This window comes from Aplidium turbinatum, chromosome 4, assembly GCF_918807975.1.
Source record: "Aplidium turbinatum chromosome 4, kaAplTurb1.1, whole genome shotgun sequence".
Classification (NCBI taxonomy): Eukaryota; Metazoa; Chordata; class Ascidiacea; order Aplousobranchia; family Polyclinidae; genus Aplidium; species Aplidium turbinatum.
This window is the reverse complement of record NC_137475.1, coordinates 43,932,528-43,998,884: the sequence shown is the minus strand read 5'-3', so window position 1 is coordinate 43,998,884 and position 66,357 is coordinate 43,932,528. Positions and strand designations below refer to the sequence as shown.

The window sequence follows — 66,357 nt, the reverse complement described above, 5'->3', positions numbered from 1 at the left end:
TGTTAACTTGTTTATATGCATCCAGTTTTGAATCATTAGGAGGTTAGAATTCACTTTTCCTTGCAATCTAGTAGGGCTTTTATCCTTCGTACATAGTAGTGTATTATCAGCAAACAAACGAGTCTCAAATTCAGAAGCGTGATTAAGGTCATTAATGTAGATAATGAACAACAGTGGACCAAGAACTGAGCCTTGGGGTACACCACATTTAATTTCTTCATATTTAGGATTTGTAGTACCAATCTACACAAACTGGTAACGGTGATTTAAGTAAGACTTTAATAAATTATAAGCACTTCCTCTGATGCCATAATCATCTAGTTTCTTTAAAAGGATTTCATAGCCAACAGTGCTCGAAGGCCCTCAGTGCTCAAAAGGCTCGGAAATTTGAAATTTTTGAATTTTGAACAGACCTAATGGATGGTTCAAGCACAGATGGTTTAAGCTAAATGCAGGTTTATTTCGACCTGGTTGCAGTAACTTGAGTAAGCCTACCCTGAGTCAATGTAAAAAACGATTGATTGAACGAATGTAAAAGTCTTGACTTTTGTATTAATGCATCGATGCGTTCGTATTTGCTTTGTTGCTTATGTATTTTTCATAAAATAAAGGCAAGCAAAAGATTTGGTAATCTGTTATCTATTACACACTCAGTCACATGTCTTGGATGATATTCAATAAGTTGATGTGTTTCGAAGACTTATGGCGCAAACAAGATTTATTGGCAAGATGAATGCTTAGGAGTCTCACTCTTGAAAGATTCCTATCTAACCATACTGTTCTGCTTTGTGAGTACACAGAAGGAAGTCTAGTTTCATCAGTTGTTTTAAACACCACTTGCCGAATGACACCGTAAAGCTTTAAATCTTTTTTTGTATGTATATCGCATGAATTTGCAAATACTGTAATTAAAAGAGTAAATACAATTTTGAATTTTATAAACTAAAAATAGACATGGCTAGTAACAGATACGGCCCGACTTGTCACATTCTATAAAATGCATTACATTGATTCAACGTCCGCAGACGTTCAATCAATGTAAAAATGACCGATTTTGATGTTTGGGTCTGCCACAAAATATTAGTTGTCTGGCATGTTGAAGTAATGTAAAAGTAGTTTACCATGTGAAAGTTCGTTCGTCAGTTCTAGGAGCTGCTTTTTTATCCCACTTGAGTTGGTGGCAATGTTAGAGCGTACAAATTATATTGAGCACGTACAGAGCAAAGAATATCATTAGTCCAAATTTTCGGCAGTCTGCTTCTAACTTCGTTTTCCATTCATTTTTCCTTCTAATAGTTGTCTTTGAATTGTTTAGTTTGAATTGAGATAATTTGGAGACGGTACCAATGCGATCCTCGGGCCTTAAATTATGACTCGTCTAAAAAAAAACCACTATATAAGGCCTATCCAAACAATACAAGATGTTTTCTTCAAACTCTCGGCTTCATTGAAAAACTACAAGCCCCAAAAGTCATGATGGGCTCGAATTCAAACGTACTCCTGGAACCCCTATCAACTCTACTGGGTGTTGCAGAGTGACGAGCTGCCCTTGGAGTACGTTCCTCAACTGCGCACACCATTAAAAGATCTTTTGATACTTCTTCGTTTGCAAAAACGAATGGTTTATATCCGAACAGAAAATGAATTTTCAATTTAATTGTTTAATTCACCAGTTATAACCAAATACGCAAGACAAGCCGTTTACTCAGGACCGTTGAGAGGGTAATTTGGGTTTGGTATCGATAAGATTGTTGGGCCCAAGATCGCAACACCTCGAAAAAACTCACTATATCCAAAGAATACCCGATATTTTCCACAAGTTTCCAGGCTTTTTGAAAAGGTTAAGTGCCCTTAACATCATCTCGGGCCCGGGTCTAAAAGTACCTTCTGAACCGCTCTGTCTACACCACTGTGTGTAAGTTATTTAAAGCATCATTTTGAAGTCATGCTTTAACTTTTAAATAATGGTACGGTAGATTATATTAAAGCAACTACGACAACAATATACTGTAGATAACTTAATCCATAAACAGACATAACTCAGCAACAACACTACATTTAACATTATAAAAACAAAAAACAAAAAGCGAACGTTTTCGGCTAGTCATATAGCCCTTTTCAAGCCTATAAGAAATACATTATTAAAAGAAATGCTAAAGAATCATATAGTATCACAGCAAAAATATGGTCAAAGCTAAACATTTGAGAAACTGCCTCGCTCACACAAAATGATAACTGAAAATTACACAGCACAACGGGTCAAGTATTTCAGAGGTAAAATTAATTGATTGTTCAGACAAGGACTCAGGCAGATTACGCAAGAAAGACAGAAGCACAAGAGATAGTGGCACAAAACAAAGTGAATGCGAGAAACACAAGACGTGATAATTCAATCAAAAAACTGCTAAAAGGTAAGAAACTCCGCAAGCAAATAATTGCCTGTTGAGCCCTGGGTTTAAAGATTTGATGATCAATGCCTCGTGAATCTTGGTGTCGAATTCGGACAAACACTTACGAACAATTTTGAAAGACTGCAAAGACGGTTTATTGTTAGAGCACGATTGGCAGTTTCTAATATGGTCTTTAATTGCACTGTTTTTATTAAAATTAGCTAAATTCAAATGCTCTCCCACTCTCGTCACCAAATGTCGTGTGGTCATACCAACGTATGACGATCTCGCATCATGCGAGCAAGTGAACTTATACACGACGTTAGAACATAAGCGGAAAGGAGTTTTAGACTTCAACTGAAAATAATAACCAGCTTTAAATGTTTTATAAACGGGAAAAATCTTAACGTTAAACTTCAAGGCAATAAATCTGGACAAACTTGTGGCAAAACGTTTGTAACAAGGTTCTTAGAGGATTTTTGAATTCGGTTTCCACTACGTCTCCAGTTGAGGAACCTGATTTCAAAAACTTTCTAACAATCCCGTTTGTTGGCAAGGAATCCAAACGTTTTGCCACAAGTTTGTCCAGATTTATTGCCTTGAAGTTTAACGTTAAGATTTTTCCCGTTTATAAAACATTTAAAGCTGGTTATTATTTTCAGTTGAAGTCTAAAACTCCTTTCCGCTTATGTTCTAACGTCGTGTATAAGTTCACTTGCTCGCATGATGCGAGATCGTCATACGTTGGTATGACCACACGACATTTGGTGACGAGAGTGGGAGAGCATTTGAATTTAGCTAATTTTAATAAAAACAGTGCAATTAAAGACCATATTAGAAACTGCCAATCGTGCTCTAACAATAAACCGTCTTTGCAGTCTTTCAAAATTGTTCGTAAGTGTTTGTCCGAATTCGACACCAAGATTCACGAGGCATTGATCATCAAATCTTTAAACCCAGGGCTCAACAGGCAATTATTTGCTTGCGGAGTTTCTTACCTTTTAGCAGTTTTTTGATTGAATTATCACGTCTTGTGTTTCTCGCATTCACTTTGTTTTGTGCCACTATCTCTTGTGCTTCTGTCTTTCTTGCGTAATCTGCCTGAGTCCTTGTCTGAACAATCAATTAATTTTACCTCTGAAATACTTGACCCGTTGTGCTGTGTAATTTTCAGTTATCATTTTGTGTGAGCGAGGCAGTTTCTCAAATGTTTAGCTTTGACCATATTTTTGCTGTGATACTATATGATTCTTTAGCATTTCTTTTAATAATGTATTTCTTATAGGCTTGAAAAGGGCTATATGACTAGCCGAAAACGTTCGCTTTTTGTTTTTTGTTTTTATAATGTTAAATGTAGTGTTGTTGCTGAGTTATGTCTGTTTATGGTTTAAAAGAGTTACCTCTCTACCCAAATTGTAAGATAACTTAATGTCAAGTAAAAGGTAAAGGTGAGTCCCATACTTGATCCAAGCATCGGGGGATGAGAAGATAAGGTTTTCATTATAGTAAGCCATCGGCGCTAACGAGAGTAGGGTGGCCAGTTGCATTCTCTCGGCCGCCTTTACTTAAGCAATTACGTCCACCCAATTTATTACACCCTGGGTAGAGGCGTTTGTCAACAACCAACATAAGCCGGGAGTCGAACCAGGACTGCGTGATTGGAAAGCGAGCGCCTTACCAGCTGCACCATCCCACCGCAATACTAAGTACCGAATTGAATTTAGCAACATTAGACAACCAATTTCAAAACCACACTTCATGGAAACAAATAACCCTGTTGACAGGCGCGGATCTAGGAGTTTTTTTCGGGGGGGGGGCCAGAAAATTTGAAAATCAATTAAACAGAAAGAAAGAGATAAAACAGATATGAACAATGATACTACGACAGTAGCGTTGGTCACAGCGGTAAACCATAATCTCTTCGTGGGAAAATTGTAACATAAGATTCCCGAATCCGTTCGTCTGTATGTAATGACCGAATAAGAAACACTCTTCAGGAAACGTTTATTCGAGAATTGTATTTCTGTAAAAAATAGCCTCAAAGCTGTCGAAAATGGGGTGCAACGCGATACACCACTAAAAACTGTCACTACAGAACAGATTACTTGGATAAAAGACGGAACTTTTGTCCAGCTAGCAAGCACTAAGCCAACAGTTAAATGTGCGGCCAACTTTCAAACAATCATTTTACGAATGACCAGAATAGATAGCAATTTCTCAAACTCACATATGCAGTACTGTGACGCAATAATGAAAGACAATTATGAAGTCATTCAAACAGGTGTTTAAAGCTGATGTAATATTTCCTGTTTAAACAGGTTTCAAACTGAAACAGGCCCAAACAGGTTTGACACAAGTCTTATGAACGATGGTGCAATTTTGGCACATTTTCTAGCAACTTGCATGACGTAATATTCAGTAGACTTGAACGGTTTTTATATGACGTTTGATTAGGTGAACAATTGTCTGGAACAAGCGTAGCCAAGAATTTTGAAAGGGGGAGTTTTGACGGCCGGCGGGCGAAGCTCGTCTGCGTCCTCGCCAAAGACGACACCCAGCGGCGGGGGTCTGTAGGGCAGCCCCCAGAAAATTTTGAAAAATTACTTTGAATTTGGTGCATTCTGAGAGCATTTTCAACAAAAATGTGGGTATAAGTATTCCTGTAAAATGGTGCTGTCTGGTGGCATAGCAAAAGGATAAGATCATGCTTTCTTCGGATTTTTCGGTAATAAACCTAAGTCTCTATGTTTTCTTGTTGCTAATTCCTGGCTGAGATATTTGAATGTTTAGTATTGGCAAAACTCGCTCTTTTAATGCAGTTTCGTTTAAAATTAGGAAAACTTTGTTTTAGAGACATAGAGACTGAAAGCATCATTCTCAATATCGTGATGTCACACGCGTGCCAAAGGGGGGTTGTAACCCCCACCCCCCTCCCCTTGGCTACGCCACTATACTACGACATATACGATATGCCATAAAATAAAATAGACATTAAAAGAAACAGCCATTTCATAAATTGTGAATATTTGAAAAATACATTTTGCTGGAATAAAAATTGCTAAGCATGCAAAGTAAACTTGAAATCTGGTTTAAAACCCTGTATACAATGTCCATGACCAATTGGATGTTTGTATGTTTGCAAGCATAGACGGCAATTGATTGAAATTATAATGAAGGCTAAAAACTATAAAACAGCCATTCAAGGTTTCAGATTGTTTCAACTGACGTCATTTGGTTCAGCGTTGGTTTCAGCTGAGTCAGCTCCAACAAATGTTGCTATTAAAATGTATTTACAGTTGTATAACGGAATAAAAGAGTCTGATCGATGGATGATTTTAACCATAATAATAATAAAAAATTACCCCCCCCCCCCCCCCCCAGATAAGTTAAGTCCGCCGTGGGACTAATATCAGCTGTTTAGACGTACATCAAACGATTTGATGCGGATACATAGAATTTCAACAATAATTCCTCACAACATTTCGGGGGGGGCCCGGGCCCCCTGGCCCCCCCCCCCATAAATCCGCGCCTGCCTGTTGATGCGCTATCTGCTTCAAGATGGGTGGCTGAATATATACAGCATATGCTTAGTAGCAAAACCAGATTTAAGGTAACAGTATTTAGATACACACAAAATGTTTATGTAAATTTTTTTCGATCTAGCCTTGTGATCTAGTCTGGAAAGAAAAAACATAATTCAGCAACAACAGAAAAAATCAGGTTAGAAATTAAATTTAATAATTTTTACAATACAAAAAATGATGGACCATGCTGTTGTGACAATTTCATTGTCATGTAGCGAAATAATCGCGATACATGGGTGCATTGAAGTGGACTATAGCTTGTACTTATGTACTTTTGGCTATGCTTGGTATAACTATGTTTCGCTTTTCGCTATCAAAGGAGATCTTTCAAACGGGCCCTAGCAGATCATATTTCTTTTATTGCTCTACAAATCCATTCATTGTTTTCAGGGTCTTCTCCTGAACAAACGTTTTTCGATGTTCACTGAAACTTTACACTGAACACTTACCACAAAGCTTGAACGAATATTAAACTTTGTCCAGTTTAAACTGAGCCTGTAACGGTTAGGCTAAATAGATCCAATTTACTGCCTACTAGTTAGTTAGTGCCTTTCAGTAATGCTGTAAGCATCAGTTTAACCGTTTAAAACAGAAAGGTATAGCCCACTAAGATCATAAAATGTGGGGAGATTGTAAAGAACAAATTAATCGAGAGCGTTTGCTGGGAATCTAATTTAAAAACATGATAGACTATACTCTTCTGGTGTAAAATAAAATAAACTATGACAAAGTGTTGAAAGTGACTATGCGGACTCTTCAGAACTCTAAATCAGGTAATAACTAATAAAAAAATATATTTTCACCATTTTCGATTTTCAAAAACCCTTAGGTCTAATGTGGTGGGATTTTAGATAAAAATTCGACACTCAAAATTTTAGCGCATTATGACGTCATAAAGATATGGAGTACGGAGGCCTTTGAAGTTTCAAATAACCCATTTTCACGTAGTTTAAATACTACTTATCGTAGATTTGACAAGTTGGTGTCATAATGCGCAGAAGATACGGTTTCCTATGACCACTTCAAAGAGTTAGAAAACGTATCCGCAAGAGAAAAAACGTTATTCAAGAAAAACCAATTTTGAAAATTAAATTCACAATTTTTGAATGATAATTTTTAGCGTATTTTCAAAAGTTTGTATTTTTCCATTGCGAAGTCGTATTATTGTAGAACGTGATGACGTTATAATGAAACAGTAAAAAGAGAATTCATTGCCGCAAAAATTGCCATCCTGTCTCATAATGAAGAACCATTGCTCTTTTGGCCTGAAATCATGCTTGTCGAAAGATGCAGATTCATCTCTGATGGCTGGTCTAGACTCTAGAGCAGGGGTCACCAAACTTTTCTCTCTGAGGGCCGGATTGCTGCGAGATTAACAGCTGCGGGCCAGATGCAAATTGCGAAAAGATATACAACTATTTAGAATCTCCATTGACTTGAATTGAGAGCAATAAATAACAAAGTCAGAGGTGTTTGTTTGTTTGTTTGTTTGTTTATCTTTATCCTGCATTGCGGGAAAGCGGACTTGAGCGCTATGCATCGGTGTACGCCTTCCGACGTACACCTGACCCACGCTGCAGCCGACTGCAATGTCTGTTTCCGGTTGTCTAATCTATTTATGACTGAAATTTGGTACTACCCATTACTCGAAATCGACCACTGGGTAGAGGCAATTATCGTAAAGTTTCTTGCCCAGAGAAACAACAGCAAGTGCGGGTGGCTGGAGTCGAACATACAGGCTCTCGACTGCGAGCCCAACGCGCTAACCACTCGGCCACTGCTGCCGACTTTGGAATAGCAAAGTTGTGATGAAAATCGAAAGGTTGCTAGAAAATTTATCCCCTGCTGTGATACACTACAGGGCATCGTGATCTAGAAAAAACATTACATCTTTCAAAATTTGGCCTAAGCTGTCCCCATTTTTGGTGGCCTAATAATAAAAATAGAACACCAACATGTAGGCTGCCTGGTGGAAAAATGTACAAATTCAACATACAACAACGAACTATAAGAACGAACAATTATAACAAAGAAGTCTCTATTAAGCAAAAACGCAAAACCAAAGACGGTTGCTAATGCCAAGGGAAGCACATGCAGTGCCGGATTAAGGGTCTGCTGGCCTGTAGGCACATTTTATAAGTGGCCCGAAAATCACGGTTGCCAACTAAAAATTATAATTATCAGTGATGCCAAATCATTGTCACAAAGATCGTTGTTGCAACTATAACACAGGGTATGGGATGGTATGGAATGGAAGACGTTTTTTCCATCTTCCATTCTGATATTTTCTTCCATTCCATCTTCTATTCCATCTCAGAAATCTCTTCCATCTTCACATTTTGTGATCTCGCGTTGAATATGCCACAAATAAACCTAAAAACAATAGGCTAAATTTAAGCTAAAAATTAGCAGCAGTATTTTCCTAAGGATTACGTACCGTTTTGTGTTAGAACTAGAAGCGTAGATTAATTCTATAAATACAGAAAGAAACAACACGTAGCAAAGTTAAAGAAACTGTAGTAATAGTCTACGTTGGAGAAGATAAAAAAGTAACGAAAATACTTGAGAAGCAACATTACTTTTGTTCAGGTTGTAAATACTTTCCAACGTTTACTTTTGAGACATTTTTGTTTTATTTCCTTCTGTTTTTTATCAATTTTGCCATTGTAGTTTTTCGTACAAAAATCTATTGCGTTTAACTGCCTTCTTGAAACAAAACCCATGAGAATCTCCAAACATAGAACACAAGTGTCGTATGATGAAATTGGGATGGAATGATGGAAGATTGTCTTCCATCCCATCATCAAGATCTTCCATTCCTTTCCATCCTTGACATTTTCCATCTTCCATCCCAAAATCTGTCTTCCATTCCATTCCCTGCACAGAGTACCGTGCAAAACCTTGGTCATATGCCTAACTAAATAACAACTTTGCGCGTTTTTGCGATTGAAAACGCAAATTAGTGGTGCGGTACTGATGAGCCCAGCCTCATGGGCGAAACACGTGTCTTTCGTTGAGTTCTTGCTACACTCGACTGCCGAGAAACAACATGTTTCCTTTCGTCTTTTTTTAACGGTTTTTGCAACCTTTAATTCATCTAGAAAAACAGAGCTATTAAGATAAATACTTATTAGTTTAGAAAATAATTATTTTGAAAACTTGACTAAATTTCTACTGATTTTAAAGTGGCCTGGATTTTTGACTGGCCTGTAGGCACGTGCCTACTTTGCCTAATGGTTAATCCGGCACTGAGCACATGCACAGAATTTATAACAGTGTCTGGCAGTTTTTCTATTACCGGTATTATAGAAAAAGCATTAATTATAAAAACATATTTTAGTTTTAGAATCTACAATAATTTGCAGAACTTCAAATAATTTGTGATAGGCATAGACAACTAATATTGCTATTTGCCAGAATTGTTTCATAAGAAGAAACAATATGGAAAAATCATTAGCAGGTTGCGTGTAGCTCAACAGCAACGTCAGTCCTTTACAAAAAGTTTGGTAACTTTTTTCCTTAACAGTTGTAGTGCAGCTGTTATTTCCGCAGCACGTGGCGGGCCGGATGATATCAGTTCGCTGGCCGGTTCCGGCCCGTGGGCCGTAGTTGGGTGACCCCTGCTCTAGAGTCCAGATAAAGGTAGAAGCGACTAAACGCAAAGGCAAGACGTGCTTTTGATCAAAAGTTGTTGATAATATAATGGTTGGTGAGATCACGACACTTTCACAACATTTAAGAATAGAAATAAAACGAAAGGAATATCGAAAAGCATTATCGAAAATAAAATGATGTTTTCAAGTTTTAAAGAATAGACTTGAAGTGGACATAAACAGACTTGTGGCATGCATTAGTAGTGCGACACTGACGAGCCCAGCCTCATGGGGGAAACATGGTGTCTATCTCTCGGCTGCCTAGAAACATATCGTTGATTGGATGGTCTGAATGGCGAGCGTAAAAGGTACGCCGCTATGGTTAGCGAATCGCAATTGCTCCTAGCATTAGAAAAAAGCTTCATGCATGCTAATAGCCAGGACGAACACTCCCTTCTTCACAATGAACAGATGCGCTGTCAAAAATGTTAATGGCGTGAGGGGAACACATCTTAACGCGTTTAGGTCAGTACAATGTAAAGTAAAGGAGGCAAAGAAAAGTCTACATAAAGATATTCCATTACTGGCTAAGAAATTTTAAAACGACCAGGTCTTGCATGACTAACAAAGTTGTTACCGTTTGATGAAATAAAACAAAGCAATATTTAACAGAACAATATGACCTTACCGAAATTCAATTTTACTCAAGTATTGAAGTTGTTAAATTGTGCACATAGTAAGCATGTTATTTTGTAAAATTACGTAGTTAGGGCGTTTATGCCTATTCTTTCGAGAAAAGTCAGCGATATAATAATGGCAAAGGGAATTGTTTGAAGGGGATTATTCTGGAACTAAAAACAAACAAAAAACAGAAATCCAGTAGGAGTGCTATTTTAGACCGAGTTGAATTAACGGAAGGATTGAGCGTGGAAGTAAGTCACTAGATGTAGTTCTTAAATGTAATTTAAACAAACGTTGGATTCATAGCCGAGTGGTGAAAGCCTTGGTAAAACAATCGAAAGGGCGCGACTTCGACACTGCTCGAGATGATGTAGTTGTGCCTGATAGGACACGTAAAGGTATGCTTGATGGTGGACTTGGCTACCTTGCCTTCCCGTCCACTTCATCTAAATGTTCAGCCACCGCGTAAGCCTGGATATGACAATTGAGCAAAAGACAAAAAAGTTTGTAAAGAAAAAGAAAGAAAATTGTTTATGTTATTTGCTCTGAGAATGCGCATTACTTTATTGGCAACTTCAACAGTTTGGCAGTAATTATTTTACCTGTAGTATTTGCAGTAGCCTACCGTATTCACTGCATCAGTATTCAATTTAAGTGTAGCCAACAAAGTGCCTCACAGAGCTTCAAAACTAGTACAAACAAATACATCTACCATGGGATCTTAAGCAATCAAATCTCTGCGGGTGGCCAGAATCGCTTTATTGTTTTTATAAAAAGTTTTAGCAATTGTTTTTTGAGGAGTGATTTGTATTTTTCAATTTTTATTGATTTTTCAATTATAAACATAATTCTAGTTTTACATCCATCCAGAACGACCATGAGTGTCAATTGGCCTACACAGGTGAATGCAGGATTTTAAGTCCAGTCAAACGTTTGAGTCTGATTTTGAGTCGAGATAGATTTAGACCAGTTTGAAGATGAAGTTGGAAAAAAAGGGGCTAAATTCAGGATCAAATTAACATTTTAATTCGGTCACATCTGCTTGGCTTTTTTCACACAAATGATTACAGCACGTCTTAGCTCACAGAGAGCAAAGGCTTTTGATGATAATGGAAAATATCTTATAAGGTATTATAAACAACATAGCAGCACTAGGACAATAAGTCAGGTGATTAAAAAATGTACCTTTTATTTCAAAACAGTGAGAAAAAAATTGCAAAGATCTGAAAAATATAATTAACCAGACTCTATTTCTAAGACTTCTATTTCTAAGTGCACATTTGAAATTTTCATGCAAGTTTTTGGGCGGTACATTATGTTTTAGGTTTCAGTCAACTTCGGAAAAAAATAGTGACTTCTTTTAAAACTTTAACCAGATAACCAGTTTCCATGTAGTTATGTAGGCCTAAACGAAGATGTGTGCCTAAAAATAGCAATTGTTTTGTTTTTAACGAACAGAAGCAGTCCTTCATCATCACCAGCATAATGATACCCTTTTATTGGGACAACATGCAGTACGCTACCAATCACAGATGCAACACAATAGACATTACCCGGAAGCAGCAACAAATCATAGTCATCGATTCAGTTTCGCTCCATTTATTTGGCTCACTATTACATTGTCTCCTAAAAGTCAGCAGTTGTGAACTGAGAAAATGGCAATTGAGCAAGTGGCAACTGAACAATAAGCCGAAGCTTGGCATGTCACAAGGTAGGCTAGCAAATTTAGTTTTGCAAGCGATAACAAAGCAAGTCCGATGCTAGGTGAAAATTTTATTTGCTGACTTGACAGTAGCTGAAATGTACTTGCTGAGTTAAATCACTTGCTGAGTTATCAAATGCCGAGTGGTCCAACACCAACATGCCTTGACAAAACTCAGCTGCGTGCTCTGAAGCGTTGTTGAACCGACGTATATTTGTGCGTGGCGCAGGCGCTTTCACCACTCTGTCCACTCGGCCACGCTGTCGACAATAACTAGCACCGATTGTGCTTTTATTGTGGGAGTAGGCTGAGATGATTGGATACGTAAAGCAGAACGGATAGGTTGTCAATAAACATTTTTAAAAATTGCTACAATCAACCAATCAACTCACAAATTTATATTTGATTAAAAACGTTTACTCTAGCATTATGCTGGCGAAATCTTCTGCGGTGAGACTGAGAAACTGTTTCTTGGGGAGATGTTTGAAGCCAGTCATAGAATCGCCTCAAAAAGTGCCTACGTACCACTACACTAACCAACTGTTACAATCCTTTAAAACAAGGGTGCTGCTTCTAATAAAAATTAAATTGTGAAGCCAAAGCGACGTGAGACCTTTAAAAAAAAAGTTCAGTTGTTTTTAATTCTGACCATCACAGCAACAACAATGCATGTCAACATACCAAATGTCTGGACAAATGGTAAAAGCGGCAAAACGCGAACGTTAACAAGTGCTTGAGACTGAAATAAGCCGGTAATCGGTATGCGCTGGTTTTGGATCTAATTGATATTTTGATATTATACTTTCTTTCAGAACAAAAGCAATAAAACAGATGTTTGAACTTGAACGAACTAAAAGATGTTTATTTATCGGCGTTACCCCAATATGCCTGATCATTATTTTTGGTTACCACTACAGTACAAACAAATTTTCGAATGAAGCTTTTTTTGAATGGAATACCAACACAAAAAAGAAGTGGCCTGTATCTATACAGTTAAATCAATTTCCTCCAAATGAAACAAATGAAGTTACTGTATTTTCTTCGCCTTCACAACCTTTTTCGACACTCATCACAAATGTAGACAATCTAACTTTATCTGAAGTCCCCGAAATGTTTAACAAATCCTTTTCCGAAGCAACAAATGTGGATATTCTAACGCCTTCGCCAACTCCCATCAACAAAGCAGGCGAGCAAACTCATATGATCAATCCATCGAAACAAACAATAATCAGTCCTTTACCGGAGCATCAAACTCTACAGGAAATGCTCAAACAAGCATTAAGAAAAGCACAGGAAAAGGTTGGGGAAGTTTTCTTTACAGGCCATTTACAATAATCTACTATTTCTAGAAATAAAAATGATAGCCTACGAATTTTCTTTTCTACTTAGGCTACCTCTACTCAGAGTCTAATAAATTTGGTGGGTTGAAAGAAAAGTCATTTTGAAGAAGAAGGGACTAGCAAGTGGCAAGCATACTCTTGCCAGTACCAAAGGTTTAATATAATGGTAACCTTGTCTTCTCGTTTCCCAAATCTTGAAATTAAGCAGCATGTAGGTAGGCCTATATCTTTATCTTGCCTGTCCACTTTAAGCTTTTCGTCTATGCAAGCAGAGTATTGAGTTTCAACTTGCATGCAGTAATTTTTCAAAACATACAGGGTAAATATTTAATTGTAGCTTATTGTTCTCAAAGCAATCATTTTCTCAATAATTCTATTTATCAATTTAATTTATTTTTGATTGATACCAAATTGCACAGTGATATTGCTTCAGTAGTACACAGCGGATAGAAGGATTGGCAGTCGATTACAAGTCAAAATAGCTTAAATAACGCGACTTGTTCTTGCCGCGACTATAGGCTACTATGTTACCTCCTGATGTTAAGGAAAATGCCTAGCTATTATTACCAACGTTTCGTAAGTCAGCACGACTGACTTTATCAAGGGAGCTGAAACAGGTAAACACTACCTGCTTAGCAACAAATAGGACAACACAAAAAAAGCCACTTGGCACAAAAGTCAAAGTCACTTGATAATAATATTCGCAACCCTAGAACGTCAATCCAAATATTCAACCAAAGTTTTGCTTTCGACAACAACTTTGATAGAAAACATAGAATACTCATTCACGTATCATTCCATTCTAGGAGTACAACATCATCATGTGGGATCCCCCGTTTGGGGCGAAGGACAATATCGAAGTAGATTCAGAGAATTGTGGACGATGTAAAGTTATCTACGATCGATCACAGGTAGGTGTGCATTTGAACTATAGGTAGCCATGGACACCTGGAGATTCGGACTGATTTGTCTCATTTTACAGATTGTGATTGTGTCACGAAGCAGCTAAATCCGTTTTAGGAATTTTGCTTTACTTCGTTACGTACCACAAACCTAAGTTGTTTCTGATAGAACACAACGGTCGACTTGCCTTCGCTGAACACCCCCGCAACTGCCAGGATACAGCTCTCAAAGATGGTTTTCCAGTTCGAGGATAAAAATTAAATCAATCAAGTGAATAGGAAGACAAATTTTGTGTCCATTGTTATTCATGTAACTAAGCGCCTTGCCATAGTCACAGCCTCATTCTTTCTGAAACTGTCGAAGCAATGCCCTAAAAGTACCACAGAAGAGCATTCGCCACCGGTCACCTCAACCGAAATACTTATAGGCAATGAAACAACATATTAAACTAAAATATTGGCATTGTTTCAGCAACTTCGTTTATTGGAAATCAATCTATGTTCGTCGTATCCAGGCTTACGCTCGATGGTGGAAGATTTAGATTAAGTCGATGTGAAGACAAGGAAGCCAATCTTTGTTTCCACCTTCAGGCAGTGCCGGATTAAGGGGGGGCAGACTGGGCTGAAGCCTAGGGCCCCCACTTTCGGGGTCCCCCACCTCAAAGAAAAAAACCACTAATTTTTTTAGTTGCACAGCTGGAGATTACTGCTTTAATTCGTATCTCAAACAAGCAAGGGCGGCTCACCCATATGTGCTGCGGTGCTGCAGCACCCCTGCCCAGCCCCAGTTATTCAATGTTTCTTCGTTTTTTTAACAAAAAACATATTTATTTGATACTTTCATATCCGAAAATGGTACAGATTACGGGTCAAAGTTATGATAATGCTGCCAATATGAGTGGCAAGTATAACGGTCTTCAAGCTCTTCTGCGCGAGAAATGTAGTGTAGCTCATTATGTCCCTTGCACAGCACATTCACTTAATTTAATCGGTAGCCTAAATGTCCTGTAGAAACATGCCGTTCTGCCGCTGAGCTTTTTGAAGTGTTGCAAAGCCTTTATTCATGGCTCGTCTCGTCTACTCATCGTTGGCAAGTCCACCCAAAATTCCTAGATGGTTTGCCTGTTTTGAAGACATTATCTGATACAAGATGGTCAGTTAGATATGATGCAGTTCTTCTTCTATCGAGTTTTCTAAAGTTCGTTGATACACCACAGATTGACACATTCTTCCGCAACGGAGTTATACACTGACAGGTCCCACCTACTGCACCGGGTGGCAAGCCGAGGGCAAACAAGAAGGTGATCCGCTGCATAGGCGTAGCCAGGGGGGGCGAAAGAGGCCATGCCCCCTCCCTCAAGTTTTCCAAGTTTGGATTCCGAAGTTGAGCCCTTTGTTGAAAATATAATAAAGTTTGTAGAAATTTATATCGTTTTCCAAGACATCTGGCTTTTAACACCCCCAAGGACTTGTTTTAAACACACAGAAAGACACCAATAAATTTTTCAAATCGTAAATCGCGCAAAATTTACGCGATTTACGTTTCTTTAATCTAATTTGTGGAAGCAATTTCAGAATGGCTTACTCTGTTGGGTTTTTGTGTAGTTATTGAGTTTTTGTGTAGCTGAGTTTTTAGTGTTCTCTAATTTAACCGCAGTTTTTGCCCGTTCGTGTGTAAGAGCTATCTTTAATAAGTTAGTAGCTGTTTATCTGCTAATAAATTTCATACAAATATTACTCTAAAAGTGTTTTCAGAAAGCGCTATAATCCATTATTTGAGTGTAATTTTTCAAAAATTTTCCGGGGGAGCATGCCCCCGGACCCCCCTAGAATACACGTGCCTTCGGTACGCTCTAACCCCCCTACCACTTTTATTGCTTCAACCCACCAGGATACGCCACTGCACATCAAGTGGCGATGGCTTTAAATCAAACACTTTGTTGTTCTCTTCAATTCATCAAATATTTGGCCCACCCCAAAATTTTTTTCTGGCTACGCTACTGGTCCGCTCTTTGGGACTTGGTGCCACAGATACATGCAACTGGGCCCGTGTCGTAGCTCCACTCCACCATTAATTTTTAGCGACAAATGTCACTTGATAAGGTCCCCCACTTTCAGCTCAGCCCAGGGCCCCATAAACCCTTAATCCTGCCCTGCCTTCAGGCATGCCTTTAAGTGTCCTGCTAAAGACACAGCAGCATGCTCTTGAGCGGTGTCGAACCGGCGCTCTTTCGAGTGCCTTTTCAGGGCTCTCACCACTCGGCTATGAAGTCGAAATCAATGAAACGCTAGTTCGATTCTTAGTACAATCACACATTCTATGCAGGGTCCATGTATTTCTCCTCTCTTCATTTGAACATGTTTGATCAAAAGAATAATATCTTATGTCCTTCTTGTAATCAGCTCTCAAATTTGAAAATTCAAGAAGAAAATTTCTTTTTTTGCAGTGGCAGAATCCTTCTACGAAGGCAATTGTTTTTCATTTTAGAGAAGTCAAAACTTCAAATTGGCCAAAGAAAAGGTCGGTAAAATGTATAAAATAATGATAATAATGTAGCAACAATTTTCAACCGGTGTTTCGCAGAGCACTAATATTCCGAAAAAGATTGTTAGGTGTTCCGCAAGAAATTTAGTAGTTTGACTAGTGCTCCATGGAACACCAATCGAAAATAACAAGGGCGTCACGTTTGTCTTTCTGCAATTCCTTTCCAAATATCAACTTTGTGCTCATCCAAACAGGCCCCAATATCGCACTGAGAAAATCTGAAAGTGAATAAATTGTTGTTGTGCTGTTTATGTTATTGCACTAATATAAAATTTTGTTTGGTGTTTTGCAAGATTATTTTAATGCATTAGGTGTTCCGTGGCTCAAAAAAAGTTTAAAAACACTGGTCTAAAGAAACGATAAAAAATTGGAATTTTATTTACAATCATTCTATTGATTAGCTTAATTTTGTTGTTTTCAGTGACATTCTGCTGTGACCCATTGTTCTGTTTTGACACCAAGCATTGTATTGCCTAGGAAATCTACATCTTTTCCGAATATGAAGCTAGTTTTCTGAAAATTAGATAAAAGCTACAAAATACAGAATTTTATTTTTAAAAAATCAATGTTGTGACATGTCCTGTAAAATTTATAAACTGTAATAATCTGAAGTTTTAGGAAAAGCTAATTTTACGGTAGAAATTAAAAAAATCAGGTAGAGATAATCTGATACCAGACGATATACATTTTATGAATATATTACAGTAGATATCATATCTACATTATGGAAATTTAGGGGGGAAAAATCGAAATTTTATTGATATGCATTTTAAAAGTCAGTCAAATCTATTAAATCTCTTGCACAAAATTGAACTGTTGCTATGATCGTCCATTAATATCTGAACTTGTTGCTGTTACAGAAGAAATGACCAGTTCTATGTTTGGTGGGCCAGGGAGTCATCTCATACTGTACGAACCATTTACGGGCAAACGCTGGCCCAATTTAATAACGTATTCAACCTGACGATGACATACAGGTAGGCTGCAACAAGGTATATTATGTTTTATGTACTGGATAAACTTGTTCACTGACGACGACTAAACGTTCTGTTACTGTAGTTTTTGTATGGTGTTTCAAGAGCGCTTACAATATTACATGCATGTAGCACTCCCGTCTCCTGCGACGGCCTACGGGCTGCACATACATCTACGATTACGACTAATCCGGACGCAATTTAACTGACTACCAGTAGCCTATTATCTATATGACTTGAAAAGAAAAAGTCATCAACAAATTGTTTATATTTCTATGCTGTTTTAATAATATCTACTGTATCGTTTTTTTGTTATTCTTGCAACTTGCAAGACTTGGTGCGTTGCGTTCTGAAATGGCTTTGCCCGTGGTAGGATTTCTTTCAGGGGTTTTCTTTGCCTACTTTGCGTTACGTGATGAGCTAACGCATCAAGAGTGTTCCCCTCAAGACCATCAACACTTTTGATAACACCAAGGTTGATTCATTCAATTCAATTCAATTTATTTTTCATTGCTGGCGCGAACATGTAGAGAACGGCAATATAAACTCACGAATTTGGCACCAACAAAAGGGAAAGATGGCAAAACCAAAAGGTTTAAAATGTGCAAAAGCAGTGTTGGGATGTCACTATCAACATTAGGGAGGGCCGTCGGAAACAGATCGCTTAGCAACTCGAGTTTCTTAGGAGGTTTGTCGAGTAAATGACAAAATCGAAAACCATTTTTTAATTGAACGCCAGAAAGACGGTGCACAACCAGGGGCGAGTTTAACTGATGGAGGCCTGGGGCACTCTTAAATCGCGAAGCCCGTCAAAAAAAGTTTTTTGCGCCAAGGGCGCGTAAAACTTTACAAGATAGCTTGAAAGTCACCCACACCGTTGCTAATGCCTTTACGACAAGCTCAGTCGCCACCTTGTGACTAAAAATTAACCTTGAAAGAAAAAAGAGGCATCTTGCAGAGATTTCAAAGGCTGAGAGAAAATAATTATAATAACACAAAATCACATTTTTTCACGTCGGAGGGCCCTTCAAAAAGGGGGTCCAGGGCAACTGCATCCTCTTCCCCCCCCTAAATCCAGACCTGTGCACAACACGGTTCAACTAATCAGTAAATCACCCCATTTCTGGGATATTACCCACACCAGTGGTGACGTTCTCCAAAGTTACGCCCCAGTGAAAGAAGAAAATCATGAAGAAGGAGACTCTACGATTTCGCCATAGTGGCGATCATTACGCGTGAGGGAGTGATCAAGAAGATTCTGAAGGAATGGGCCATGGTTAAGATGAAGAATAAAATCCTCACAGAGAGAAAGACGGCTGAATGGAAAACTTCATTGAAGGCCAGTCTTTGCCTCCACACTCTTTTCGACATCGTTGACGACAAATTGCTGCACTCACGCGAGGTTGATTTTGTTAAGGACCAATGCGGAGCACGCATTGATTTCATTGGATTGGGAGGCGGTAAATCTGAGAAGAGGAGGGACGAGCAGAAAGAGCAACCGCTTTCGAGAGAGAAGCGAGAAAACGAGCGGAAGAACGCAAAGAATGTACTAACGACTCAGATGACGACAATATAGAAGAAACTCCCAGAAGGGGCTTCCTTTCCGAGTGCTCGATTGGCAGAGAAGAACTCCAAGAAGAGCAGGAGTGATGTACTTTCGATCTGCATAAAGTTGCGCGTGAGGCAGAAAGGTATGGAATTCCGAGTCTAGTAGCAGCTGCCCTCGCAACCACAACATTACTGGACACAAAAGATGATTTTAATCCGACGATGATAGTCGACAAAAACATGCTCGTTCGTGCACGAAAACGGCTCCGTTTAGAGACGAATCACTTCGCTTCCAGTTCGTTCGGCACAATAGTTGAAGGCCTTTACTTTGACGACAGAAAGGATAAAACCCTTGCATTGAATGGCATAACTGGCTATCGTCAGAAATCAATCGAAGACCACTACGTGATGCTGAAATACCCAGAATCTGAATATATCAACCACGTTTCCATTCAAGGGCGTTCAACTGGGAACAACATTGCCAAAACGACGTTGGCTGCTCTTGAAGACAAGGGAACTGACGTGAAAGGCATTCGGGTCGTTGGCTGCGACGGAACTGCTGTCAATACAGGTAAGCACATAAGGCCATCACTACCATTGAGAAACATATCGGGAGTACGGTGCAATAATCGATTTGCCAGTTTCACCTCAACGAACTCCTGACGGGAAATCATCAGGACCGCAAACCTTCAAAGGATTTATCAGCCGTGTCGTCGCTATAATGATAAGTGCAAAATGGGAGAATTTGCAGTCGTCGAGTTCGAGAAGACAAAATCCAATCTGACGGAAGTCGATGAGGTGATGGTAATTAGCGGCGATCAAAAGTAGGCCTATCTGCTCGATATCGTGTTGGTCATCGAGGGAAGTCTGCCTCCATAAAGCATTCGATTCCGTGATCCAGGAAAACAGGGTCATGCACGATGGGTCACTCTCGTTTCAAGGATATGCCGACTTTATATCTCGGAGCCAGAACCAACAGAGGCGCTGACAGAAATGACGATGTATGCTACATCGTTAAACTTTATGCTCCGATGTGGTTTACTAAGATTCACTTTGCTGCTCGGTCTTTCCTTAGGTTGGTTAAGCTGACTCGCTATCTGACAGGCCAATCAATAAAAGTCGTCGACAGTTGCCTACAAACAAAGGCGTTCGCTGCTCATCCGGAGAATGTAGTGTTGGCCCTGCATGACGAGTCTAAGCCAATGCGTAAGCTCGCAGTTCATCGGATCCAGAAAGCAAGGGACGAGTACACGGGTAGGATAAGTCGTTTCGAAATTCCTAAACTAAACTTTGGGTACACAGATTTGACAACAAACTCGTTGCTCCGGTAGAGCGAGCGGAAACTCACTGAGCCGCTAATCTACGCGATTTCAGCATCCAACAGCTCACAGAGCTTTTCGTCGAGACCGATTTTCCTATATCGATTGACAGTTTTCCGTGCTGCACACAAGCAGTTGAGCGCGCAATCAAACTCGTCACCGAAGTGAGCGATGAAGTCATCGGCCATGACAGCAGACATGAACTTATTCTGACACAAACTGCTGCTCGCTCACAGCGTTCACATTTTGAGTCAAAGAAAGATTACGTTCTGTGATTGTTTTTGACTGTTTTCGTCGTTTTGTGTATTTATATTTTTTTAATTATTTAACATTTTTTTTTTTTAAGAAAAAATGTTTTTTTATTTTATTTGGGTAATATTGACTTTTTGTGTGGCGTTTTCCCGCGGCCCGATCTAAAAAAAAATTCAGATTATTTGTTTGTGACCTAAGCCTCCTATCTGAGCCGAGTTACTGAGTGATTTGACAAAAAAAGTGCATTGACGGCCCTCCCTGATCAACATAGCAGAATATCAACATATCAACTGTCTTTTTGTCTAGTTTTGTTTTGTTTATTTTTTTTTACTCATATAAATTGTTTAAAAGGTAAAATTCACTAATCCATTTATTTTTTCCCTCTTTTTTTCTAAATTTATAAAAAAATCATTAAGGCGTTGCGACCGTGCCATATTTTAAACTGATTGTCCTGCTTTGGTATCATGCACGCTATAACGTCCGCGTTTTGTCGCTTCTACCTTTTTCTGGACCTCTGCTATGTTTGTCATATATTGCTTTTGTTCGTTGTAATGGTTAGAAGTAAAAACAAACTGAACTGAACTGTTCAAATTTGCAACATGATCTACAAGGCGACCTAAACTCTCAACTGGAACTTATCGCTGTGCACAAATAGTGCAGTTTAGTTTGTTTTTATTTTTAGCCATTAAAGCGAAAAACAAAATTATGCCAAGTAAAGCAGAGGCCTAATAAAAGGTAGAAGCAAAATGAAATAGGATATAGGCTGTACAACAGCTTTGTGGAAAGTATGAGTCACATGCAAAAACTTAAACACAAAGTAATGAGATAGGTCACTTTGTTGAACCAAAGTAAAATGCAAACGTTTTCGGCCATAAGTCATTTAGCCATGATCAAGGTCTGATACCTTCTTTCTTGCCCTAAAATGAAGATGATGAAGTGCGGAAAAAGAATGACATGCCACGTAGTGATTTGCTTCGCTTTTATGATCTATTAGTGTCGTTTCTTGTGTTTCTAGCTTCTAAGCAATTCTACAACTATGAGTATTTCTGAGAGTGGATGCAATCATGTAGTGATAATATTATGTCTAATCCTGAAAACTATGCACCTACAAACAGTTACTACATGAAATTATTAAAGGTAAAAGAGTCAGTAATTCAAGTTAAAGTTAACATTTTATTTTCCAGAAGGGATTCTGACGTGTTGTCATCCTATGAGTTGTCGTCACAAATTTGGGAACAATTTCAACATTCTGAATCAGGAAATCCTTCAAAGAATGTCGATGATGTAGCTGCAAGCAAAAAGAAACTTGCCATTTGGATTGTGTCCAATTGTGGATTCACTATTGGTGCCAGAAAAAGAATGACTTACATCAAGAAGTTGAAAGACATTGGTCTTCAAGTGGATCTACGAGGAAAATGCTTTCCACAAAATGGTGCTGTTTCAAACATGGAAATTATTAAACAATATAAATTTTATTTATCATTTGAAAATACTTTTCATTGTAAGGATTATATAACCGAAAAGTTATTTCGCAACGGATTGTCAATGGGAGCAGTGCCAGTTGTTTGGGGAGCACGGAAGTCGGATTATAAAGCAGTGGTTCCTCCTGGATCGTGCATTTATGCGGAAGATTTTAAATCTCCTGAACAACTGGTTGAATATTTGAACTATCTTGATGGAAACACCACAGCGTATAAGAAATACTTCAAGTGGGGAACTATGAAAAAAGAAGACATGCCACAGTACAATAGAACTAATAAGTTTTGTAATTTGTGTCGAATCTTGCATGGTATAAATGTTGATAATATTCACAATCCTTTACTAAACAACTCTAATAGCAACATCCCTATGTTTGGTTATCCTGACCATCCAAGGATCGTTTCATCATTGCGAGAGTGGTTTTATGGGATGGACTATTCAGAATGTTTATCACATTCTTAAAACCCTTTGAGGACCGTTGGTACACAGTGTACCATGAACTTTTTCCATGATTTCTAATCATTTTCTTGTAGTTATCAAAAAGTATCTGTCTCTAAACGTTTCTTGAATAAATCACCTATTTATAAAAAAAAATAAAATGGAAACTGTATTTTGTTGTAGCTTTGCTTTTACTGGTTTTGTTTGGTGAATTGGTAAGGGTTTGAATAATAATAATTTTTATTCTAAATCATTGTTTAGTGATTGATCTGACCTATCCGTCAGTAAAACCACAAAAAAAATAAAAAATCTGCTGCTAGATAATGCTAAACTTTTGTGGTACACATATATGTACCAAAGGTCCTGAGGGGTAAATTTGATCAGTCTATGGATGGATATAGTAATGTGGGAAAGACTTAAAAATTAAGACTCTTGTTGTGAAATTTTAATATAAATAACATGTAATATTTTAGGAATGTATTTTAGATCTACATGCAAAGGTAAATTTAACTGATAGCATTACTTCCGGTTAAAGACTTTCTGATAATTTGGGTTATGTCAATTATGTCAATACTGTGCAAGCAATTATTATTTTCGTCGTCGTCGCCATGTGAGCCTCTGGGGCCGAGGGTCTATCCTTTTATCACCCCAGATTTACGATGTTCCCGGACTACACTGGAAGGCTACTAGAGAGCAGCCAGCCTTTAGTTTCATCATCCGCAGACCTTCCACTCCGTTAGGTGGCTTAAGGATGGTACAGTTATTGATGGTGTGGTCTGCGGTCTGTTCCTCGGCACCACATTTACAGAAGGAAGAGGCCATTCCCCATTGGTGTATGCCCAGCAAGGGTGGAGATATTGTCCAACGGTATGTAACGCAGGCATCCGGTCGCTGTGCGCAGGGTGCTGTTTATGGCACTGTCGATGTTACGGCAGTGAGCACTGCGGCACCAGACAGGTGCACAGTAATCTGCAGAAGAGTAGACAAGGGCTATAATGATTTAGTTATTCAAGAAAGAATAAGAAAGAAAGAGGTGCAAGTTCTGCACTTCCAAAAAAGTTCAAAATCGAGCAAACAATAAATGTACGGAATGCGGCATTCATTTGAATGTTTCGTCAACGAGAGAAATTGTTTTCAAATGTACCATGTTGAACTGTAACTTGAAGATTTCAAAAATATTCGCTTTATTGCTTGCTACAATGCAGTGATGTGTTTATTTTTACTTTTGTTGTTGTGTTTGTTTGTTTGTTAGATTTGTGACATGTTTACGGCAAGAGCTATTTTGTTTGTAGAGACATTAGAGTCTCTAAACCAGTGGTTCTCAACCGGGGGTCCGCGGACCCCAAGGGGTCCGTGAAGCGATTTCCGGGGGTCCGCGAAAGTTTCCGAGTTTTCAACATGACGGATAAATTAAGAAATTTAAAAATTGTTTGTGCTTTGTTTATGTATTAGCCTACAGTGATTCTTAAACTGTAAGTCGCAACGCACTGGTGCGTCGTTTAAAATTGCAAAGGACATTGCACAAAGGTTTGGTTTCATAACTAAAATATCATATAAATTACTTAAAAAACTCTTTAATAAGGCTATGTTGGCTATGTTCAACTTAATTCTTTTGAGACAGCAGATTGTTGATCAATGATTAATTTAGAAATACAAACATTAGTCAGCAGTCTATCACCACTCACAGGCAGGGCCGGATTTAGCTGATGGGGGGCCCGGGGCACTTTTAGATCGGGGGGCCCCCGTGCAAAAAAATTTTTTGCGCCTACGGCGCGTAAAAACCATCTCTACGTTTACAGTAGCATCAGTCCAGTACTGCACAGCATTTTACAGAAACTTTAAAGGTCAAAAGGAATAAAATAACACAAAATCACATTTTTTTCCACATAGGGGGGCCCTTCAAAAGTCGGGGGGCCCGGGGCAACTGCCCCCTCTGCCCCCCCCCCTAAATCCGGGCCTGCTCACAGGTTTGCAATGACTGTGATCATAACGAATTAATATTGATTTCGATTGAAAAAAGGGAAAATTCTTTGTAACAGTCGCAAGTATTCTATTAACTTTTGATAAAAGTTATAGAAAAACATCAAATGAGCATATAGCTTACCGATGTTTGATCCTGTGTGCCAACATAGGCTATAGCTCATAAGTCATAACATAATTTCGTCAATCTCATCAATCGTCCAGTGCGTTGCGAATTCAGCAAATTCTTTTACGTGTGTTGCTTTGAAACTTATGTAACATATGATTCCATAAGGAAACGCGATATACCAAAATTTCAAATTGAAATTTTTAGGGGTCCGCGACCGCTTCGAAGACACCAAAAGGGGTCCACCAAGACAAAAAGGTTGAGAACCACTGCTCTAAACCCATACCAGCAATGATACTAAAACATTACCCAAGGACCAATGGTACACATATGTACCACAGCGTAACTTCTATTTGAAATGTATATTTTTTAATTTTTTTGTCGATCCCGATCTTCGATCCCTGACAGAGCACAGCCAGAAAAAAACTGCAAAAGTTTGCTAAAAATTGTCAATTATGGAGACTTTTGATTGAAACTATGTTGCATCAATTAATGTAAAGTAAATTATTATTAACATAGTTATTTTGTAATTAATATTTTTCCATACAAAGCTTTTAGCATCGTAAAGAAATCTTTTTAAGGATCTTGCATTTCAAATGTGATTGTGATCAGAAATACGTTTTTAATTTGAAGTTATAATTTACATACTGTTTTATCGCATTGAAATTGTTCAATTGATATCAGTTTGAAGTTTTTGAAGACTTCATTTGTATGTGGTGATCGCTTTGGGTGTCGATGGTGATGTACTAACAAAACAGCATTGAGATTGGAATTGAATCGTGCGTGTTATGTCCTTGAGGAAAGAACTTTGTTCCAATTGTTCCTCTTGTTCTGTTCAAAGGGGTGTGATACTTCACCGAATACGTTTGACTTTTATCCTCCATAGAAAATGAAAGAGTATTATAAAGCGACGTTCGAATCCCTTTGCGTAATTATAAAATTAAATCTATGAGATCTCACACTAATTTAGTCAAAGCATTTACAAAAAGGCGTTGCAGTGATTCCGATATTAACAGTCACAGCAACTAAACAGGTGTCGGCCACATTTCGAGTCTGATAACATGCAAGGGTTAGGAATTACAGTACAAATAGGTTTCGAAATCCAATGGAATTAAGCAGCTGTCATTTTAACAATTTACTTCTTAAAATCAGAGATTGATGGATCTGCTGCAAAAATACACAACACAATGCAGAAGGTCGTACGACGTGTATTTGCTGCAGTTCTGTTTGCTGACCTGCAACGACATGCATTGCAGCTTTCACTTTATTGAAAGCAGTGACTGATTACGAATAAAATAACACCCTATGGCCTAGGCCTATGACGTGTTATTTTAGTTTTAGTGAGTGATTTTTTTGTCATATTTAAGCTCACACCTCCTGGGTGAAGATTTATATTGTTTGCATTAGACAGGAAAGACGACTTTTGTGTCCATCTTCAAGCATGCTTTTAAATGTCCTGCGAAAGACACAATCATGCTCTTGAGCGGTGTCGAACAGGCGCCTTTTGCAACTCAGCTATGCAGCTGACGAGTGGAAAATAAGAAATAAAACAGCAAAAATAGGCAAATATTTTTATAAAGAAGGTTTTGAATCTTTATCGTCGGACTGACAAAGCTTTGAAAGGTTGCTCCTGGTATTTTCGCATACTTGTAGGCTTTTGACGCAGAGCCTGTTCCAGAGATTAGCAGAGTGAAGTTTCCGCTTGTTGTTGAAATATTGTGACGGAGAAATATTCCATCTACGAGATGCCGCTGAATGGAGAGCAGTCCTCAAATGCGTTGCTCAAGCGTACACCCCGAGAGCTGAACCAGCGCTGCGTGATCTTGAGTCAGGCGCGCAGCCACTGAGTTAACGGGGCGGTTAAAAGTTAAGAGTACTTAACATCTTCGAGTTTTGATGATCCATGCCAATTATTGGCAGAACTGTTATTCTTTCATTTTCAAGCCATGTCTTTAAGAATAAATTGAGATTCCATTTTACGCTCGGAGGCCCAATAATGCAGACAGAAAGTAGCTTGGTGGCATTGTTTGTTATTCTTCCATTTTTTCTGTTATTGGTTATAAGATTTTTCACTGTTTATTGAGATAACGCTACACACAGACACAACCACAGATATAGTAAAATCAAAGACATTAAATTGTTTGAGCAGTATTAAAAACTCAAACTTTGAAGTACAACTTGCATAAAAAGTTAAAGGAAAGAGGAAACAAGACGAAGTGCCAAAATGTTATCGAGATAATATTTGTGCTTGGATCGGATGCTAGCTGACGACACTGGATTAACTTAAGCAAAATTTGAACTTGTGGAAGCATATACTGTACAGAGTCTGGCAGAAAAACTTACCATATTTCAAGTTGTCTCTGTGGTAAAGTTGGTAGCCTACAGTTAGACAGACGGTTGAAATAAAATTTTGTGACTGATAACTTGCCATTTGTGCATACAAGCAGTGTTTTTTTTAAGGTGTTTTGGGGGACCGAAACGGTCCCCCAAATTTCTCCAGCGGTTTCCCAAAATTTGGACTTGCAACTACAGTAGAAAAGTAATCGTTGTTTCTCGCTATGTCTTGTTGATCAGTGGCGGCTCGTGCCATGGGGCTGCAGGGCTGCAGCCCCACTTGAAAGAAAGAGAAGAGGGAAAATATGTTTTCCTCTGTGTTTGTCCGACCCGGTTAGTTTTTTCACTTAAGATTTGCGGATCGAAAATTAAAATATTAAAAGTTTCGTTTGGCAACACCGACTTTGGGCAAACCGCTCTGCAGCCCGAGATTCTGGATTTCAAGCGCTCTGATTGGCTAAAAATTGTCCTTGAAGCTCCACCTCTTTTGGTATTTTACAGCAATTTTTTAATCTGTTGGGGCTGCATGGAAAACAGCCCCACCCAACCGAATAAGCTTACAGACTTTTTAAAGTTAGTTTTTATTACGCAGAGTAGCGATGAGCCATGAATGTAGAAGTGTTAGCTGTAGAGCTAGGGTATTCAACAGGTTATAGGAAGTGCTAGTCCAGCCTAGAGCATCTCAAAATCACTTGAACCTCATATGCAACGGCTAGGCTAGTCAAAACTAAGCTCAATACTAGTAAAGTTTGTCTCCAAAGCAATACTGTTAGTTTTTTTTAAATAGCCTACAACTTAGGAATACATCAACTTTTCAACAAACTTTGAATGCGTTTTTTTTAAAGTTGGGGTAAAAACATGCTCAGAACGCACCAAATTTAATGCGATTTTTCAAAATTTTCTGGGGAGCACTCCCCAGGCCCCCCGCGAAGTCGTTCGTCTTCGCTGAACTCAGCGACGGGCTTCGCCCCCCGGACTATTTGTTGCAGCCCCGCTGCTCACAAACAGCACCAGCCGCCACTGTTGTTGATAATACGAATATAACCTATAGGCTACGATCAAGGATCAATAGTTCACGTCCGGAAAAAAGAATAAGTGGAGGTACAGCTAACAGCTGAATCAAAGAGTTATTCACAAAAGAAGTGCACCTTCGATACTCGTTAATGTTTATTTCTGATTTATGGCGCATAATGATCAGTTTTTACGTGTGAAAACATAACAAGCAGAAGCCAACAAGCACACTTTGTTTGATTGTGCAGCAAACTTGTTTGGCGGCCGTGTTGGGCAGGCTGTTTGATCGCTGTCACAATCATTTAAGCTGTGCCTTGTCGAATAATTCATTTTATGTTGCGTTGATTGTATGTAGTTTAAATGCCTAGGTTTGTACCGCATTTAATGTTTTCCTAAAGTAACCTTTGAAATCAGAAATAACGTAATAATCGCTTTTCTTGCGAAATCTAGATTCGAGGTAATTCTATTCCTTCTGGTGGCGGATGGGAACGGGATTGCGAATCTGTTTTGTTGCATGAGATAGAACCTGAAAAATTTGTTCTGTGATTGTGCACTGCCAGTAGCCTAATAAATAATTCTTTTAAGCAAATATGGCTATTTTTTTGTATTGAAATGAAACACTTGCGGTCTCTTAAAACTACTTAGCGGTCACCCAAACCAAACCTTAAAAAAAAACCTGCATACAAGTTTAGTTTTTTATAAATAAAGAACTTTTAGTGCACTTTTTTAAATTTTGCACGAGAGTGTAAATGGCCTGAACGGGAAAATACTGCATTTATTGTGGAAGAATGCCTCTACATTGAGACTTTCTGATCAGCAGAAAAACCTACCACATTCCATGATAAAATATTCAACTAAATTCATTAGGATTTGACTTGAAGTAGTCAGATATTTTTATCTTACTTCAGACTTTATTTTGAACTAAAGTACATCAGAACCCGACAACTCATTTCCTTGAATTAGAGCAAAGTAAAAATATCCAATGAAAAACTCCCAATAAAAGCAAATAAAAAACTCTAAATCGGTAACCCTAACCCGACAATTGATCTTCATCCTGAAGAAAACGTCAAAATTGCACAAACTGGTTAAAAAAGATGGGATGCCATAAAGGCAAACTGCGTCGTAGCGAAGTATGATTGAATACAGTCCATTGTTTTATATTTAACTTATGGGATAGTGGGCCTTCTCGTCACCTTTGACATAACACGTTATCACAAAGGTCACGGCCTTCTCCCCTGCTTATCCTATTATCTCTACCTATCTTCAGTTTAGCATGCCATTGCCAAAAAAAGAGCCGTAGGCATTTCTCTCTAAAGCAGCATACTGTTTATAATCATGAGAGAAATTAAGAGCTATACAGTAGTCGAAAAGGCGTCACTCCGCAATCGACGGCACGCCTTAGTGTTTTGCCAAACACATAGCGACATGCTCTTGGGCGGTATCGAACCTGTGCCCTAACGAAGGTTGAGCCACGGCAGCTGTCACCATTCGGCTATACATCTTTGTATGTGTACATTATTTGTAACTTTGCCTTGTGTTTTTGATAAGACTAAGTAACTAAGTTGCTCGGGAAACTTTGAAAGTCGATAAGATTCTACATCTGTTACAAAAGATGGAATCAATTCATGAAGATTATTAACGTTCTAGTTTCAAAGTGAAAAAGGAAAGTGAAAGGGCTGGATTGAAACTCAACATCAAAAAAACAAACATTATAACAACTGGTAAAGCAGATAACATAAATATCAAGATCGAAAATCAAGAAATTGAAACAGTGAATGAATTCATATTTCTAGGCTCAAAAATAAGCTGGGATTCTAATAACTCACCAGAGATAAGAAGAATAGCGCTGGAAAGAAATGCAATTGTTGGAATGAATTGCATTTGGAAGAGCAAAAATATAAGATTAGAAACAAAAAAGAAGCTGATTAAAACTATTATATTCCCAATTGCAACTTACGGATGCGAAACATGGGCAATGAACAAAACAGACAGAAGAAATATTGACGCATTTAAATTGTGGTGTTGGAGAAGGTTACTGCGTGTTTCTTGGACAACCAAAGTAACAAATGAAAAAATTCTCTAACAAATTAAACCGGACATATCCCTAGAAGCTAGAATCGTCAGACAGAAACTTTCATATTTTGGCCACATAATGAGAAGCAAATCAATGGAAAAAGACATCATGCTTGGTTTGGTCAGCGGAGGAAGAGGAAGGGGGCGCCCAAACACAAGATGGCTTGAAACAATTGTAAATGACACTAGTATGGGGTGCATGAATTGAAGGAGGCTGCGTGGGATCGAGAGATGTGGAGAAAGATGACGTATAGAGTGACCGAGAGTCGTAAAAGACTGAACGGATGAAGAAGAAGAAGAAGAAGTTGGAGGCGTAAAAGCAACAACATATACATTAAAATCAAAACAGTTACGTCCTGTCTACAGTTATGTACTGTAATTGTATTGGTTCGTCAAATGAGCACTCTGCTGGCAGACACCTTGCTGTTGCATTGCGCATAGCTTACCGCTCCGGCAGCTTGAGCACTCTGACAAGGTGGGTGAAAGTATCCAAATGTGGTTTCTTGAGTACCACAAATGGAAAATCACCACGCTGCATCACTTATATAATAATAAGGCGTTCAAGTGTAGCGTACTTTTACTGCACTGTAGAGACCTTAAAGTCGAAACAGTGACGTCCTGTCTGCAGCTATACATTGTTTGAAATGTTCAATGAAATATCACATTCGCTCAACAATGATCACATCCTCGGAGCAAATGATGATATTTATATCACGTAACAAACAGTGGGAAAAAAGTATGAAGCTGAAACAATTTACTCAAGAAAAAACTAATTCCAACTTTCCAGCTCTTGTAAATTAACTATGAAATCTTAGCATTGATGGACAAACAAACTTGAAAATGCTGCAGAATAGTTAAGTAAAGCCAGCATCGATCATTAAAAATATAACGAGTTCTTAAAGTTTATTGAACTTTCTAAATGAAAAAATAAATACGAACAGCTATCGATTCTAGCGGTTTGCTGACGTTTTGCGCACTATTACAATCATGGACGCTCGCTAGTGTGTGCTGCGGTGCTGCAGCACTCGCATGAAAGTTTTCACAAAAAAATTCTCAAATATCTTAGCGTGTCTTCTGCCTAAAATTGTATTGCTGACTGTTATAAGTGTAAATTATATTTGGAAACTCTGCGTACTAGGAAATATTTTGCGCAGTTAGCGCGTGACTTAAGCTTTAAGATCAAGCAACGCTGGTTCGACTCTCGGGGTGTGCGCTTGAGCAATGCACATTAAGGACTGCTCTCCATTCAGCGGTATCTAATGGATAGAATAATTTCCCGGCAACAAGACTTCAACAATTGGAAACTTCACTTTGCCAATCTCGGTGACCGGGCCTGCGTCAGTAATTCAAAGCCTCTACAAGTATGCGAAACTGCTTAGATTAAGCTTTGCAAGAAGCTTTCCCAGTCCGAGGATAAAGATTCAATCAATCAATCAAAACTCAAGAGACACTCGACTGTGACGTCGTAGGGCCGCTAGTTTTCCTGAATTTTCTCCAATACAAACTAATAGCAAAACGATGTGCTGCTTTAAAACAGCACACTAGCAGAAAGGTGAATGTTGAGGAAAAGGCAGTGTGAAAAGGCGATGAGTGTCTGGCGTCGTGGCAACGTCAAAAGCAGCTTACCGCGCAATAGCGACACCAATGTAAATCCGCTTTTACGTTGTGAAATTACGCATTGTTAAGTGTTACGCAATAAACCAATTATAGTAGTTTACATTTTCGTTGATTAGTATTACGGTAGTCTTAGTTAAAGAAGAACGCAAATTAGGGAGGCACTAGAAAAACTGGTACTTTTTAGGATAAGTCTACTTCCCATCCTTGGACTTGAGTTGACAGCGGCGTTGAAGAAAGACATAGCTGACCATTTAGGCCAGCAAGCCAAGAAGATGGACATTGGCCAACTGCTTTCCGAATTTGGACACGGCTAGTCTCCAATGTTGCGCTGAGCCCTTCACTTGTGATGACAGCCAGATGGATGATGACGACTTTCCGGCCAAAGAAGAATTTATCACTCTCCGAATGAACGAAGCGTTGAAGCTTGATTTCATAGGAAAAGGACTTGGATTGGAACCCTTCTAGTTTGGCAGACTCCATGACGCACCAACATTAGCGACACGGACATTAAATCTCCTGACATCTTTTTCAACAACGTATCTCTGTGAACAAAGGTTTTCAACTGTCTTGGCAATAAAGACAAAGAAGCGCAATCGCTTAGATGTCAAAAGCGACACAAGAATCGCCTTCAGTATCACAAAGCCCAGGATCACAAAGCTGGCGGCTGAAGTCCAGGTCCAACCTTCGCATTGAATTGTTACCACGCATTGTCATCTTGTATTCAGCATTGTATTGCATTTTGATTGTCATAGTTAGCCTTTTGAAATAGCCTACATAGCAATAAACACTTTGTTTTTGAAAATTGATCTTGGGGGTAATTAGCTCGCTTCAGTGCGGTTAATAGGTTAACTGCCAAAAAAAGGTTGAGAACCATTGTTAGCTGTTCATTTTTTAATTTGGATCTAATTTAAACAAAAATGAAGTCTTAAAAATTGCCCACCTAGTTTCAAACTAGGGGGGCAAAGAAAGGGCTAGGGGGAAAGCAAAAGGACTAGGTGGGCAAGTGCCCACCTAGTTTATGGGCAAGTGCCCACCTAGTTTATATGTGAAAAGATGCTATGCAGCCCAGTGAATGTGTATGTTGCTATGAAGTACCACAGACGAAGGAACTTTTGAAGAAAGGTGCATCTAGTTGTGTTACAAATTTGACCAATTTTGAGGTACACTTACATCCTGCAGTTCTGAGGACTTTTTTTATGAGGAGCAGGAAGAACTGGAGAAAAAACAATAAACCGAAAGGAGAAAACGGAGACCTATCAAACGAGTAAGGAGGCTACATTAGGCTAAAAATACCCTAAACGCTAAAGAATGTACATCAAAAGAAATGATTTTATTTCCTTGCAGGCATTATCGGTTAGTTGCCTACTGAAGATAATTAGTTATTTTTTTAGCATAAAATGAGGCAAAACACGCTAAAGACAATTCACAGTGACAAACCTCGCATAGATGAAACAAAATAACAAATTGTCTTCTGCATTTTATTGAATGCTGTTTGGTGTTTCCATAAACGTTTTCATGATCTTACTCATGAGAAACTGCGCGAATCACACAACAAGCTGTATTCACAACATGTCGAGTGTCAGAAAGAGAAACTCTTCAAGATTTCTTGTATTCTAAGTTTTATAATAGTTTTTTGCAGAAAGTTTTGGGAAACCTTGAGCTGCGTGTTTCAGAAGAGAGCTGAGGGATGCCAAATATTTCTCATATTTGACCACAAAGTGGTTCGCCTCAATTATATGTTGTTTCTCCCAGGCACGTATCCAGAAACGTATCCAGTACAGTTTTATTAAACTGCAAAAACAATAAATCTTTGAAAAAAGCAACCACTTGTACCAACTCCGACCAAACTGTGATCCACCAATTACATCTAGGAAACATTTGTTTCATCCGTCGGTAACGACGCCCACTCAGATATGACGTAACACCACCAAAGTCGTCCCAGAGCAGTGAAATATGGAAATTCGCCCATGGTGGCGCTGCGGAGCAGTCGTTTGATATAAAGTACGCTCTATCCAGTCGAGCTTCCAGGTTAAGATTACAAAGTTTTGTTTTTTTCCAAACTCCAATATATTTTGTTTTGTCATAAAAACAAAAACAGAACTTAGTGAGTCACAGAAGTGTCGAAAATTTTAAGGCGCTTATGGCGCTTGTAGCCTAAGTAGGCCACTCAAAACAAACCTATCTGAAAAGTATTGAAAAAATAAACAAAATTTCAATATTAGATTTCGTTTACTTTTGAATTAAGATACATAGCGTTATTTCTCAATTCGTATTTGTCGTATCCAGGCTTACACCCGGTGATTGAAGATTTAGATTAAGTGGACAGGATGACAAGGAAGCCAATCTTAGTGTCCACCTTCAGGCATGCCTTTAAGGGTCGGATGCACCAAACGTGGTTAACTGCTGGTTAAGTTAACCAACCGGTTAACTTTCATTTAACCAAAATGTGATATGCACCAACGCTGACAATGAGTTAACCGCAGGTTAACTTGGCTGACTTAACCGAAAAGTTAACCCAACAGACGATGTGGGTTAACCATTGGTTAACTTGATGAAGTTGTTTGTTTTCGCTTCAGTTAGCTTACTGGTGCTGATTGCTGAGTTTAATTATCATTAGCTGTATTTTATCACATGTTTGTATTCAGTAGCGTAGCCAGGAATTTTGAAAGGGGGGGTTTTGACGACCCAGCGGCGGGGGGTCTGGGGGGCCTCCCCCAGAAAATTTTGATAAATTACTTTGAATTTGGGGCATTCTGAGAGCATTTTCAACAAAAATGTGGGTATGAATATTCTTGTAAAATAGTGCTGTCCGGTGGCATAGCAAAAGGATAAGATCATGTTTTCTTCGGCATTTTTCGGAAATAAAGCTAAATCTCTATGTTTTCTTGTTGCTTAATTCCTGGCTGAGATGTTTAAATGTTTGGTATTGGCAAAACTCGCTCTTTTAATGCAATTTTGTTCAAAATTAAGCAATTTTTTTTTGACTGAAAACATCATTCTCAATATCGTGACGTCACACGCGTGCCAAAGGGGGGAGAGAGAGAGAGAGATATTGTTTATTTGCCTTTCTAATACGACTCGATATAAACATGTATAAACGGTTACGGTTGTAACCCCCAAAACCCCCCCCCCCCCCTTGGCTACGCCACTGTTTGTATTATATAATCAACAAGTTTGTACATCGCGACATCAACATTAAAAGTGAATTTCAATAATTCAGTTATGGTCACTGTAAATTTTCTTTTTCAGCTTTCTCTAATTTTAATTTCAGAATTTTCATTTTCACTTCATGTTCTTTCCTCTTCCAATCAAGTTCTTTCTTCCTGCAGTCGATTTCATGCTCTACCATTTCCATTTTTCTTTTCAACAGATCATCAATTGTTATTTTCTTTCGTTTGTGTAATGATTCCACAATCTCTGCACCGGTACTTGCTTCTATGATTTGTATGGTGTTTATGAGGGTAGCCTACTGTTTGCCACAGGGCTATCATGTATGAACACCAGTTCCACTGGGTCTGTTGCTTCTTGTGAACATTCTGCAATAAAAAATTTGACATCACAAAGATTGTGCTTCAGGTGTTAAGTAAAATTACTGTTACAGTCACTTGAATTTGAACTAGCAGAGTTTATTAATGGTTCCTTGATATCTGTGAAAGCATTGACTTTTTTGCATATGATGGAAGGTTGGCATGGCACAACTTTCCACTACCTACACCTAATATAAAAAAAAGTTGGGGGCCCCAAAAACCAGGGGGGCTGAGGTCTGTGTCTCATGGTTAATTGGGCCCTGGTTACAGTGAAGTAATTCAGCTATTTACCTCCACAATCCTGTACTTCAAGATTCCCAGCATCAAGCACTGCGTCGTCATCATATTGAGTGGGTAGAGGATTTATTTGTTCGGCTATCATACCTGTTCCACAAATACAATATTGTATTATACTAAGCATTAAGGCTGCATGAAAATAAAGTGTTGAAAATGTATGCATAAATCCACTCACCTTTAACTTCATCCAAAATCGGGTCATCAAGTTTCTGGGGAGGACCACCACCAGTTTTGTATAGCTTAGTGAACGCCTTAGGTCTGCTGTGCAAATGAATTAGCCTATTGTTAAAGCTACTACGTCATGTTAAACGTAAGAACATAGCCTACGGTATCAAATGGAACGACGCGCTGCCATGCTTTCTTGTATTTGATAAAAGTGACTGTGTAACCTTTAAAATGATATTAACAAAACACGTAATGCCTCTAAGAACGCAATAACAAACTGTTTTCTGGTTGACTGCTGCTGATGACTCAGCAAATTCCGATTGTTCGCGCGGTTACCTAACCAGCGGTTGGTGCATTCGGTGGTAACTTTAACCGGCGGTTAAGTTAACCGGTGGTCAGCTAACCACCGGTTAAAGTTAACCGCCGGTTAATTTAACCACGTTTGGTGCATCCGACCCTAAGTGTCTTACCAAAGACACAGCCTCATGCCCTTGAGAGGTGTTGAACAGGTGCTTTTTCGATTCTCGATCCAGGGCTCTCACCACTCGGCAATGCAACAGACAATTCGGATAAATAAAGAGTTTTCGATCACATTTGATGGCTTGCTTCCCAAACAAAACACAACAATCAAAACAAAAACATGAAAAGATTGTTTTCTATGCAAAATATTTTCTTCATGGGATAGCTATAACAATGCAACTAATCACTTAATAACATGAGCAAGACAGTTTCACCAAGCGTGCAATGAAAAATTGTATCAATTATTGCCAACAGAGATGTAGCGAGATTTGTGCAAGAGAGCTTGAGAAAAAAATTCAATGAAAACATGTTTGATGCGAAATACAAGCAATAGATCTATGGTTCCCAACTTTCGCTTTAATTACGCCTTTTTCAGGACGAACTAAGCCTGTAAATTTCTAATCTGGACTACTACTATTGTCCCTCAGCTGATAATTTAACAGTGGTGACAAAATCTTAATAATGTTTTAAAAATCGATATAATTAAGGAACTCTTTAAAACCGGCCATGGACTCTTTGAAGAGCCTATAGAGCCCTGGCTGAAAACCATAGCAATAAAATGTTGACTCGATGAAGCACAATAAGTACAATAATCTTCAATAAAAAGCTTGCAAACGAGAAATCTTGTAACAATTTTCGAATCCAGTAAAAATCTCAGCTAAAAATTTAGCCGTGAATGGGTCTTTGAAGCGCTTTTTGAAGTAACTATCTGTACAAGTTCGTTAACGAGATAAACATTCTGGATTCTCTTTCCCATAATACCACTCTTGTAATGATGAAACAATCCTTGGATGGTCAGGATAACCAAACATAGGAATGTTGCTATTAGAGTTGTTTAGTAAAGGATTGTGAATATTATCAACATTTATACCATGCAAGATGCGACACAAATTACAAAACTTATTAGTTCTATTGTACTGAGGCATGTCTTCTATTTTCATAGTTCTCCACTTAAAGTATTGTCTATACGCTGTGGTGTTTCCATCAAGATAGTTCAAATATTCAACCAGTTGTTCAAGAGATTTAAAATCTTCCACATAAATGCACGATCCAGGAGGAACCACAGCTTCACAATCCGACTTTCGTGCTCCCCAAACAACAGGCACTGCTTCTATCTCCAGTCCATTACGAAATAACTTTTCTGTTATGTAATCCTTGCAATGAAAACTGTTTTCAAATGATAAATAAAACTTGTATTGTTTAATAATTTCCATGTTTGAAACAGCTCCATTTTGTGGAAAGCATTTTCCTCGTAGATCCACTTGAAGACCATTATGTTTTAACTTCTTGATGTAAGTCATTCGTGTTTTAGCACCTCCCGTTACTCCACAATTGGACACAATCCAAATGGCAAATTTCTTTTTGCTTGCAACTAAATCATCGACATCTTGTGAAGGATTTCCTGATTCCGAATGTTGAAATTGTTTCCAAATTTGTGACGACAATCTTCTAGCAAAATACACATCAGCATCCCTCCTTGAATAAAACAATTTTGATATTGGTATAATGTCTTAGACAAACAAAACGATGCGAAGATTGATACATCACCATCATAATCTTTTATCAATTATCACCCGTCCACCCATCACCCGTCCACACATCACCCGTCCACCCATCACCCGTCCACACATCACCCGTCCACCCATCACCCATCCACTCATCACCCGTCCACACATCACCCATCCACCCATCACCTGTCCACCCATCACTCGTCCACCATCACCCGTCCACCCATCACCCGTCCACCCATCACCCGTCCACCCATCACCCGTCCACCCATCACCCGTCCACCCATCACCCGTCCACCCATCACCCGTCCACCCATCACCCGTCCACCCATCACCCGTCCACCCATCACCCGTCCACCCATCACCCGTCCACCCATCACCCGTCCACCCATCACCCGTCTACACATCACCCGTCCACACATCACCCGTTCACCCATCACCCGTCCACCCATCACCTGTCCACCCACCACCCGTCCACCCATCACCCGTCCATCTATCACCCGTCCACTCATCACCCGTCCACCTATCACCCGTCTACACATCACCCGTCTACACATCACCCATCACCCGTCCACCCATCACCCGTCCACCCATCACCCGTCCACCCATCACCCGTCCACCCATCACCCGTCTACCCATCACCCGTCCACCTATCACCCATCCACCCAACACCCGTCCACCCATCACCCGTCCACTCATTCACCCGTCCACCCATCACCCGTCCACTCATCACCCGTCCACACATCACCCCTCTACCCATTCACCCATCACCCGTCCACACATCACCCGTCCACACATCACCCGTCCACACATCACCCGTTCACCCGTCTACCCATCACCCGTCCACCTATCACCCGTCTACCCATCACCCGTCCACCCATCACCCGTCCACCCATCACGTGTCCACCCATCACCTGTCCACCCATCACCCGTCCACCCATCACTCGTCATAGCAACATGTCAACTGTTTAACTTTCCACCAGTGGAAGAAGTACCACACCAGCCTGCATATGCATTTGAACGAAACATAATTTTTCTCGCAAATCCTTTTTTTGTATCCAGACTTACGCCAGATAGCCAATCTTTGTGTCTACTTCCAGGCATGCCTTTAAGTGTTTTGCCAAAGACACTGCTAGATGCTCTTGAACATTGTCGAACCGGTACCCTTTTGAGGGTCGTGTTAAGGCTCTCATCACTTAGCTATGCAGGTATCTCCTGTGGCACGGTAGAAGTAGAAAGATAAAACAGATAAAAAAACTGATGGAACTCTGAGTTTGAAAAAAGGTAAATTACTTCCTGCCTTACTGCGAGACCTAAGACGAGAAAGCTATGTTCTCGGAATAAGAAGTGTAGGATCTGATTGCAAGGCGTAGGCAGGGTGGAAGGCAGTGATTGTTGATCTTTATTTAGACTTGATAATATTTATGCGCAAAAAGTAGACTCGCACACAATACGTTTATCCAAGAGAGCGGTCAGGTTTAAGCCACATTTTGTGAGATTGGAATACTTCTCCTCTACCTTCTTCTTCTCCGCCAGTACTTTCCAGAACATCCAATGATTTCCGAGTTGAAAAAATGGTGATCTGGCTTTCATCTTAATGTCATTTTCTAAATTCAAAACCTCATTTTCAAGAGTGAAACTTTCCAAGTTGAAAAGTGGTTTAATTATGGTAGCAACGTCACCAGCATCAACACTTGCACTTTAGCCTCATCCTGCAGTTCCACACTCAATACATTGAGCCTGCTGTTTATTTAATACTCCAGACAACTAATTGAAAGCCACTGTAGGAAAAAAAACTTTTGATTTTAATTTTTCCTACACATCACGCGATGGACTCGAGATCAGTTCGCGATCTACCAGCAGATCGCGATCGACTGGTTGGGTTCCCTTGTCGTAACATGGAGAGTAAAACTTTTATGAAACGAGTTCATGTGGAATACGATTCAGTTTCAGGACTATGTGCAGAGTGCACTCTTCCATTGGGCTATGTAGTCGTTACTATGGTGATTAGTACGGTCACTATAGTGATAGCTTAAGACATCAGGGGTGACATGAATCGTGACACGACAATTTATCGAAAGACAATTTATCGAACGACAGTTCATCAAACGACAGTTTATCGAAAGACAGTTCATCGAAACGACAGTTCATCGAAACGACTGTATATCGAAACGACAGTTTATCGAACGACGAAGCACATATGCAATGGAATACTCAGGGGTTAGGGGCTAGGGGATAATGGTTAGGGGCTAGGGGCTTGGGGCTAGGGGCTGGGGGTTGGGGGTTAGGGGTTGGGGGTATTGGTTAGTGGTTAGGGTTAGGGGTTAGAGGTTAGGGGTTAGGGGTTAAGGGTTAGGAGTTAGGGTTAGGGTTAGTGGTTAGTGGTTAGGGGTTAGGGGTTAGTTGTTAGGGGTTAGGGTTGGTGTTAGTGTTAGGTTTTAGGTTAGGGGTTAGGTTTTCGATTAACTGTCTTTCGATAAATTGTCGTTTCGATAAACTGTCGTTCGATTAATTGTCGTTCGATAAACTGTCGTTTCGATAAATTGTCGTTCGATTAACTGTCGTTTCGATAAACTGTCGTAGTACCGACAAGAATGGTGTTGTGACTACCTGTTACGATCCAGATGAAAAATTTAGGTAAATTTCTGTAAAAAAAACTTTCCTAATTGGAGAGAAAACGTTTACTTAACTGAAAACACACATTTTGATACCTGTAAGTCATTGTTAGGTTGAATGCGTCATCAAATTCTTTGAGAGATCGGTCATACAAACGTTTTACTGTAGATGGAGACTCCATACACCACCAAACATAAAGCTGATCACTTCTCCTGTAACATCAATTACTTGAAAAACTTTGGTATGAAAGGCACTTCGAATTTTTTCTTTATTGCTGACATAAACTGTTGCAAACTAATTTTAAAACGTTCCAACACTTACGTTTTACCAGTCGTGCTATACAGTCTAGAATGTGTAATATACATACAATGTGTGATGTAATAATGTGTAATGTAATATAGATACAATGTGTATACATACAATGACATAGCCCACCAATTTCCAAAATAACATCATGAAAAGCAGTAAGCACGATTAACACAAGGCTACTTGACCACATGAAAATAGATCTATTGACTATATATTATAACAAAGCTACACCCAATTGCAGCAAAAATAAAATCAAACATTCTAAAACTGTTCGGCCATACTAAAAGATTAAAATATGGAGTTGGCAAAATCTACATGGAAGGTAAAGTGAACAGAAAGAGAAAAAGAGGCAGACCACCAAGACGATGGCATGACAACATCTATGCATGAACGGAACTCAATTTGATGACACTGGGCGAGCTGGATAACAACCGTAACTCGTGGATACAGGTAACCCATGTTGATGCGCAATCTGCTTCAAGCAAAGATGGCGACTGAATCATAAACTTTGCAAAATAAATGCAAAACCTGTCATTCTTGTAAAAAAGTAATGTATGCACGGATTTGTTTTTGATTGTCACTTTTAATCCCATTTCTGCAATTTAACATTTTATTTTAAACTGTGAGATTAAAACCAATCAATAAGTTACAAATTGCAGCTGGCATTAACACTCCAACGGACCCGAGCAAAGTCAACCTAAAAAAACTATTGAATGACAAAATAAAGTATCCCTAAAACTTTTTCCTGGTTCAAACAATCGAAGACGTCAAACGATCATATTTTTGTTCATACGATTATTTCTTTGCATGTCATAATTTTCCAAAAATCATCACAATTACCACATTTTTTCATTTTAATCACCAAACTTTCCCGGTACACTTGCAACTCTTTCACGACACACACACTTTTGGAAAAACCTCGCATAGTCATCATAAAAAAACTTACACTACATTTTATTTAAATTATTAATTTGATGCTTTTTTTCACTAACCTTTGCTGTGGCCAGTTTGAAGTTTTGAGCTGTCTGAAGTGAAACACAATGGCCTTAGTTAAAGGGTCTTGATGCTGAAACAAGAAGAAATAATCCAATCAGGTTAGAATCTCAGAAATCTCAGTCTTGAATCCTGAACTTTCAAAAGTAATTTTATTCTTAGGTAATTGAACACCTTGGACTGGCTAAGTCTTGAATTAGACTGATGGAAACAAGTACAGTAAGTGCAAAATAGTAGGGATTTTAACTGGGGTCTTGTGGTTTATAAAACATACCATAGAAAATGGGAAAGCAGGGGGACAGCAGTCGCATCGCCGCTACAAAAATCGTCGAGAGTTTCGGCAAAAATGTCCTGTTATTTGGACATTGTAAATTGTTGCGTTTGCAAAAAATAGATTTTGTAAAGCCAACTTTTGGACAAATTTTGTTCGCACTCTCCAAATTTTTTATTCACCTACGGCTGTGTTTGTCAATATGGGCTGACATAATACTACTTTTCTGACCCCACATGTTCGATTAAGGAGAGAGCACATAGACTGTTGTAAAAAACAAGTATGAGACGCCTCCTACCATGTGTGAGCTGGATGAAGGATCGAACCAACGACTTATAGACAACGAATTGAGAAGTTTACAAAAAGATTTGCAACACAACAGAAAACTCTGACCTGCAGTCATACTGTGTTAAGGTGTATTTTGATTTTTATAACGTACCTTCCCAAATATAAAAATCCGTCATTTTTTACTGTCTGGGTGGTTTTAATCTTACAAAGTGGAGTTATTTGAGTTTACATAAAATTAAACTAAAACAAATATCTACACACTGTTTTTGCAAGTCTACCTTTGTTCTGTCATAGGTAATTTTACATCGTCCACAATTCGCTGAATACATTTTATATTCTTCCTTCCACCCAACCATTGGATCCCATATCAGAATCTTGTATTCCTATAAAGGAAAACATATTACATACTAGCTATAAAATTTCACATTCTGTAACCAATTCCAATTCATAAAACTTTTGTTCATTGTTATTTTTAGATCAAAGTTTATTTCTTTCAAGTGACGTTGAATCTGTGCTGAGATGCAATTGCTTCATTGCATATTATACTTAGAAGCAGTAGAAGCTCCATCGATTCAAATCAAATCAGCTCATTGGCCGAAGGGCTTTGCCTTCGGTTTCAGTGCTGATAGGTCTGAGATCGCTTCCAGGTTAGGTCCAGGATCGCTTCCAGGTTAGGTCTGGGATCGCTTCCAAGTTAGGTCTGGGATCGCTTTCAGGTGAAGTCTAGGATCGGTTCCAAGTTATGTCAAACCCATGGACTTCTAAATAGTAGCATCTGGACTGGAAACGCAGTGACCAACAAAAGGCCAAACAGTTGGTACAACAGTTGGCCAACAGTGGGCCAACAGGGTTAGTTACTTGGCTGTTGGCCCACTGTTGGCCAACTGTTGTACCAACTGTTTGGCCTTTTGTTGGTCACTGCGTTTCCAGTCCAGATGCTACTATTTAGAAGTCCATGGGTCAAACCGAAGACTTTAAAAAACGATACCAATTGTGTTCTATCTTGAATAACGCGGTGAAAATAAGTCGAGTAATAATGTGATGACATGGTTAAGTCGAGTAATAATGTGAACCTGATATGAAATTAAATCGAGTTTTGTCTCTAAAAGCCCTTTGCAGTTGTATAAGAGCGATGATAAATATAACTATGATACAAATAAAGATGTTAATTTTGCAGCACAGTACAAACACAAATATATTTGAAGAAAACTTTCATCAACCATTTCTTGTGCTTTTCCCAGTGCTTCTTTCAGCCTTTCTTCATAAGTTTGATGACTTGATGCACAACTCATTTCTGTTTGTTCAGTTGGATCGATCATATGAGTTTGATTGTCTACCTTGTCGAAAGGCGTCGACGAGGACAATGTACTATCTTCATTTGTTGTGTTGGGAAATGATTTGTTTGACCTTTTACTTGGTACAGGCCACTTTTTCTCTGTCTTAGCCTTGGCGTCAAAGATCAGGTTTGCTTGCAGTAGATTTGTTGTACTGAATGTATACAAGACCATCAGCAATACTCCAAAGCAGATAAATAAGACGAGTATTCTTTTTGCTGCTTGAATTTCCACCATAGTTTTGTTTTACCCCTTTCCTTTGCAAAAAAAATTTAAATAAAAATATCAGGTCCAGTTTGGTCTTCCGTTAGTTAAACGTAACAATTTGTTCTACTGCAAATAAACGTCTGATTTGATTACTCGCATGGCGTTCAAATCAAATCAGCGCGTTGCATTTTTTAACTCAATTACTTTCTTGCGTTCTTTTCTCAGTAAAAATTTTGTGGCGATTAGCATCACTTTAGATGGGTCTACCCATTGTGGTGCAATCGACCACAATATTTCACTTTGATTTATTTTGTTTATTCTGTCTTTTGTACAAGTCTTTTGTACAAGTCTAGCAAAATACAACCGATAGGCACAGCTTCCAAAAGTGGTTTTATAACGCTAATCGCTTTGATTTCACAAAAATGCAAAAACGCGAAAGCTCTTTGATTCAGAAAATCTCATTAATTGAATTTGTCCTAAATGCATGAAACTAAAATTGAATGACCAACTCTATGCTAGCGGCTACTTTTTCGCTGTTTAGCACATGCCTTGATCTACTGTACTTTTAATGTTTCTCTAGTGCTGCTATTCAACTACATATTTTTCGTCTGATTTAACCGATCATAACCTTGGCCCCTGGAGTGCAATTCAAGACTTTTAGCAATTGATACCTTTTTTAGTGTGTAGATTGCAGTTAAAGCTTTCAAATTTTTACCTTTCTGATTTTAGAAAAACAGCAGGACTACAAAAAGTGCTCAAGTGGTGCATTTAAACCAGAAGCACTTGTTTTCTTTTTTTCTGTCATAGTGTGTAGTAATCTGAACACTTTAATAATCATACTGTCTAACGCTCAAAACCACTAAAGCTCTAATGAATGCAAGGCATTTATTTAAAGTAGTTTTTTCCGCATGATTTTGATTTTCCCGAGTTCTTGCTTTAATCTAAGTTTTGTAAAAAACGCGGGTATCGTTTGTCTGCTAATTTATGACACTGCTTTTGATACTTGATTAACCCGACAGCAGACAGGCAAGAAAAACTCGGATGATCCTTGATTCCTTAAACTATACCACAGTAGATAATGATAATGTCATGATTTTATTTATTGTCCCTCTACAACTGCTAAGGTCTTTCAGCGACAGGGCTCATTTTTTAATTTTATATAAGGTTTACGATATCATCACATAATTACCCAATTTATTGTCACTGCGTTATGCAAGAATGAACACAATCCGTACCGTTTTTAAAGTTTGGTGTTGAATCTTTATCCTCGGACTGACAAAGCCTTGATAGGTTATTCCTGGTAGTTTTGCATACTTGTAAAGGCTCTTGACGCAGGGTCGGCTACCGAGATTGGCAGAGTAAAGTTTTTCCGATTGTTGAAATCTTGTTGCTAGGGGAATTATTCCATTCACTAAATGCCGCTGAATGGAGAGCAGTCCTGAAATGCGTTGCTTAAGCCCACACTCCGAGAGTCGAACCAGCGCCGTGTGATCTTCAGCCAAGCGCGTATCCACTGAGCTAACGGAGCGGACTTCGATTTGACCCGACCCGAAATTAATATTAGATCTACCTACACCGGAGCGAAGGCAAAACCACTCGGCCACTGAGATGGTGTGGTAGAGTAAATGTTCAGCTTTATAATTCTGACTCTTGTAGAGATTGTTTCAGTTTTAGAAAATTTGAACTTTTCTTTCAGCAACTTAACTGCAATTACATAGAGCTAACTATGGCCTTTGCAGCGACGGCTAGCTATGTCATATTTTGCGCGCAATTTCTAGAAAGCCAATTTTTGGTATAGTTTGGAAGGTTCAGTCGTCCCCACATGGCTTCATCAACTGGTTCATTTGCAGTTGCTTTGGGTATGTGGAACCAACTGTTTTTTTTAACTAATTCATCAATTTTTAACTGTTAGGTTTGGTGGCCGTGCTTAATTTACTTTTATCTATGTAACCTTCAAATCTGCATCGCATGCACGTTTTAAACTGCTGTGGTTTTATCACCTTTTCCTTTTTTTAGTTTTGTTCCCGTATACTATTTGTAACTTTATCATTGCTGTTTTCCGACAAAGAAAAATACATTGAATTGAATATTTTTTCAAAAGTAAAGAACTTTAGTTTTTATTGAGGTTGCTAACAGTTCAGGAAACTTGTTGCAGTTGTTTGACCTTGATAATATTACAAACAAATGTGGTAAAACTTCATGCACAACTAGCACAAATGGAGCACCGCATGCAGCCGGAGCTCTGCAAACTCAAATAAACCTCAACACCATAATGCAAAGAAAATGAAAGGGAGTACCAGCAAACATCTATAGGATTGGCCCATGATGCAAGAAAAAGATTTACAGAGGATATAAACTGATATGCACAATTCAACAAGTGAATAAAAAAAATAATAGTATCCTCTCAAGTACATGTAGTACTTTGTGTGGAGCTACATGTACTTGAGAGGTTGTATATTCACTTGTTGATTTATGCATATTAGTTTGTATCTTATGTGGATCATTCTCTTGTATCATGAGCCAATCCTATAGATGTTTTCTGTCACACCCTTTCATTTTCTTTAAATCTTAATACTTATGTGTGTCGCTAGTATCTAATTTCTTGTACTTTGGATCCATCTCTAATGATTGTTATTTCTTAGCTTAGGGACAAATTCCTGTCTTTTTCTCAAGCTTTTATTGTTAACAAATTCCATTCATTGCTTAGCACAACTTTATTCAAAAACAATTACACTTTCTAATGGGCGGTAAATTTACGTGTCGTTGGAGTCCAAAATTAAAAATTAATTCAATTGGCTTGTTAAAATCATTTTTAGAAACCATCATCTCAAAACTTAAAAATAACTTTCTACTTTGATTTTACTACGCTGAAGATATCGAAACATCGAAACACTGGCCACTGTCCATATAGTTACTTTTAATCATTACTTTTAACTACTTTTAATAAAAAAAATTAAAAAAAATAAACAGTCAAAGGTCATGCAAATTCACTTTGTGTAGAGCTACATGTACTTGAGAGGTCGTTGTTATTCGTCTATTCACTATAATGCGAAATAGTCAATCTGCAGTACGTGATTAAACGGTAAATTCAAAAGTTTTGGACATAAATCAAAATTTAGCATACCTTTAGCAGACATACAGCTGTTTTAGCTAGCTACTGTAGCTCCAAAAAGTGCAAAATGCAATAGAAGTCAATCTCTTAAAATTCTGAAGTTTTATGACAATACAACTAAAACGTTAGCTTCAGTTTCCACAAATAAGCTTCCAGCTATCACTGTTCTTCGTTGCGTTAGTGTATATTCGTTTGGTGTGGTGATGACAGAGTTTACAAGCACTACGCCTTATGCAACTGCACACAACACCGACTAAAAGAATCATTCCGTAGGCTACAGTTGATTGATTGATGGTAGATCACATCTTTTACTGTAAAGAAAGTTATTAAAAAAACAGGCTATTGTATGAAAACATTTTTACCAATGATTTTGCACTGATGTATCTTGTTGTAGGCTACACTAGTAGTCCTTAAAAGTCTGAAAACCACCGCTGGTTAATGTGTTTGTTTAGTCTACCATCACATTGCAACTACTTTTTTAAGTTTTAATTTTCATAAAAAAAGCAACCAACTGTTCATTTTCTTTCTACTTGTGATAGTGATGCCTAAAGCCACTACGTTATCAGTTATACTAAGCGGTTATCTTGTTGCGTTCTTTAACTCTGACTCTTGCTACTTTATTCATTTTGTCAGTATATTTTTGTGTCGTGCCATCGTTGCTGAACAGGTTGCGTTTACCTGTGTCCAGTGACGTTCGGTGGCTTAAACCGTTGGGAAAGCAACTTGGAAATATGCTGCAGCAAGGTAGTAGGCATGAAGAGCGTACCGTCGGGCGAAGCCCGAAGGCGTGTTGCTGAAGGCAACACTTCCAGCGGGGGGTCTGGGGGGGCTCCCCCAGAAATTTTTGAAAACCACTTCCAATTTGGTGCGCTCTGAGAGCATTTCCAAAACAAATCAAAAATAAAAATCTGTCAAATTGTGCTTCGCCTATGTCGTGATCATACATCCATTTAATGTTTAGAAGTCATGAACAATCTTAATTTTAACGTTGCAGGACCAAAATCCAGTGTTAGACATGGAATAATAGTTGTCTAAATATTTAATTCGTCATGAATGTTCATTCTCAGATATTCAGTTAGGCCTACACTACAAAAACTAACACTTAGGCCTAAACATTACAACCGCAAGTAATTTGTACAAAAAGCTGGATAAGTTTGCCTCCTGCGTATAGAAGCTTAACGAACTAAATATTGCATCCGCACCTGAACGTTCATTGGCGAAGTAACGTTATATCAACGCTGTAAAAAGGGCAAAGGCATGACTATGAAAGCTAGTAGGCTAAAGTACATAGCGAGGAGACATCAAAAAACAGCAACAATCTTTTCGGCATTATGATGCTGTGCTGTGTACCGTGACGAGAGACCATTCTGACGAGTTAGTCTAGCCGCTCTAGCGAATGTACGCATTGACGTCACTGGGAAAGTAACTCTAACCATAACACATCTGATTGGCTAAGCAGCTGGTGACGTTTACCAAAACGAGTGAGGATTGGATAAAACGAAGGCGTTTTTTGACATTTTTGAACCTGGGGAAAGCAACTTTGATAGTTGCTTCCCTGGAGCTTCAATGGTTGTTTCTGACAGGAGCATTTGCGTTAATTGGCATTTATAGGCAAGACATGCGGTTTGGTGAGGACTTAGACTACTCACAAGCGTTATGAGTAATTCTAGTCACGAATACAGTAATTTTCAAGTTAAAATAGACGTGATAAAAATAATACGAAGTTAAACCTAGAATTCAGTCATTAACTTATATTTTGCATAGTTTTCGCTCAGGTAAGCACTGCTTTCCTTGCTTTCCCTCACCGATCGTCACTGCCTGTTTCAGCCCCCTCATAAGAATGAGTTTCAGCTTGTTTGCGACTCAAAAAAGTGATTTTCAACTCGTAAAGAAAATACGATACATAACAAACACATCAACAAAGTAACAAACCAAAACAACTCATTGTTCTTGCTGTTGTTTGTTGTGTCAATCTCTGCTTTAAATTCGATGATCAACAGACGTAAGCAAGCATCCAGGGTTTCATCAGCCATTCTGTTCCTTGTGTCGCTTTTCAATCGCTTCAGAAGTGAGAAAGTGGATTCGTAAAGGTATGTGCTACCAGCAGTGGCGTAGCAACGCAATATGTCGCCCTTGGATTTTTGCACGAAATGCCGCCCCCCCCTTAACACTGTCGTAAATGCTGATTAAAATTCCACACAATAGAAAAATTAGGCTACAACAGTGTTTGTTTAGTTTTTATTGAAAGTTCAAAATTCAATACGTCCAGCTTTCATTGAAGCAAATTCAGCTATTAAATCATCAAAAGATAATGTCTCGACTAAATCACTTTCAATGAACAGTAGGGTATTGCTAGCGCAGACCGCCTGCTTTCTCCCATGGTCGATCTCAAGTAAGATTTTATCACGTAAGTTTTGAAAAAACTTCTTTCACAGCTTGCAATGAAAACGGCAACATTGAGGTGAAGCTTATGGCTCATCAATGAATAAGGTGTTGATTTACATAAACAATGTTTGCTTAACCACTGCAGCACGTCCAGCAGTGCTTTAGCGTCATTTTTAAATGTAAAACCACTAGATTGTACTAGTCGATTAAATTTAGAGATTTCTAGTCTTAACTCAATAAAATTTACGTCATCAGCATACATTTTCTCAAATTTGTCCATATCTATTTCGATACTGTCACTTCGCAACAAGGAGTAGAGATTTAAAAAGCCGAATACTTCATTTAGCAAGCACATATTGCTGAAATGCTTTCCAGCTTCACTCCGAAACCGGTCCATAGCTTCTAACATGCATCTCTTGATTTCTTCAACAGCCGAGTGACTACGTCTGCATATTCGCCAGGCATCCTTTTCTTTCTTCTGATCCGATTCTCTTCGATCAGCATTCCTTGCTTTTTGCAGATCTTGATCGCTCTTTCAATGCATTGCTTTACCAGCGCATTGCGCTCATTGTTAAAAAAACAAACAATAAATTCTTCCATCCTGTGGGTACATTTTCCCAGAGACAGACCTTTTCGCTGTAATTATTTTTGAGTGTCATCAGATTCTTTTGCGACTTCCAACCAAAATTGTAAAATATCGCATCAAAGATTCCACCCTCTTCCTCGTGCATCAATATTTTCATTTTGATCACAAAGTTTGTTTAATGCACCCACCACACCAATGAAATATTGCTGAAGCGCTTTCACAGCTTCATAGTGCGCACTTCATCGTGTGTCAGCCACTCGTTTTACCACATTTGGCACATACTTAATCAACACCTCCCATCTGTGAATAGAAGCAGAAAAGAAGAAACAAATCCTTTCCACAACAGCAAAAAATGGTTCAGAAACTTCCGACGACGATCCAACTGCGTGAACTCCTGCAAGGTTAAGTGAGTGGCTTCCACACGGGATAAACAAGGCTTCAGAACTAATATATTTTTTATTCTGCATTGTACTCCAGTACGGACTCCTGCCATGGTGGAAGCATTGTCGTATGCTTGGCCTCTACACATCATTATGTTTAAGCTATTTGCTGAAGCTCATTGAGAATAGACTTAGTAATTTCGTCTGCATTTTTTCCGTGCAGTGGAAAAAAAATTCAAAAAGGATTCCTTTATTTGTAGCCTACCTCGTTATTGCTGTCGATTTTGAGGTATCTAACAATAAAAGTCATTTTATCGATATGAGAGTCGTCAGGAGTACAGTCAAGTAAAATTGAGACATACTTTGCTGTCTATCTCCTCCAGCATGTGATCTTTAACCTTTTTACCAAAAAGCTCAATTAATTCATTTTGGATAGCTGGTGAAAGGTATGTTGTCATGCTCTTTTTGGCGAGTTTGGTACTAAAATGTGCTCGTAAATGACTGTACTGTAATTTGCAAGGAGTTTTAAAATTTCAAGAAAATTTTCCTGGTTCCTTGAATTAGAATCTTCCAGATGACCACAAAGAGGAAGATTTTGTTTACTAAAACACTTTATGATTGCGATTACGCTCTGGAAGGTTTTTCTCCATCTATTTTTTCCTTATTCGTAAGAATGTAGATTTCTTTGTCAGTTGTTTGAGAATAAACTAATGTGACTGTCTTTGTTCGTTTAAAACATTATCAAATTCTGCCGCCCTCTAGCAACGTGCCGCCCCTGGATTTATCCACAAGATCCAATGGGTAGTTACGCCACTGGCTACCAGTGGCAGCTGGTGAGTTCTAGAGATGCGGGTGTAGCGTGTTCGCCGAAGACGAATCCAACTGCGGGGTCTGGGGGACTTCCCCCAAAAACTTTCGAATAATTAGGCCTACATTTGATTTGGTGCTGAGTATTTTTTTAGCATATTTTCAGCTCTAAATTATGATAAAAGTTTAAGATAAAACTGGCTTATTTAGGAGTTTCGTAAATGTGTAATATTTTGAAGCGGACGATCAACCAACAAATGTGAATAACACGTTCTAACTGGAAAGGAAATGCTTGTTTTTCTTCATCACTTACTCGATAAAAAAGTCTCCCGTGGTCAATGTCACTTTACATTTTGTATGTAGATATGTTGCTTATTGCATGATATATTAAACTCAAGCAGTTTTCTCCAACAATGGAAAGTAGACCTATCCTAAAAAGTGTCAGTTTTTCTAGTGCCCCCCTATTTGCGTTCTTCTTTTACTAAGACTTCAAAACTTTTTAACTGTTTAATAATAATAAGAATATCGGCTTTACTTTATTTTTAAAGCTTTACCAAGCTTTCATTAAAACGTCAAATCTCCCTAACAAATCTTAATTGCTTGCAGCAACCATGGTCGTGAAGTTTCACAAAGTAGCACTTGCCATTCCATTTGGGATAGCATCCCGGTAAATTGTACTGTTTGTACACAGCACAAGCTTTTTCTATTCGTTTGTATTGGCAATTCAAGAAAACTTGCGGCTCTTTGACGTCACAATCGAGTGTTTTTTCTTTGTAGCCTTGAGCAAAATATTTCACAGCACACAGAGTTTCCAAATATAATTTACACTTATAACCGGCAGCAATTCTTTGAACAGAAAACATAAAATACATTTTGGGCAGAAGAAATGAAAATTTTTGTGAAAACTTTTGTGGGTTTGTGGAAGTGCTGCAGCACCAGCACCGCAGCACACACTAGCGAGCTGCCCATGTGTGCTACCAAGCATAGAGTACATCTTTAATATAAAGTCTTTTTAATTAAAATACTCCTTCGGAACCGATAGGCCTATTACTTGAAAGCTAGCGCGTCACTGAAAGCTTTGGTTAGCGCGTCTCTTCTGGAACGAAGAAGCTTCAAGATCAAGCGGCACTGGTTCGACTCTCGGGGTGTGCGCTTGAGCAATGCACGTTAAGGACTGCTTTCCATTCAGCGGTTAATGGATGGAATAATTTCCCGGCAACATTACTTCAACAATCGGAAACTTCACTCTGTCAATCTCGGTGACAAGACCTGCGTCAGTGATTCAAAGCCTCTACAAGTAAGCTATGCGAAACTGTCAGGATTAAGCTATGAAAGAAGCTTTCCCAGTCCAAGGATAAAGATTCAATCAACCATTCAAGCTCACCAGCAACTGTGGTTTACGATTGTTATTAGCAAAAAACACCTTTCCTAACAATTCCAAGAGGAATTGAACTCTCTGTTTTCCACTAACACGTTTCTTTTGACATTAGTTTTGTTTCTAAATTTCTTTACTTGACTAAATAGATAAGTTAGCAGCTAACTTACAACTTAATTTGAGAGTCTGTGTTAACAACAAAGAGCAAAAATGAACGCAAGTCTGTGTCGTCACAAACACTAAAAGGACATTACTGCTTGCCACCCTATTGTAGTTAGCTATTAAACCTGCACTTAAGGCAGGGGTTCCCAACCTGGGGTCCATGGCCCCCTACTGGGCCATGAGCCTTTTTCAAGGGGGCCATGGAAAAACTTAAAAAACTCTAATATTTTTAATTTATCATCTGAAAGTCAACTCCAACACTATATAACAAAAGAAATAAATTAAAATGTAATAAGAATACTAGTAGCCTACATTTTGCCCAAATCTTCGTGAAATGGTCTTTAATTCGTTACTATATCAGCAAGTTTTTTAATTAAAATGATGTTTCTTAATTTTTTCAAAAGGTTAAAAAAATAGGGGGGCCGTAGATTGTTAAAAATTTTCAAAGGGGGCCACGGTGTAAAAAAGGTTGGGAACCCCTGACTTAAGGAATGTACGGTACGACATTGGGCAGAAGAAACGCTAAGATATTTGAGAAACTGTGGCTAATGCAATGCATTTGTATAAAACGTAGGCTAAGTGTATTTTATCACCAGAGGGTATAATTGTCGGGAATTCCGACTAGCAGGAAATCTTCGCGGGCCTCACAAAAGTTGCACGCGGCTGTATGCAGCAAACCTTGTAACTGAAATTTTCATTTAAAATCTAAATTTTGAATTCACCAATGATCCAACAGGATGCCAAGTACATTAAAAATGAAGAAAAAGGGTGAGGAGATTATACTGAATTGATAAAAACAAGTTTAATTCAGAACTTTCGCCACATACTTCATAAATACTGACAAAGCTACACTTTTGTAGCAACAATGCTACAATACACTTGTTTTCATCAAATTAGTGTGATATTTTCTTCTTTTTTTCAGTTGTTTGTTTGTTTTATAATAATCAATCACATGATGTTTGTGTCTGAATCCGGGCTTTTTTTAAGAAGCCATTTGATGTTTTGTTTAAGTAAGGGATTCATAAGATGTCACTAATTGTCAGGTGCAATCAAACAATTATCTTCAGGAAATTGTGATACTGATATTGCAGTGCATAGCCTACAATTTTTTCAACAAGAGGCAAGCGATCGGAATATTGAGTTGGTACTTAAAACTTTACAGTTCACAGAGGGAATGTGTTTTTTCAAATGTTCACGACGTTGCTCAGAATGACAGCTTGAAAATCAAGTAGATTGGTTTCAGATAACTTCCGGTACAGTACCGATTTTCTGGATTGCATTTGCAGCAGAGCATTTTATAAGATTTCGAGCCGACAACTTATGCAATGAGAAATGCAGTTACTGACAGCTTTGGCAATACACGGCGCCTTCTAATTAATAATAATCTTATAACTTACTTAAAGCATCACCAAACTATCAGTTACAGAAAATCCCTGTTGAATAGACAAGCTTTCATTTCATCTATGCGTGGAGAAAAAGTGATTGCATGATATTTCGACTAAAGTCAAGTTAAGAAGAGCTTTACCAGCATTTCCACTGTCTTGTAGGCTACTGTATTGTGCCAGCATTAGTATAAATTCGTATGTGAGATTATGAGCGAGTATTGTTTGACTTAAATAAATGATAAGACAGAAATTGTAGTTGGCATAAAATGTCTTATTTCACAACAATAGTCTGTCGCTCTATCAGTTACACCGACATGTGAATGAAACTTCAGTAAAAATATGTTAACAGACAATTTGCATCGAAATAAAAATTAGTGACAAGTCAGGAAATAGCACAAATGTTTGTTAATTAATTTCACAACAACGAAAATATTCAAAATGAATACTGTTGGGCATTTTAAATAATAAAAAGTATTTTGGATTTGTTTATAAAGCAAATACACTAGAAGCCAGCACCCTTTTTGAACTAATGTTTTCTTGGTAGCTTTGTTTGTAGATTCAATATAATAATGTTAAAAATTATAAGACTTCCAAGAAAAGTCGTAGTCATCAGTATCTGCGCATGTCTAATGATGATCGCGTTCTACTTTTATAGTACAAGAGATCTTCTGATGAGACATGGTTTTGAATCAAGTTCAAACATAGCAAACAAGTGGCCTGCACCAGGTAAAGCACCAAAGAAATTATTTTTCAATACAACGAGTGAATATAATGCATTGTCTTTGTCAATACACACCTCGAAGACTAACAATCACACTCATATGATCAATTTAAATGAACTAAGAGCAATGAATTCTTCACTAAAGCGCCGAACACCAAAAGAAGTGTTGGAAAATGCGTTGAGAAAAGCTAGGAAAAAGGTTTGAGAATTCTATTTTTCTATACTTGATTAAATTCCAGATTGCTTGATTGGTGTCTTCATGTCGAATGTTTTCTTGCTTGCTTAGAAATGCGGTTACAAGGTTGTAAACGCTGCCTACACTTACTGAATACAAACGATGCGATCTCTGTATAGATTGATGCATCCTCAAGACATTCAGCCTCAAGAGTGAGAGAACACTTAGATTACGCTAATTTATCATTAATTTAGGCAATAATTTGATTAATCTGAATTTAAAAAAAGTGCGCGCTAACTTGAGTTAGTTTCTATTTTTAACCACCAAGCAAGCTCAACTGGGTCCAAGTGAAAATTCAAGTGGGCACCTGGGCTTGAGAGAATACCACGTCGGTTATTTATGGGCCTCAAATGTGTTAACAAAAGTTTTATTTTTTCATATTTGTTTCATTAATTGCCCCTAAACAAGTCTTATCTGTTAAACTCAACTTCGTATTATTTTCTTTTAGTTTGAAAAAGAAAGCAGGAAATATGAGCACTGAGGTGGGTTGATTCTAGGTAGCCCAATTGTAACATCATCCAAACACGGGTAGTAGGTGGATTGCCCAATACTAAAAAAATGTTTTTACAAAACAAAAATACTTTTATTAGCTGTTTAAAAACAATTTTATCAGAGTTGTTTTTATAATATTAATAACAAAGGCCAAGGTTAATGTGAGATCTCATGTGAGTTCAGTCTGGGAAGTTCATTTGCACAACAACACTTTACAAAATTTAGGCTAAGGTGAATTTCCCACATAAGTTCAGAATATTGGTAATTTAAATAAATGCACCATTGTTATAATGGCAACATAGGCATTTTAACGCATTTTCTTCTTTCCCCTTCCGTTTAACCACAAAGAAAAGTTGCTTTTATTACCTCTGAACTTGGAAATGTTTTGGCATGAAGTTCAGTGGCTCATCGCATTTGTCCATGATCCAGATTACAAAGGACATCAGTTCGACACCGCTCGGAAGCGTTTTGTTTTCAAACTGTGCTGCCCAGTTGAGTGAGAACTAGAGCCCGCCGACAAATCTAACTGGAAGCCAGTTAAATAGCCCAACTGTGGCCCAACATATTGCCCGTTTGGTACCCAGATGAGCCCCCAGTTGACATTGCTGGCTGGGTAGGCTCTGTACATCAAAATCATATTCAGTTAAAAACACGTGTTAAATACAGCTTGTAACTAATACAAAATGAAGAAGCGTATTTTTGCATAAACTTAATACAAAGAGTACAGTGATGTTATCACACTTTTGTTGGCATCATTACTGTGTGTGCTCGTATTGCGTACAACTTGAAGAAGATCGCTAATATTTTTGCAAAACTTGATTAGTTAGACTAGAGTAGACAAACGGCACAAAATTAAGTCGTCGTCGTCGTCGTGTGAGCGTCTGGGGCCGAGGGTCTATTCTTTTACCACCCCAGATTCACGATGTTCCCGGACTACACTGGAAGGCTACTAGAGAGCAGCCAGTCTTTGGTTTCATCATCTATGACGCGCAGCCCTTTCACTCCGTTAGGTAGCTTGAAGATGGAGCAGTCATTGATGATGTGGTCTGCGGTCTGTTCCTCGGCACCACATTCACAGGAGGAGGAAGAGGCCATTCCCCATTGGTGCATGGTTGAGCGGAAAAGCCCGACGCCCCTACGGAGACGATTAAGGCGCACCCATGCCTGTCTTTGTAGTGTTAGACCGATGGGGCGTGTGTCGGCATCGGGGATGAACGAATAGAGTCTGGTGGCGGTTGACTTCCATTCAGAACTCCATTTATGGTACGCCCAAGCAGCCGCAGAGATGTCTTGTACATCAGCTTCGTTGATAAGAAGTTGAGCGGCTGGCACGAATGGGTGTCTTGATTTCAGTCGACGGGGGTGCTCGTTTGGGAAAGCAGAGATCTTGTGGTGGAGAAGGTGGTTAGGCCCGTCCAGAGCCCGTCGACCGAGGGACAGAGTGGCTTCTTCGCGACGAAGCTCAGCGGGTTGGATGCCAGCGAGAATGGGGAGATTGTCCATTGGTGTGGGACGCAGGCATCCGGTCACTGTGCGCAGGGCGCTGTTTATGGCAGTGTCGATGTTATGGCAGTGAGCACTGCGGCACCAAACAGGTGCACAGTACTCTGCTGAAGAGTAGACAAGGGCTAAGGCTGCTATACGCAAAGTGTCAGCCCTCGCCCTCCAGCTAGAGCCAGCCAGGCGCTTGAGTAGCGCAGCGCGGGATGTGAGTACAAAATTGACAAAATGAAGTGACAAAGTTAACTACAAAAACGTTTAATTTTGTATCATAATTATAATTTTCAGCCTGTGGTAGCTCACTGTAGAGCGAAGGCCTTCTTGCCAATTAATCTTTACCAGACTCTTATTTTAAACCAAAAATCATAATACAGCAATCGTGTTTTTGGGCACCTTGTCAATGTGCCAACATCGCTCATTTCGATACTTTTATCAATATCTAGAGGTGTCGGCATAAGTGAATTAAACTGCATAAAATTTCAAAATGAAAATATTTCTTTGGCAGGAGTGTATCATCATCGTTTGGAATCCTCCACGTTGGTTTAGGAAAAAGAAAACAATTCATGTGAATTTAGAGACATGTGGACGATGCAAAGTTACAATCGACAGATCAATGGTGGAACTTTAGCAAAAAAAATGATTTCTTAATTTTATTTTCAAAACGTACACACGGTACTACTACTTGATAGCAGTGAGAAGATGTGAAGTCCAAGTTAAATAAACGAAGCAGCTTGTGAAACTTTGGATTGCTTAGTTTCATTACTTACCTGCATCTATTTAACTTACACTCACGTACTTTCTTTCACGTGACCTTATCTCAACGTACATATCATCACATTTCCTTTATGCTTGGAAAACTTCTAGTTTCTGGCATCTGCAAAATATATGCGATCAACTATTTGATGGTATTTTATAAAAGTTTTTTGCCTGATATAGAGCACTTTGTGTAATATTGATAATATTTGCTGTAGCTTATAAAGATATCAATGTTTTTTATTGTTGAAGCTATGTATTTGTTTTTGCTGTGTTGTCAATATTCATTGCATCAGATACTTAAGTTATTAATGTAAAGACAAAACTATTTATTCGATAATTATTTGTACAAATTCATGCACAGTTCTTTTTCTGCCAGGTTGAAGATGCTTCAACGAAGGCGATTGTTTTTCACTTCAGAGACCTTTCTACTTTAGATTGGCCGAAAAAAAGGTTTGTAAAGAAAAACTACGATGGTTAAAGGTTTGTAAAGAAAAACTACGATGGTTATCAAAGTACACTAAGCCATGACGAGATCAGTACGTCATGGCGACCTGCAATCAAGATTGCAATGATCTTGATGAGAAGTTCGTCAGACCACTCGGCGTCCGACAATTCAACAAGTACATCAATTTTCGCCACTGTCAAGTCAGATAATGTGATTTACCTGCTCAGTCCGAACTTGCTTGATCATTGCTTGCTAAACCGAATTTGCTGACTTGCGACATGCCCTGTTTTGCCGTGTTCAGTTGTCACTTGCTCAGTTTCATCATTTACCAACTTCAGATACGTACTGATATGTTGCTAGCTCAGCTGTCACTTGCTCAACTGCCATATGCTCAGTTCACAACTGCTAACTTGGAAGAGACTCAATGAAAATCGTGCAATCAATTCCGGTGATGGATGTGTGATCAGACGGTCCGCTTTCTGAAACGTTGGTTGGTTGGTCATATAAAGCGATACTTTTGAAAGAGATACTCAGTATTATTCCGAGTTAAGACTTAGCAGATGAATGAGTTCAAGGTCATGACATACTCGGTGTACTCTTGCACAGTTACGCTGATATTGCTTTTTTTCTAACGCGTTGAAAGCAATGCATGCCTGCGATAAGGTACAGCGCTATATAGGCTGCAGCAGAAACTATTATTCTAACTAAGACTAACAAGGAGACTAGAATTGAGCACGGGTTGAGTTAACAGTGAAGCAATGAAATCAGATTTTCTAAACAAACACTTATTTGTATCTACGTGGCAAATCATATCACGTCATCAATAATATCATTGGGTAGCAAGCAAACCGCTTTCTTCGGTGAATTGTTTCTGTACATGGCTTCGCTTCTCGGGTCATACGAAACAGGATTTACAATTTGAAAAATGTGTTTAGTCGTGATCGAGCTTATTGATTAAAAACCTAGATTGAATATAATGGAAGACAAGGAAGCCAATCTTCGTGCCAGCCTTAGTGACCTGCGAAAGATACTGCATGTTCTTAAACGATGTTCATCCGGCCTCCTTCGAACGTTGTACCAGGGTTCTCATCACTGGACTCAGACAAATTAAGTCAACAGATTTACACTAATAAACAGATTAGGAGGATGATTGGTTGATTGAATCTTTATTTTCCGTTCAATCAAAGGAAACGTGGATCACTCTTTGTTTGTATTTATGCTAATTTATGTTTTACTTTTTAAATCTAGCAACTTTATTCTTATTTCTTAACTGCCTTGCCGGAACCAGGCATCGACCGCTTTGGATGAATAATTCTTATATAACTTTATTATATGCTATATAAAGTAACTTGCGTTCTTCTGGTGACTATAGTCACTTATAGTCACCATGGTAGCGCTTATAGTCACCTGAAGAACGCAAGTTACTTTGTCAAATGCCTGATGAACAGTTTCACTCTGTTTTTACTTTCATTATATACTATTGATGTGACAGGAAAAGCAACCAGTTATATGTGTGGTGGTGCAGGGAGTCGCCTTTCAATGTACGAACCAAATACAATCAACTGTGGACGCAATACGATGACTTGTTCAACTTAACTATGACGTACAGGTGCTATGACGTTTTATTCAGAAACATGGTCATTGGTCAATGATGAGTTGATAAAAGTATAAATTATTTTTTTCAAAAGCTCAAACAAAACAGAATACAAAAAACAAAAATATCAATGTTAGGGCTGGCCACTATCAACCTGCCTTCTCCCGCAGCATATTAAAAAAGCTGATATAAATCGTCAATTACATAGAAAAGTATTTGCTTGAAGTAAATAAACGGTTCCTACACCTGACCACTGACAAATGTAGTTGGTTTGTTTCAGCTTTCATCAAGTTATTTCATTAAGATTTTTTTATTATATATTTATGCAACCACTGGTAGGATTTTGTTAAAAGTGTTCCACACATACAGGTTGGTAGCTTTAAATGATACAAACTTGATTCTGCGCAATGTTGATAATGATATAACGAAATGTATTTCGTTTGAAAGCGCCATAGAAGTTGGTACCGTCACTTTGGCTTTATTGGACTTGTTTTTTATGTTCAACAATAAAAATTGTAAACCATTAAACTAAAGTAAAATGTGTTTATTTTTCAGGAGGGATGCTGATATATATTCTGCAAGTGGATTGGCGTTTAAAAGTTGGAGACAGTTTCATAAGTCGAAAGCAAGAAATCCACTATACGAAATTGATGATGTAATTGCAAATAAAACTAAACTTGCCATTTGGATTGTTTCCAATTGTAGAGGAACGGCCCACACCGAAGCACGAATGACTTACATTAAAAAGTTGAAGGACATTGGTCTTCAAGTGGATTTGCGAGGAAAATGCTTTCGACAAAATGGTGGAGCTGTTTCAAACATGGAAATTGTAAAACAATATAAATTTTATTTATCATTTGAAAACAGCTTTCATTGCAAGGATTATATCACCGAGAAGGTATTTCGTAACGGATTGTCAATGGGAGCTGTGCCTGTTGTTTGGGGAGCACGGAAGTCGGATTGTGAAGCAGTGGTTCCTCCTGGATCGTGCATTTATGTGGAAGATTTTAAATCCCCTGAACAATTGGTTGAATACTTGAACTATCTTGATGACAACACCACAGCGTATAAGCAATATTTCAAATGGAGAACTATGAAAAAAGAAGATATGCCACAGTACAATAGAACTAACGAATATTGTAATTTGTGCCGCATCTTGAATGGTATAAATGTTGATAATATTCACAATCCTTTACTAAACAACTCTAATAGCAATATTCCTATGTTTGGTAATCCTGACCACCCAAGGATTGTTCCATCATTGCGAAAATGGTTTTATGATACCGAAAATCCAGAATGTTTACGGAATACTTCAAGCAGCCTTTCATAATGTATTACTTACTGTGTTAGGTACCACAGACCAAGTCAAAGTGCGGTGACCTTGTCAAGTTGTTTCACATCGTTCATTATTTCGCGTTCGAGCAAGCTTCAAAGTTTAGCCATGGCCACCTTGAGATGCGTCCTGATTTGTCACATTTTGCAGATTTTGATTACAGCTACTGCTGGTGTTTGAGTGACATTTTCTGAGATGTTTTTATTTTTTGCTGTCTCCTAATGATATAAAAGTCATGGTTTGCGCTCTTCCAATTATGCAAACCTGGTTCGACTCCATGCTTCAGCTGGTTATTGAAAACACCGCTCACCTCTACTACCTAAATAGAGGATCTTTGTGTAACTTTTCATTGGGGAACCGAAGCACAGGTCAAGACATCAGCGTCTGTTGCATCACTTAAAAATTTAAGAGCTGCCTTATACAGCAGTATAGGGCTGCCATACGCCCACTTTTAAGAGCATTTGTCCACTTTTCTCAAAAAATATGGCTTGTTCTTTAAGAGCACTAAAAATGCTAAAATGTCCTCTTTTTTCCATTTTCAGTTTTCTCGCTAATTTTTCAACAGGATTTTATTTTTATGCGACTTCGGCGACAGCTTCAATTTGGTTTTCAAAAATTTACTTTAAGCCACTAATGACTAATGTAATATGTTGATTCATAGATTCTATAAGAAATCGGCGCACCTTGTTGAACAGTTATTGTAAAGCATCTTTAGACGTTTATTGAAGCATAATCAACACCACTGTTTTGCGGCTTCCTTGTGTAAGTATAAGCTAATGGCGGTTAGTGCGAGTAGAGCGGCGAGTTGCTCACTGTAGGGGTCGCTTCCACTTTTGAGAAAATTTGCTCAAAAGCAGAAATCTGTTCAATAAATTCATGAAAAAGGAAAGTTTTGAAGAAATTAGAAAAAGTGGGAAAATCAAAAAGCGAAAAATTACAAGATATTAAAAATGTCACTTAAACACATAAAAATTCGAAAGAGTTCATCGTATTTATATTTTATGGTCTTCACACTTTAATAGAAAAGTTCTTGTTTTATCCAGACCTATTATATTTTGATTCAACGCTTGTAGACGTAGCTGATTACCAATTTTACAGTTTGACTTAACTTATTTGTTAAGTGAACCATGGCCACCTTGAGATGCGGCCTGATTTGTCACATTTTGCAGATTTTGATTACAGCCACTGCTAGTGCTTGACTGACATTTTTTGAGATGTTTTTACTTTTTGCGGTTTCCTAATGACAAAAAACTTTTTTGTTGCCTTGGGGAAGCAGTAACAAATGAGAAAAAGTAAGTTGAAAAACACAAAATCAGACTGTTATTGAAAATTAACAGTCTGACTAAATTCTACAAAATCAAATTTTCTTTGTTTTTCAACATGTGAAGATATTGAAACGTATTGTGTCATCTGGGGAAAAGAATAAAGAAAGCGTAAAAATCTAACTTTTAGAAAAATTTATTTAAACGTTCGCCCAAAGTTAGAAAAACCTGAAAATTTCTGCAAAATGTGACAAATCAGGCCGTATCTTTAGGTGGCCATGAGTGAACTGAATCAGAAAAAATGCCTGCAGAAAAGCCTGCAGAAAAACAAAATCGTGGCAGAGATAGCTCACTTACAGGCTACAGCTTATGTACAGTAGGTGCAAAGTACAGTAGGTGTAGTCGTATTTCGTGCAAGCAATTTTATAATTTTGCAACTGAACTTATTGAAAACTGTAGGCTAAAGAGAACTGTAAATATTCATAGGCTGAATCTGACAAATAAACTACATTTGCCTCGTTTTTTTTTTTTTTGTAACTTTGCTGCATAGGCCAATAATTATTCAAAAAGAGATGAAAAATCTTCAAACGTGAAATTTTACTTGCATTTTGCTTGCTGGAGAAAAACTTGTCCTCTTTTTATGCATTGAAAACACGGGTGGCCCAACCTCATAATTCAAGACACAATGACAGGAATTGTTTAAAATTCGTTTTTGTCCGAAGTAAAATTCTTTACAAGAAAATTTAATTCGAAGCGAAATCAAGTCACGGAGGTGGACTTTTCGTTACAGCGAAACCAAGCAGTGGGCACTGGGCAGCCTGTTATGAAATCTTCTCTGAAGTCGCTAGCATAATTGTCACATGCTTAAATGGTATTTCGGTTTTGTTCAAGTTCAAACTACAGTAGCATAAAGTTTTACTTTGAAATGAAAAATAAACGTATCTTACAAATTTGACAATTGATCATGTTATCAAGTTATTTTGAGAATCTTTTAAAATATTCCTTTTTTTTCGCGTTTCTCGATAGCAAACGAAATAATGACGAAGAACATTGCGTCCAAGTAAGTCACAATAACAAGTCACAACGATAAAATATTTTTGATTCTTGACGAGAAATGCTAAAACGATCAACCGTGTTTGGAGGAGAGTGTTGAATTTGTTGCTACTCAGTTCCATAGCCACAATTTCATTCAAAACGTATCGAAGTTGTTTCGCTTTAGAAAGAGAAGTTTGCATAATATTTGAGCAAGGATTCATTCAGCCTCTTGCGTGAGCAGCTAAACTATTGTTGAGACAAAAGTTTAAAATCTTAAATTTTATATTTTAACTAACACGTCTGCAACAACCAAAGACGTTGGTTGATGTGCTTGAGTGAATATCCCGAATGTATTTGAGGCTTTACCATCAAAATATGACAAAGTAATTTATTAAATTCCTTAATAATGTTCTTTGCATGCTGCTACATTAACATTAAACCAAAAAGCGATCTGATTAGCATTTGCCACGTTCTGGTGATAATTTGGATCTCTGTGATAAGTCTTTGATATTCTCTTATCGGAGGTTTAGCGATTTAAGCCTAGCTTTCAAGATATTAAAAACTTCCTACTGGAACAAATATTGAGGAAGACTGAAATGAAATGAAAGAATGATCCAAGAATGAATTTCATTAAACAACGCAGAAAATGAAACTATCAGAAGTCAATATTCGCTTCTTTCCATATGAAGGAAATTTATTGGTTTAATCGAATTTTCCTTATTTGCACACGTTGACAAACATATTACCAATACCGCCAATATATCTTTTACTTTTCACAAGTCGACTTTGTATGTCATCAATTTTCAATATCTCACTTCGCTTAATTTATCGGTGTTTTTATTGTGCAGAGCTTTTAAGTTAAGTACAGGACTTAGTTTGAATGGTTTGTAGACTACAATACACGGTATAATGCTTAACAATAAATGTTATAAACCTTTTACATGTACAACAATTCAAAGTTGGAATTAGATGCTTCTTATAGATAGCCTAAGTAGCAGAAGAGCAAGTAAAGAATAGACTTTCGATTCTAGACTCTCTAACGAAAAAGATGAAAAACATTGCATTCAAAATTTAGCTGTTGAATGCATCAGTTTTTGCAGTTTAGTTTACTGGCAGTACACAGCCCCTGAAACAGAACGCAAAAGTAGGAAAGTAGGCCTATATCATATAGCCTACTGAGTAGCATTTATAAGGGAGTCTAGGATGTGCTTTTGGACCTACAGGCCGCGATAATTTTAGGGAACTATAATCTTTCTAAAGGTCTGAAGGACACTATAAAGGACACTGTCTGCTTTTTAAAGCGCTGAGGAGCAACGCATTCTACGATGGATACAGCGCTATATAAAAACTAACATTATTATTATTATTATTAAAGGCCTCAGAAACGTGATGAAACCACCGCGTATTCTTTGTATGCAGTGCGTTTGTCTTGGGAATGTCTTGGAGGTGTGTTGGAGGTGTGTTGGGGTGTCTTGGGGGTGTGTTGGGGTGTCTTGGGGGTGTCTTGGAGGTGTGTTGGAAGTGTGTTGGGAGTGTGTTGATTTGGGCTTCAAGGCAACAATAACTTTCTATATCGTGACGAGTCAACAAAAACTAAAGCAATTTTAGAAAACGTCAATCAGACTGTAGCAGTAGTGATAGCCGTATCTCTAGGTAACCATGGTACATCTAATGGGAATAGCTGTTTGGTATATAGCCTATGTGTATATAATATATGAATAAGGCACTAATGATGCTCTACAGTTGTAGAGCCAAATGCATATGCCATAAATAGGGCTCTGCTGATTCCCCATGCATTTTTAATAATAAAATACTGAATTGATACTTGATGGAGAATTGCTGGCCTGCTGCTTCTTAGTCAGGAGATTCCCTATTCTTAATGATACTCAATCATACACATGTGCATATAATATAGTATAGACAATTATATGTAGCAATTTCCATAGTAAATTTTTAAACACAAATTTCATTTGTGTTTGAGTATCTCACCCGTCATAGAAGAACGTGGCCTAAATCTTCAAGGAAGGTTTCTAATGTTTTTGTGCAAGCCGTGAGAGGAAGCAGCATAACTGCCATCAGTCGCCTACTATGCAGGAGTTTGAGAGTAAACAAAATATAAATAAAAATCATGTAAATATAAAAAACTAAAATAAGACTGTTTAGAACAGGGGTTCCCAAACTGGGATAAATGTACCCCCAGGGGTACATTTCGACTTTTCTAGGGGTACATTAGATTAAGTATAAGGATATTCTTTCCATGGCATAACTTCTAATCTGCCTTAAAATATTTTTTATCACCTGATGATGTTAATAATTTGAAGACCTGAAATTAAGAACTCCTTAGTAAGTCACATTTTCACCCCAGTAGAAGCTTTAACTACAACTACAGTAACTACCAAGTTCACATGACTTATTTTGTCCAATCACAGCACACAAGACAAAACAGCTGATTGATTGCTATGAGGACCGTAATTACAAAGGCTAGCCTAGAAAGCAAATACAGTAGTACAGTCGTCCATGGTTGTGTGAGTCAACATTTTCAGTGCTGCTTGGAATCAAATCAAAAAACAGATCACAGCTCAAAACACCTGAACATGATCTTCGTTGTGCTGTTGCTAATGTTTCACCTCGTATTAATGAGCTTGTCGCCAAAAAGCAGGCTCATCCATCACATTAGCTAGGATTGCTGGGCTTATTCAGTCGATATATTGTTTGTTTGATTGCAGTATTTGTTTAACCTTGGATTACATTGTTATGAATAACTTTGCGTGCTTTGATTGGTGCAAAATATCATGTATGCAGTCTTCTTATGCAGCTCTACTGTTAATTTGTGGCAATATCTAAACTTTCTAAAGCGAAAAATATGAGAAAATTTTGGAGGTACACGAGC

The 66,357-nt window shown here is 38.3% G+C and overlaps 4 protein-coding genes across 5 annotated transcripts; 3 read left to right on the top strand and 1 right to left on the bottom strand.

The window, feature by feature from the left end:
• Positions 1-10,030: 10,030 nt before the first annotated feature.
• LOC145769217 (uncharacterized) lies at positions 10,031-23,498 on the top strand. The gene is made up of 7 exons (XM_082580804.1): positions 10,031-10,092; positions 10,555-10,713; positions 12,763-13,249; positions 14,097-14,201; positions 16,640-16,713; positions 17,598-17,714; positions 22,015-23,498. The coding sequence occupies exons 1-7, from the start codon at positions 10,031-10,033 to the stop codon at positions 22,769-22,771; spliced, it is 1,761 nt and encodes a 586-aa protein (XP_082436930.1). The 3' UTR covers positions 22,772-23,498.
• Positions 23,499-36,347: 12,849 nt separating this feature from the next.
• LOC145769547 (3-galactosyl-N-acetylglucosaminide 4-alpha-L-fucosyltransferase FUT3-like) lies at positions 36,348-47,088 on the bottom strand. Of its 2 annotated transcripts, none has more exons than XM_082581199.1 (5): positions 47,027-47,088; positions 42,640-42,744; positions 41,802-41,875; positions 40,596-40,712; positions 36,348-37,852 (listed from the first exon to the last, which is right to left on the bottom strand). In XM_082581199.1, exons 2-5 carry the CDS (start codon positions 42,715-42,717, stop codon positions 37,099-37,101), a joined length of 1,023 nt encoding a protein of 340 aa, XP_082437325.1. In that variant the 5' UTR covers positions 42,718-42,744; positions 47,027-47,088; the 3' UTR covers positions 36,348-37,098. The 2 variants fall into 2 exon arrangements, with proteins under 2 accessions (XP_082437325.1, XP_082437324.1); XM_082581198.1 differs by lacking the exon at positions 47,027-47,088 and adding an exon at positions 43,582-43,750.
• Positions 37,944-39,442, top strand: LOC145768273 (uncharacterized; the record flags this gene model as incomplete). Its single annotated transcript, XM_082579752.1, has 5 exons — positions 37,944-38,043; positions 38,091-38,403; positions 38,444-38,581; positions 38,686-38,875; positions 39,350-39,442. Coding segments are annotated over 5 exons (834 nt in total), but the record flags the coding sequence as incomplete, so codon positions are not given.
• A 7,854-nt stretch (positions 47,089-54,942) lies between the features above and the next one.
• LOC145769216 (3-galactosyl-N-acetylglucosaminide 4-alpha-L-fucosyltransferase FUT3-like) lies at positions 54,943-61,350 on the top strand. The gene is made up of 4 exons (XM_082580803.1): positions 54,943-55,014; positions 58,175-58,248; positions 59,736-59,852; positions 60,393-61,350. The coding sequence occupies exons 1-4, from the start codon at positions 54,943-54,945 to the stop codon at positions 61,165-61,167; spliced, it is 1,038 nt and encodes a 345-aa protein (XP_082436929.1). The 3' UTR covers positions 61,168-61,350.
• The last annotated feature ends 5,007 nt before the right edge of the window (positions 61,351-66,357 follow it).

What these genes read in the sequence shown, in the direction of transcription:
- LOC145769217 (XM_082580804.1), top strand. Translation starts at nt 10,031, where the DNA reads ATGAACAGATGCGCTGTCAAAAATGTTAATGGCGTGAGGGGAACACAT. An exon ending in TCAAATTGGCCAAAGAAAAG is followed by an intron (nt 16,714 to 17,597) that starts GTCGGTAAAATG and finishes TTGCTGTTACAG; the next exon opens with AAGAAATGACCAGTTCTATG. An exon ending in AACCTGACGATGACATACAG is followed by an intron (nt 17,715 to 22,014) that starts GTAGGCTGCAAC and finishes TTTATTTTCCAG; the next exon opens with AAGGGATTCTGACGTGTTGT.
- LOC145769547 (XM_082581198.1), bottom strand. Translation starts at nt 43,680, where the DNA reads ATGATCGATCCAACTGAACAAACAGAAATGAGTTGTGCATCAAGTCAT. An exon ending in TCAAACTGGCCACAGCAAAG is followed by an intron (nt 40,713 to 41,801) that starts GTTAGTGAAAAA and finishes TTGATGTTACAG; the next exon opens with GAGAAGTGATCAGCTTTATG. An exon ending in AACCTAACAATGACTTACAG is followed by an intron (nt 37,853 to 40,595) that starts GTATCAAAATGT and finishes GTTTTATTCAAG; the next exon opens with GAGGGATGCTGATGTGTATT.
- LOC145769216 (XM_082580803.1), top strand. Translation starts at nt 54,943, where the DNA reads ATGAATTCTTCACTAAAGCGCCGAACACCAAAAGAAGTGTTGGAAAAT. An exon ending in TTAGATTGGCCGAAAAAAAG is followed by an intron (nt 58,249 to 59,735) that starts GTTTGTAAAGAA and finishes TTGATGTGACAG; the next exon opens with GAAAAGCAACCAGTTATATG. An exon ending in AACTTAACTATGACGTACAG is followed by an intron (nt 59,853 to 60,392) that starts GTGCTATGACGT and finishes TTTATTTTTCAG; the next exon opens with GAGGGATGCTGATATATATT.